Source organism: Notothenia rossii, assembly GCF_949606895.1.
Source record: "Notothenia rossii genome assembly, chromosome: 7".
Taxonomy (NCBI): domain Eukaryota; kingdom Metazoa; phylum Chordata; class Actinopteri; order Perciformes; family Nototheniidae; genus Notothenia; species Notothenia rossii.
In genome coordinates, this window is record NC_136905.1 from 32,968,055 (window position 1) to 33,039,761 (window position 71,707).

Here is a 71,707-nt window from a genome sequence, read left to right on the forward strand (position 1 = left end):
TTCCCTGGTTTTATATTTTGACTACAGACATTTGGGAGACACCATATTAAGAGACATTCTGTCCATCCAGTTATTGTGGAGACCATTTCTCAATGCTTACACAGAAAGGAGTCCGATGGGCCCGTTAATGCACTCTCCACCAAGCTTGAAGTAGTGGAAGCAGGCTCTTCTCAGCTCATGAAGAGATTCTGTGTTACACAAAAGAGGAACACGGACACAATGAGAATCAAAATGGAAATAAATACAATTTCAATGTATTGCATATTATGCCTTTGTACCTATTCACTTCAAGAATAATCATTTCTGATCCCCTGTCATTTTGTTTCAGTGTGCAGTTAGATGCGGAGGCAGGCAGAGACTCACCATTTGTGGCTGCAAACAGCTCATACAGGGCCTGGGCCAACACATTCACCACGAAAGAATGTGATGACTTGCGTTCCCAGTGGAATGTTTTTTTTGCCTATTGAGGAAAGAAAAGAAAGCAGTGTAATAATGCAAAGTGGTCTGCAGTCGCTCACCTACACCACAGGGAATAACAGCACAGGGCAAAGTGATGCAGTGAGCCTCTAAATATAGCTGGCTGTCACACAGCTACACAAGCCCTTGGTTTTTATGATGGCTCGATGGTACATTAGGGAACAGTGAGTGTTTGGCATGATAATGATCAGGACTGGTCTGTTTGTTCACCTGCAGCATTGCCTTGTCGTCATACAGATCTGGGATGTTGCCGAGCAGACTCCTCCAGATGCGAACGTCGTTAAGAGCAACGCTCATCCCCCCCCCCGTCAGAGGGTGCCTCATGTTGTAAGCGTCGCCCAGGAGAAGAACGCCTGCAAACCAAAGACTGCTGTTTGTCATTGTTGTCTTTTACTCCTTTCAGCATATTGTAATTAAAATCTTCCAATTAGGGCCAAACACAGTGAACAGGAGCATGTCTCTGTGTGGCTATATTTAAGATGTTCTGACTGTTCAAACCTTTTGAGAGTGTTTCAATGTGTCATCTCTCATTACAACAATAAAGACCACTAATTTTAAAACTCCAATCCATCCCCCTTTTGCACATATTAATAGTCTAATTGAAAGGACCAGTCCAACATGTCTCATGTGCGCTACAAGCTAATGTAGGCTGTAAAGTGTATATCAAAAAGGTTATAGGTGCAGTATTAATCACTTTATAATTATTTCTACTTTTTTATTATTATTATAAAATGTTAATGTTATAAATTGTTATCTTGCACTTTTTGTAGGATTAAATAAAAATTCCTTAAAGATAGAGGCAGGTTGGTTCTTCCCATTCTTAAAGCTAAGCTAACTAGCTGCTGCTTATAGCTTCATATTTGCAGTACAGATATGAGAATGTAATTGATCTTCTCATCTAACTTGAAGAAAGAAGTAATATTCCAGTTAATACAAGTATTTCTAAATTATCAGGTAAAGTACAAAAGATATCAAAACAAAGTACTGATAAGAGTAATTGCAGATGAGTGGACAACCAGGAATCGTTATCTGTTTCATCAGACAGTTAGGACCAAAGCCATGCACTACTTCCCCTGAGTTTCCTCATAATATTCCCAAGCTGAAACAGTTCAATAGATTCCTCTTTCAGCCATATCTAACAACATGGCAGTGAATAGCTGTTCAGTACCTGGCTTGTTGACAGGAGAGGGAGGCAGGAAGCTGGCAGGCATGGACCTAAGGCGGTCGTTCTGTAGTGCCACCATGAAAGGCTCCTTTAAGTGCTCTGAGGGAGAGAGAGAGCAGGCGTCCATCACTCAGCTGGCTCCAGACGTGCACGCTGGGCACATGCACAAAAAGCCTTTTTCCTTCGTTTTTTATGTTTCAGTGAGCCTGACTCCACCATTTCAGCTGGACCTCTGTCAAGGTTACCAGATGCTTTGATATGGAGGCTCTGATATTTCAGCTGAATAGCAGGGCACACTATGAATGTCAAAGTGAATCTTCCGACAGCAAAGGCAGAGGCTGGATATATTCCTACCCACCACCATGTCTGGCATTATTCCAAATCCTTCATCACGTTACAGGGGTTCTTACTCAGGCCAAAGGTCGTTTTTCATTCGAAATGATTACACAGGAATAAAACCTCCGAGGCCTTTTTGTAAATAAAGTTCCTCTCGTGTGGGTTTTACCTGGCAGCTGAGGGTATATGTTCTCAGCCATGTACTCTGAGAGGTTGCGGGGCATCTCCCCCCTGATGTCCACCAGCACCCTGGTGTCTGAGGAGGAGATCTGGTAGACCAGCACCGGGCTCGGGTTGGCCAGCACCAGCTCAGCATGGTGGGCTCTAAACTGGGGACAGTCCTGAGGAGAGAAAAACATTTAAACATAAAGTTTTAATCAAGAGCTAAGAGACATTTCATTTGAGATGGGGTTCTTTAAATTAGTAAAAATGAATTTTTAAGATCTGCACAGATTTGATTATATTACATTTTAAAGAGGCCATATAAGGCTTTGGGGCTTTTCCCTTTCCTGTAGTCTTTTCTTTAGGATTGTGTGCATGAAAACGGTCTGCAAAGGCTAAAATCCCTGTGTTCCCTCCAGAGGGAGTTTCTCTCCCACACACTCTCTGCCTGAAACGCCTTCATTGGACTCCATTGTTTAATTGCATAACATAATGACGTCACAAAGTAGCACTTGGGCTTCTAATGTCTACTCTAGAGCTCCAACACATTGTAGTGAAAGGCTAGGGGGTGGGACATGTCTAATTGGTTGACCAATCACAACAGAGCCGGCCAGCTAACCAATCAGAGCAGTCTGGCGTCTGGTTTCAGACAGAGGGTGAAAAGAGGTGCTGCAGCACAGGCAGTAGGAGAAAAAGAAATAACTTTTTTGAAACGTTAAAGTGTGTAACAATGTGACAGTAGAGGCACTACATACCGATAAGAACCTGAAAATGAGCGGAATAGGGCCCCTTTAAATGGAATGTATCTTTCAAATGCTATTAAGTATTTATAGTCAATTCAGAACAATATGGTTTGCACATTTTATTATCATTATCAATTAATCTGTACTTTACTTTCTCAATGAATTGATGAATACATTTGTAATAAAATAACTGAATATATTGAAAAACAACAACAGCATGAAGGACATTTCAGGTAGCAGCATCTCTTGCTGGTCTCACCTTCATAAGACATCCCACAAAGTGAGAGGAGGTTTGAGCTTTCTCAGCGACCAGACTCTTTCTGAATTTGGAGAAGCACCCATCGGCCACCACAGTCAGCCCTGCGTGGATCTCCTACAGGACACATAATCACACTGTCATCACACACACTCTGTAAACCATACAGTATTTATTTCCACTGGGGAGGGGATTGTAAAGTCTACTCTTCTTACCTTGATGTCTCCGGTTTCTTTATCTCTGAACTGGACTCCAGTTACACAGCCGTCCTCTTCCAGCAGAGTGGTCACGGTGCCTTCTAACATTGTCACACTGGGGGGCGCAATAGGGCAGTTAGAGACGTTAAGGCGTGGGTAACATGGGAAGGAATGCTACTGGAACGAAATAAATGCATATTTATGGACAAACTAGTACATTGTGATTGTACAGCAAGAGCTAAAGCAAGCACTGATATTTGCATGAATAGACCTTTATATAAAAATACATCTGAAATAATTATATGAAAATACCTGAGATTAAAATTCCTAAAATGACATCTCATTAGGACTGAGTGTTATTAGGTCATTTTGTCCATTCATAGAATAACTCATTCATCTGTAAAATGTATAAAAAGGAAATATGTGCTTAAAGATCAAAGGTAAGTGCAAATGAGGGATAGAAATACCCCACGGATGAACTTGTCATTTAGACACTTGACTTTTTTTCTTAAAAATTGAAATGTTGACCTCAAGTCAAAACTATTTGACAGAAATAAAAAAATCTAAACTCACAGTCTACATGTTGAATTCCTCCAGAGTTAAGAGGATGATCAAAAGTGAGGTTGAAAGCTCTAGAGAAAGCGGATCAGTTGATCCTGAGTTTGTTGAACTTATTATGTAGCTTCACTTTATAAAACTGAAAAAATAGCTGTATGTGAACAATAAATTATACGTCTGTTTCTTCCAACTCACTGCTGTCAGAAACGATATCCTACTAACAGCCTGTGTTGCCATGTTTTCTAAGACCCTACTCACTTTGGCTGGGCCATGGCGCTCCTCCTCAGGCCCATGATGAAGCGGCCATGATGGAAGGCTCGTCCGCAGTGGATGCTGTCCTGCCCCTGGGGGTAGGGGATCTCCACCTCTGTGCTGCTCTCCATGTCGTGGATCACATAGCCGTACACCTGGTGGGCGTCCAGACCCTCCACCGAGCCTGGAGGAAACACACACAACAGGTCAGTGTTACATGCAGTGTGTGATTCAGTGAATACATGATGGTTTACTGAATGGGCCAAACTGAACAGGCACAGATCTAGGGGCCAAAAATGTCACAGGGCCCCTGACCTTTACCTGTGAAATGTCACTAACAGAGACACGCACCAAGAAGAGACTCAAAATGGAACATTTGAGAGGTGGTGGGGGGCTTTTGCAAGTCTGTAATCGAGGGAACATGTCTCAATCAGCATGGCTGCACCATTATTCCATCACTATAGGTTATATTTCAATTCAGCTCACAAGTTTTGAAATAAATCCATCTGACACATTTGGTGCATTTAGACAGTTTGAAATGTCTAATATCATTTAATCTAAAAGTCTGTACCAACAAGTAAATGGTATAATTGAAAATAATATGTTATGCCATGATTGAGGGTGGGTCTTTTTAGAGGTATATTGCATGACTATAACAGAAACAATAACTAATAAAAACAGTAAAAAGGGGATATTATCATAGTGTTAAAGTCTTTTTTCAATAACAGTAGAGTATGATTTAGTCCTTAGGGAATTTTACATCAGATAACCTATACTTTTATTTGTTTACAGTTAACATTAAATATTTAAACCATTTTATGAAAAATATCAGCCTAGTTCCAGAAATGTGTTTTGAATGTGAGGTTTTGAGGAACTCTTTATTTTTCTGAAATATCAGAAAGGCACTTTTGATTAAGTAAAATCGTAACTGTCTATTACATACCTATATGCTCATAAAACTGTACTGATCACAAAGTATGAAATGTACGCTGCATGTAGATGCTCTAAATAGAAGCAGGTGAGAATTAGTAACCAGTAACCACTAATACTTCGTTTTAAATTGTTACTATTTCACGACAACATTTCATATTTAGGATTGAACACAGCAATCAGAGTAAAAGTGTTCAGACTGTGGGGGAAATGTGTCTGACAGCAGTGGCACCATAACCAAACACACTCACCGTCACCACATTCTGATTCAGACATGCCTCACTCTGATTGGTTCACAGAAATATGTGACCTCACCTTTTCCAGCTGAGCCAGGCCCACTTCACACCAGTGAGAAGAGCACATATAAAACTCAAAACACAGAAACCTCTCATATGAAAAAAACTTTAAATAGTGTTACTGATAGTGCATGTAGTTCTAGTAAGTGAAAGCTAGTGAAAGTGTTTTTGAGGCCTTTTACCTAGGAACTAAAGTCATTATTCAAAGGGGTTCCAGCTCATGTGTACATCAGAGTGTATTTGCAGGTGATTGACAGTCCACTGACCCTCGAGGCCCAGCTCTCTGAGGGCCCTGAATCCTCCGGGCTGCAGCAGCTCCCCCACTATCCTGTCCGGCTCCTTCAGGTCCCTCTCCACCACCGTCACCCTCCTTCCATCCTTGGCTAAGACGGCGGCCATAGCTGAGCCCAGGACCCCGGCACCCACTATCACCACGTCTGGCTCTGGGGCCCCTGAGGAGCCACTCTCTGAGGCACTCTGTGACGCAGAGGACTCTTCTGCTTGTACTCTTCTCCTTGTTCTGCGGCTCTGGAAACAATGGAGGGGACACACTGAGTAAAGTCCAAACTGAACTGGACTGTAAGGCAAACAGTGGGACATGCTACATTTTCTATACTTCTTCAAATAGCCATACTTTAATCAGTACTCAGATCGTTTATTAAAGTAAAAGTAGAAATAATATGGTCTTAAAATCCTAAATGTACAAATAATGTAATAAAAATACTACAGAATATTATGTTATTCGTTTTTTTCTACCAACAAATACATGTAAAAGCATTTAATCTTGTGTTTTGTCATAAGGGAGCTAAACAGAAATACATTGTGAAATACTGGGTGTATTATTACAAAAGCAATGTGTCATATGATATAAGCATATTGTGTTATATGTATAAAGTATCTCGTAAATATGAGTGTTAACTAAATGAATTAGAGCAAAAAGTATAACATTTGCCTCTGAGGTTCAGTGGACTAGAAGTATAAAGTAGCATAAGATGGAAAACGTGAGTAATATTGTGTTGTTGCATGTAACTAGCTATGGCTCTATAATTTCAGTTACAGTATTTGGATATACAAAAATACATTTACCCTTTAGACTTTAGTTCAGTAATGCTTCATACAACAACAACAAATAGGATAAAATATATTGCTCAGTAATAAATAAAAATAAGTATAACAAATGACTTCAGTGAAATGGAAAGCTGTCTTTGTCTTCCTTTGTTGACATGATAAGGCTAATATCCACATAAGTTTTCTTACCTTTTTTAAATTGTTTTCTGCTTTCTCGCTGCTCTGTGTTGAAGTTTGAGGGACTACATGGTTGATAAGAGGCACACAGGACAGCAGTCTCAGAGGGAAATGCAACACCTGAGAGACTCTGAGTGTGTGGCTGTGGATATACCTGACATACACCAGCAGCAGCCCGACGGCCAGGAACAGAGCTGCCACCATCACGAGATCTTTGTGAGCGTAAGATAACACTGTGTTGGATTTCTTGTAAAGGTACGTGAGGCTGGCTATTCCCAAGAAGGTCCACATCTTTAAGGATTTTTTTTTTTTAAAGTATTGAAAAGAAAATAAGCCTTGGGAGAACTCCTGAGAAACAGGTTGAGAATCAGGTTTGTCCAGAATTGTCCCATGCATTAATAATAATCCTTCATGTTGTTTCTCAAGGTGCCCACAAAAAACGTCAGCAAACCCCAAATAAAAAGATACCTTTGTAACTTGCTGACAGACAGACGGAGGGATGCTGCTGAATACTTTATGATAATGAGAAACACGCACGACTTCGGATTCGGTGGTTTCACCTCCCGCCTGTTCCATAACTCAGCCCGCAAATCAGGAGCGACGAGATGGTGAGCAGAGCTCGCGCTATCTGCCTATTGGACAGCTGCACCGGCCCTGGTCCTCCCACTGACCTGTGATTGGACAGCTGGCTGGCAGGATGGTAGTATGATGTGATGTCAGTTGTAAGGTGCCACTGTTTCTTTTAGCTTACATCAGAGCTTACATACAGAGGACCTACTCCAAAGATCGTTTATATTTGACAAATCACTCTGCTGATAAACTGCTATTCTCCTTCGCCATCCAGATATCTTATGACAACACCAGTTAGCACACTGATACAAAAAGGCAATATGTATCCCAGTTACAACACAACATCTTTAAAATATACATGTTACATTGTTTGTGAGCGTAAGGTTGTGTGCAACTAAAGAGTATTCAGTTTTGGTACAAGAAGAAAGTGTTTATATGTAAATTAACGAATACATGCATCCAAAATGTATACTGATATAAACAACACAATTAACAAATCTCTTGCCAACTTCGAAATGACCAATTATTAAGAAAAACATGTAATAAAGTGTAATGCAAATGGAATAAAGAGTTAGATTATTAAACCCCTAAATAATTAAGATTGGTTATAGAGGGGTACATCATTAGCCATGTTCAATCCTACTTTAGGAATTAATAAGAAAAAAACACACACAATTTGTTATTATTTAGTTAAGAATGTAGGCCATACCTTTGAAACTTATTTTTAAATTGGTTGACATTATAATTTTTCAAATGAATAAATGATTCATATTTCAGTGACAATTTGAACTTCATTGTTGTTTCTTTTGTGCATTTCGTTAGATTTTGTATTCAATTAAAGCTGTCTTTAATTGCATTTAGAATATAAAAAACTGCTCATGTTTGTAGTTTTATAACAATAGTTTTTTTAATTGGTCGTCGTTTGAAATAAACTGTACATTAATAACCAATAACTGAAAGAGATGTGTCATTTTGCTCATGTGAAATAAAAATTAAACGTTGTACTTTATGTATATCTTATGTTTTGACTTTTTAATCTTTATTATGCTTTGTGGCTATTTTTAAAAGGCATGTACACAACAGACCAGTGGAGGGAGGGAGCTGGCACCACTCTCCACCTATACATGGTTCAACATACTGTATGTGAGCATCGAAGACAGTCTCTCTATATTTGCCCTCCACATCCATATGTATTGCAGAGGTATTCTTCATATCCATTTTATTGCACTTTATAAAAGATACATTTAGCAACAACATTTTCATTTTGAAAAGGTGGATGAGTTTTGTAAATGCCAAAACTGGCCTCAACGAGATGATGTTGCACATGTTGAAAAGAGGGCGAACTGGCCTTTATGGATGTGTGACTCTAATGTTAGAGCCCATGGCTTTCCAAAATGTGTGCAGTTCAACCTTCATACCCAGAACATATCTGGATGTATGCATATATGGGATTAAATAGATACCACTGAAGCTATCTTCAATGCGGATTGCCATTACAAACCAATTGTAAGGCTCCAGATTCCTAAATCACAAGTCTGTAACTGATTCACAGAAGGTCCGAACATGCATGTGTTGAAAGAACTGCATGTTTTTCTGTATTACAATGAATTGACATGCCTCTGATTTGACCAAACAGTTAGATGCCGGCCAAAACTAAACTAAAAGGCTCATTGATGGATGTAAATGTTCAAGGTAGCACTGAACATGCTGTGTATTTTTATTACCAGAGGAAACTGCTATTCAGTGGGCCTCATAATCAGAAAGTTAACTTGGAAAACGTATATTGCTGTACTCTATAAGCAGAGAAACTACTCGTGTTGGATTGGAGAGGGGAACATTCTGGGAACATTCCGTGTTCCATTCTATGGTTCTACGTTTTCCATGGACTACGGAACCCTTGCTTTGTGAGGTCATAGAATGTGGAATCTTTAGCAGACAGACTGTAGCTCAGAGGAGAAACACCTCAGTTAGTAAGCTGATCAGGTAGGTAACACAACAACTTAACCAGGGTAACATATCTGACAATTGTGAAAATATTAGAGACTCTTCAGAGGAGGACACCGACCAGATCCAGGGAGTGCACTTTATCAATCTGGAAGAGATCATGGACATATTTGAAGAGCAACAACAAAGAGAGGAGCAAGAGTTCAGGTATGTGTCTCAAGGCAAAATATAGATTGTCTGTTATGTCTTGTTTGGCAATATGCCATAAAGACACCTGACTAACAATTGTGACAATTTCAGAGACTCTTCAGATGAGGACATCCACCAGATGCGGGTAGTGCACATTATCAATCTGGAAAGGATAAGGGAAATATCTGAAGAGCAACAACAAAGAGAGGAGCAAGAGTTTGAGTATGTGTCTTAAGGCAACATTTGTATTGTCTGTTAAGTCTTGTTTGGCAATATGCCATAAAGACACCTGTTCATATAAAAACTGTCTTTCTATAGTGAACGAGAAGATGTCAAGAGAAGAATAATGGAGTTGGAAAAGGCCTACAAACAGAAGAGAGAGGTCTTTGAGCAGCAGCTTCAACTTGGACAGGAGCTGGAGGCAGAGATGAACAAAATAGCAGCTGAAAACAAAGACTTCACCAACACAGAGAAAGAGTATGACCCCTAACTAACTACACTTGACTATTTCCTGTATGGCCAACATGGCTAAGGAGTCTGCTTGGCTCTAAAATCCTAAAATAAAAAAAGTGAGTCTCATACCCATAACTACGATGTGGTTGGTTGTGTGTTCAGGTACCGAAAACAGAAGGCGGAAAGCAGAAGGAAACAGAGAGAGAGGGAGGATGTTGAAACTCAGGAGAGACACCAGGAGCTCATGTCGGAGGGGGAAAGCAGGACGCGGAGAAGCTATATGAAGGAGGTGGTAAGTACATGCTAACAGTTATTTTCCTGCTCATACATTATGATTGCCTTTCTGTCTTTACTGCAGTAATGGAAATGATAGTGGAGTGTCAAAAGAACAGGTTAAGGACCAAGTCAGTGCCAAAATTCAGAAAACAAGACAGTACAGGTTTTTCAACTATGGGACTATTTCCTAATAATGCTACATTTAAAACTACCAATCTTCAGATGTGGGAAGTAACTAAGTACATTTACTTTAGGTATATTTTGATACTAATACTGTTGTACTTGGGTAATATTTTGAATGAAGGACTTTTACTTGTAACACAGTATTCCTGCACGCTTATACTTATACTTTTACTTAAGTACAAGATCTGAGTACTTCTCCCACCTCTGCAAATCTGTGTTGAAATCTGCAGGAGGACAGTGAGGTTAGCTGTTAACAAATGTAAACAGGCCTGCTTTGATAAATAACAGAGATGAATTATGATGAGTTTACATTTTGTACGGAATTTTGGTATTAAGTGAAGTTAAATAATCATGATGTCTGGTATTGTGAAATCCATGGCTGGAGGTAAACAAATGGCAGTGAGTGGTTACAATTTCATTTTGGCCAGCGGGGCCATATTAACGAGTAATAGCAACGAGTTTCTGATATATGTATTTTTAACACACAACTCGAGGTTAAAAGCAAACAAGACTTTAAAATGATGGCAGTGTGGCTGTCTCAAAACCAAATCTTACCAGTTTGAAACGTCCCCCTAATCTGGTGTTATTTACTGGATTGCTTCAATTATTCCTTTTTGTTTGTGCAGGAGGATGAGACTCGGTTGCTGAGGAAGCAAAAGGAGGAGAAGACTGCTGAGGTATGACACTGACTGACATATACTATCTACTAATCTATGTGTGTCTTTTTCACCATTTTACAGCTAAACATTGATCTTTGAAAGCAATTAGAAGCATTTAATGTTAGAATAGATGTCGCATTATTTTCTGCCATCCTCTTTGAATACCACTCTCACTCTGAGCTGCTTGTATTTCAGCTGGAACAACTTTCACAGGGAACCAATGATAAGGAGCAAATACAAAAGCTGAGAGAAGCTGAGCAGGAATCAAAGGTAAACCTTTGTTTTACTTAATGAAATGCAACAATACAATATTCTACCACAGCTTCCTCTTTCAATAATATATATCCATTCTGTTTTGTTATAATATCATATTGAATCTGGTTTGATGTGTTTAGCCCAAACTTGAGCAGGTTCAGGAAGAACTACAAAGAAAAGATGCAGAGGTGGACACGGTATGAAAACCTTTTTTAAATCTTCAAAATATCCTCTTGTGAAGTGTCTCTTACGTACTTTAACATCCGAGTTGTCTTTGTGTCTGACAGATATCCTGGACCTTGATTCAAAATAATAACCAGATCGGGGAGAGATTAAGCACCATAGAGGTATGGTACCAAATACTGTATGATGTGTGTGTGTTAAATGGGCTATATGAATGAATATGACTGAAACCTATCAACATTGCATCTTGTTCTGCAGGATCTCAAGCGGGAACAGCAAGAACTTCAAGAAAAACTGAAAAAGAGACAGGAGAAGCAGATTTTGTAATTACTAATAACTTAGTCTGAGTGTAGTTCATTTTATGGGTTGATATTAATGTTGACCATCTTGAAGCCAAGCTAACAATGAGCAGATGTTTGTGTAAAGTGTTCTGTTTTCTCACACCTTCCTCTCTTTGGTTTGATAGAGCTGCAGAGAAGGCACCATCAACAAAAAGACATTGGTCTTCAGCTTTGGTAAATATAATATCCAATCACTGATATGAAACAAATGTATTTATTTTACCAATGCCACAAGTTACTTTTTAAAGTAGTATTTGCTGCTAAAGACCCACCCCTTCTCATTGGATTTCAATTTGAGAAGCTCATTTTTTATTGTTCTATTTTATTCTTATTTACTTCTTAATTTGTAAAAACAAATGAAGAAGTAAATAAGAGTAACATTTGGTATTTTGACCCTAATAAGCCCTTTGGTAAACTGTTTTAAATGGCTACATACTGTATTATACGCCGACTTTCTTACATTTCATCTTTTTCTGCAGGATCTGTTCTTTCAGGAACAGCGAGAACTTCGAGAGAAACTGAACAAGTTGAAGCCGATATTGTAATTATTAATATCCCAGTCTGAATGTATTTCATTTCATGGGTTTATATTCATCTTGACCATCTAACGACAATGAGAAGATGTTAGTGTGAAGTATTTTGTTTTCTCACATGTGCCTGTTTTTGGTTTGCTAGGTCTGCACAGAAGGCCTCATCAACAGTAAGACTGAAACATGGGTCCTCAGCTATGGTAAATATAATATCCAATCATTGCTATGAAACACATATAATCATGCTAGGAGTGACATCAAACAGCTTCATTTTACCCGCCATACTTCCATAAATTCCACATTTTGGTTAATACGCATATTTGCTTTCTCAAAAGAAACACATTTCCAAATCACCTCAGGGTAGTCGCTAAAGTGTCAGAGTAATGCCTCAACTTCACATTTTTACTTAATTATAAAATGTGAGGCTCTAGTAAGCTACACTGCTGGTGAATCGTTTCAGAGATGGAAAGTAAATTATGCTAATAGTTTAACTTAGCTTCTTGCTACACTATTCCAGAAGTGGAGATTAAATGTTTCTAATACGCTTAATGTGTTGCTGACTAAACTATTCAAAATATGTAGAGAAATTATGCCAATGGTTTAGCCTTTTGCTAACATTAGCGGCAGCTGTGAATCTTTGGCAAACTTAACTTGCTTTCCAGTGTTAGCTAACATATTGAGATAAGTTGTCTGTGTCAACCTGAGCCTCACTTTCTTACAGAGAGTTATATTAAATAAATATGTAGATGTAGATGGAGCCTGACTCTGCTTAACTTAGCACAGTGGTTCTCAAAGTGGGGGGCGCGTACCCCCCTGGGGGGCGCAGAGGCATGCCAGGGGGGGCGCGAGAGACCAGGACGAAAAATGGTTACAAAAAAAAAAAAAAAATCATAATTTGAAAAATTATTGATTCGAAAATAATATGATGCAGTACAGTACTATTACGTCTGGGCCTCTGTTTTTCATTAAAGCTCGGCTGTGTGTGTGTGTGTGTGTGTGTGTGTGTGTGTGTGTGTGTGTGTGTGTGTGTGTGTGTGTGTGTGTGTGTGTGTGTGTGTGTGTGTGTGTGTGTGTGTGTGTGTGTGTGTGTGTGTGTGTAACGAGCCATTTTGTGTGCGCGAGCGAGAGAGAGAGAGAGAGAGCTCACCGGTACCGGAGATCGTTGTTGTTAGCTTCTGGTACTAGCGAGCAATGCTAACGGATATAAGGAGTTTTTTCAACAACAAAGTGGAGGAGAGTCCTCTCCTTTCAGACTGAGAGACTCAGTGAGCTAAAGGACTCTCTCAGTGTTATCTCAGTGGGTCTCAAACGTTTTGGTCACCATTAATGTCAACAATTAATTCCGAGGCACACGTTTATATGATCATTATAGTTATAAAAAAAAAAAGAGAATAAATGAAAAACAGGTATGAAATACTATATGACAGTAAAACAAGAATAAAGTTTAAAAGGGTGATTTGTAAAATATCCATAAAGAAAAAGTAAATCTGCTTACAGTTCTGTTTCATATGGGTGTTGAGAGATGTTTCCATATATCTCTTCATTTTGCTCTCAAAGTGCACCAGATTGATCCATTTAACTTCAATATTTAAAAATAAATCTTCCCGGGGGGAAACTTGCCCCCGAACCCCCCTATGTAAGTTCCACACACCACCTATAAAAATAGCACTTTGCCCCTGCGTACACCTATATGCCGTGAGCTGATTATCGAGCCTTCATTGTAACTGTCACAATGTGTATATGCGTGGAGAGTGTTGCAGTAGAAAATTCCACTGTAGCGAACGGTGCATTAATGGGAAACCCTACATTTTTTAGCACCCTCTATGAAACGTCAAGCTACCCCACAGCACCCCCAAAAGAAATCTCTGGCGCCGCCACTGAGCCTGAATATTTGTGTTGGGGGGGCCCGACTTTTTTTTCTCCAAAGGGGGGGCTTGACAGAAAAAGTTTGAGAACCACTGGCTTAGCATAAAGACTACAGCCAAAGTCTTGGTACCACCAGACTTGGTTGACCAGAAAAACAATAGACTTGTGTTTGGAGTTTTCTACTGCCAAGAAAATTCGTTCGGATTAAACATTGAGATGAAAGTTGAGAGAAAACTTGTTAATAAATGTAGATGTTAGAGCTGATGATAGGAAGATTTTATTACCTATAAACGGAGAGAAGATTGTCGTTTCCTTGGAAGGCTTTAAATCTACCTGACAGACATAGAAATAATCTTTTATCTAAATCTAATAAGTGTACGAGCAAAATTACCAAAATGTCACAATACTCCTTTAAGTTTTATTTGTAATAGAACATATCATATACTGACGCTTTCTGTTGTGATTGTAGGATGTGAAAGATGAGAGGCACCCAAAGAATGACAAGTAAGCTACTGTTCCACACTAAAACATGTAAACATAAAAGAAACTAACTTATCAAAAAATTCCTATCCTGTACACATTTTTGTATTATGTGTTTGTGTTTAGATGGCAGAGATGTTTGATCTTCCTGTGGAAAGGAGTGAAGGTAGCAGGATACATTACCTTTTGTGTCCTCCTTCCTGTTGGAGTTATTGCCTCTATGGCGCCTGACTGCAGCCTTCCAGCCCATGACTGCGACCTTTATAATGTAGTTTACGACCTGTTAGATTCGTACTGTCCACATCGTGCATCACCCGTTTACTAATACTAAGAAAGCAGTGGTGAAAGAAGTATTTATATTGTATACCTAAGTAGAAGTTTTAATACCTTAGTGTAATGTAGTGTTAATGTTGTCATATAAATATAGTGTAGTAAAGTATAATATTTGCCTGTAAAATGTAGTAGAAATATAAAGTAGCATCAAATGAAAATAATCAATCAAGTACAAGAACAGTATTTAATTAAATGTAATCAGTTAAATTCCACCACTGCTAGACATTTAACCGCGACAAAACCACAAGCTAGCAATATGAGACTGAGAGGACTCAACCATCTAACTGCACCTGTCCGCCCAGGAAAGGGGTTCCTCACTTGTGGTCCTTCCCAAGGTTTCTTCCATTTTGTGGGAGTTTTCCTATGCCCTCTTGAGGAGGATGTAATTAAAAAAATTCAGCATCACTAAACAAAATGTAGGTGGACTTAAACAGATTCAAAATGTTGCCGGATGTGCTGTAATTGGCTTGTGGGGGATGAGGCGAGACTGATTGGTTAGCCGTGGGAGCGATACACCCATGCTTATTGAATGAAAGAGCGAGTGAGTGAGACAGGGGAATCGATAGGCATAATCTTTAGAAAAAACACGCCTACTTGCGGAATAGCCTATTCACATATAGCTTTGTTTTATTTATTAGCTTATCTTACTTTTTACACTGCTGCTAATTTTAGCACTTGTATATTTCAGAAAAAATTGGATATGGCTAACTTACTTACATTTTTTAGCGGGGTAGCATAACATATCAGTGGGAATGCTGACACAGCATTCCCACTGATATGTTATGCTACCCACGAAATTCTTTATTATCCCGCCGAGTTATTGTGCGCCTCTTCTTCTCCCACATTGAACATCGCAGAAACTCCGTTCAAACATCAAAACGTTCAGCTTGGTCGGGAATCGATGGCTATTACTTTTATCATTCATAACTTTCATAATTCCAGAGATACATCCCATAATTCATCACATTTTTAACATGGAAGTCAACTCTTCAGACTTCAGCAATCTTCATGCAACTTCAACTGCTAACTGCTCCCTCTTCAACTGCTAACTGCTCCTTCATACTTTCACTCAGAAACCTCATTCCAACTTTAAAATGTTATGCATCTTTCTGACATTATTCGTGTAACACAACTTTTAAATCTGATTCTTACTTTTAGACATATTAAACATTGTTCAGACCTTGGTAAAGAGGCCTTTTCAGATTTTAGAGTGCGTGATGTCACAGCTAGAGTGGAGGACAGATTAAATTTTTCCTTCATATTTTCTTTTAAACCTGCCATAATTCCCAAACCCTACATTGCTGAGACATAATTTTTCATGACAAACGTAAGAAAACATCTTGTAGCTTGAAAGATAAAAAAAATCAATAAATAATTAAACAAAATGACTCTTGAGGGCATGAAGTGACAAAAACTTTCAACATGTCTCCATTAAACCCCATTGTAAGTTCAGCCTCACCTTTCCCCACCACAGCAGCCGCAAACCTTTAGTTAATCTGCCAAAAAGGCCACATTATTAACCCGAATGTACACAAAAAGTACACTTCAGATGCTCAAGTTCCTTGACATGCTTCACGCTTTGAAATTTCACCGATATCTGTTACGGTTCTTCAAGGAAACGTTCACATGTAGGAGGTTTATCTCTCATTCAGAACAATGAAAATGCTCTCCTCTCACTGATCACCATGGAAACCTTTGATCTCTGGACACGTCGTTATCTCAAATATAAACACCTCAGGGTTTCCGTTAGCCGGTAATTAGCGGTTTTTAGCTGGTAACATTTATTAAAAACCGGTAAATTCAAAACCTGCCGGTCAAAATGTCCGATAATAATTAGGGATGCTCCGATCGATTGGCCGCCGATCATTATCGGCCGATATTCACTCTTAATAGTTTGATCGGTGCTCTCTATAAAGGCCGATCAGGAGAGCTGGATCTGATCGATATGGACATGAACACGAGTGAAGTATAACCGGACGCCAGAGAGTATTATGGGATGTCATCAAATGCCGTTGGCATGGCGACAGATCATTCGCCATCAAGTTAGTTAAAAAGTTTCCAGTTCAAATATTCTGCTGCTTTTCCAAGCCTTTTTACTTTCTTTTCTTCTCTCATCATCACACATTCAAGCCCCCAGTGTTCATGTATCATTTCAATCTAAATTCTTCACTTTCTTCTTACACATTACATTTCAGAACAGCAGTTTAGCGTCAGCTTTTCAGCATAAAGCATTCCCACTAGCACTGCTGCGAAGGCAAAGATCTGTTTAGATTTGATCATCTGTTTTAAATTGGTATATTTTTCAAATAAAACAATGAATTATAAAGTTTAAACTTTTTTTCGAATTTCTTATACTGTATGCAAGCTATTAATGCCCATATGAGGCCCCATTAAAAGAGGTGGGGCCCTCAATGCAACTAAAGTGCGGTCATTAGTGAAGATCTACACTAGCTGTGTCTGCAACAACCACTGCTGTAATGTTTGATCTTGATATACTGCTTGAGTCTTATTTGTCGTCATACTTGAAATATTTAGTTTTTTAGATATACAGTGGGGCAAAAAAGTATTTAGTCAGCCACCAATTGTGCAAGTTCTCCCACTTAAAAAGATGAGAGGCCTGTAATTTTCATCCTAGGTATACCTCAACTATGAGAGACAAAATGAGAAGAGAAAAAAATCCAGAAAATCACATTGTCTGATTTTTAAAGAATTTATTTGCAAATTATGCCGGAAAATAAGTATTTGGTCAATAACAAACAAACAAGATTTCTGGCTCTCAGACCTGTAACTTCTTCTTTAAGAGCCTCCTCTGTCCTCCACTTGTTAACTGTATTAATGGCACCTGTTTGAACTCGTTATCAGTATAAAAGACACCTGTCCACAACCTCAAACAGTCACACTCCAAACTCCACTATGGCCAAGACCAAAGAGCTGTCAAAGGACACCAGAAACAAAATTGTAGACCTGCACCAGGCTGGGAAGACTGAATCTGCAATAGGTAAGCAGCATGTTGTGAAGAAATCAACTGTGGGAGCAATTATGAGAAAATGGAAGAAATACAAGACCACTGATAATCTCCCTCGATCTGGGGCTCCACGCAAGATCTCACCCCGTGGGGTCAAAATGATGACAAGAACGGTGAGCAAAAATCCCATAACCACACGGGGGGACCTAGTCAATGAACTGCAGAGAGCTGGGACCAAAGTAACAAAGGCTACCATCAGTAACACACTACGCCGCCAGGGACTCAAATCCTGCAGTGCCAGACGTGTCCCCCTGCTTAAGCCAGTACATGTCCAGGCCCGTCTGAAGTTTGCTAGAGAGCATTTAGATCAGGGGTCTCCAACCTTTTTCTAACCGGGAGCTACTTTTGAAAAAAGAAAGTGGCCAAGAGCTACTCATGTTATTTTATATAGATTTCAGTGCACATATCACATTCGTGACTCAAGAGCAGAAACATTAACATTAACATGAATAAACTTGACTTTCTCATGAAGAGAAAAAAAGACAAATAATCACCATGCAATACTGAGTTCTGCTTTAACATCAATAACTACAGTAAACAGTTTTACAGATAAGAGTGCAAAGTTCCTAATTGTAATAATAACATTTCTAGCTCTATAATTTAAATTATTTCAAGCATTTCACAAATTTGTTTCACATGTAAAAGGGGAATATGGCTTGTGCTTTTCTCAACTTGCATCGAGCAAACATATGTCTTCAAACATTCAGTCTGTCACTGCATTGTTGTCTTTCTCCTGACTCAGCTAATGTGACACCTGGCACTGCATAGCATCCACCAGAGCACTGTACTGGGGTGTGTATCCTGACAAATTCACTCTGATTGAGTCATTGAGGTGTTCATCAGTAAGTCTTGTCCTGAATTTGGATTTGATAAAGTTCATATCAGAGAATGCTGATTCACAGCGATATGTTGACCCAAATAAGCAGGACAGTTTCAGTGCAGCAGTTTGAATGTTTTTGAATTTCTCTGGGTCCAATAGCTTCCAGAAATCTTTGTCCATCTGATGTGCTTTCAGCTGAATGTCATTCTGGAGATTGATTATCTCCAGCTCCAACTCTGAAGCACTGAGACTGAAAAGGCTGGCCAGTTGCTCAGACATGTCAGTAACATCCACGATGTTGAATGGGTTAGCAAGGAAACTTGCACAGGGCTCAAGCTGTTTAAAGTCAAGAAACCTGTCCTCAAATTCCTGCCCAAGCTTAGTTAAGCAGTCACAGTACTTTGATAAGTCAAGAAAGCCAGCAGCAGCTTTATTCTCCTGCAGTACTTTTTGAACAGAGGGGAAATGATGCAATTTATTTCCCTTTACTTGCTGGAGATATATATACACAGATTTGCTTTAAAGGCCTTTACAGCACTAATCATGTCACATACTGTTTTGCCATTGCCTTGTAGCTGGAGGTTAAGCTGGTTTAATTTTCCTGTCAGATCAGTCAAAAAGGCCAGGTCAAGTACCCAACCAGCATCAGATAAGATGGAGGTGTCCTCCCCCCTCTCTTCCATGAAGAGCTTTACCTCATTCAGCAAGGAGAGGAAGCGCTGTAGGATTTTCCCTCTACTCAACCACCTCACCTCAGCATGGAGAAGGAGATCTCCATATTCAGCTGACAGTTCCTCAAGAAAAACTTTGAAGCTCCTGTGTTGCTTTGCCTTCGCTCGGATAGAGTTTATTATTTGTATCACAGGTTTCATGACGTGATTGAAGTCCATAACTTTGGCACAAAGTGCTTCTTGGTGAATGATGCAATGGTAACTCAGGAAACGTGGGAAATATGGATCTGACTTACAATTTGCGATAAAACCGTTGTGGCGACCTCTCATAGCCGGGGCTCCATCAGTTGTTATGGATACAAGCTTCTCCATTTGCACGCCTTTATTTATGAAATAATTCTTAATAGAATTATACACGTCCACACCTCTTGTTGTTGTTTTGAGTGGAAGCAGTGTCAGAAATTCCTCTTTCGCCGTAAAATCCTCAAACACCATCCGGATGAACACAGACAGCTGAGCTGTGTCGCTCGCATCCACCGACTCGTCGCACTGTATGGAGAACCACTTGCACCTGACCATGTCCCGCTCCAACTGTCCCATGGCATCCACTGACAGCGCCGACACTCTCCTCGCCACAGTGTTGTTTCCCAGTTGCACATCGTCAATGGCAGACATTATCTCCGACTTGCTCTTGTGGTCTCTGAACAAAGTCTCTGCCATAACAGACATCGCTCCCTTAAGAACACCGCCATCAGTGAAAGCTTTTTTGTTCTTTGCCAAATACTGAGCGACTCGGAACGATGCTTCTGTAGCTAGGCTAGCTTTCTTGGCAGGCTTCGTGAACAATGACTGCTGCCTTTGTAGCGTAGCTTTTAATTGTTGTACCTTCTCAACGCGAAGGCAACTGCCGGCGGGATACTCCTTTGAAAAGTTTTCGTGAAGTGCCGCTCGACATTTCCCTTCTTCCCCACCGCAACACTCGAGCCACAAATTAAACACACACACTTGTCTTTGATGCTCGTAAATAAAAATTCATGTTCCCACTCGTCATGAAAGTAGTATATTTTAGATTTCTTCTTTGACGGACCTCCCTCAGTTGTCATGACTGCATCTTACATCTCTTTTTCTCTATCTTTCTTACTCTCAAAATATACTACATAAATAAATATGTCTCAACATGTCAACTGCACTTTAGCGCCCTCTGGTGAGCTACTCGGAAAACCTCCGCGAGCTACTGGTAGCTCGCGATCGACGTGTTGGCAACCCCTGATTTAGATGATCCAGAAGAGGATTGGGAGAATGTCATATGGTCAGATAAAACCAAAATAGAACTTTTTGGTAAAAACTCAACTAGACGTGTTTGGAGGAGAAAGAATGCTGAGTTGCATCCAAAGATCACCATACCTACTGTGAAACATGGGGGTGGAAACATCATGCTTTGAGGCTGTTTTTCTGCAAAGGGACCAGGATGACTGATCCGTGTAAAGGAAAGAATGAATGGGGCCATGTATCGTGAGATTTTGAGTGACAACCTCCTGCCATCAGCAAGGGCATTGAAGATGAAACATGGCTGGGTCTTTCAGCATGACAATGATCCCAAACACACCGCCCGGGCAACGAAGGAGTGGCTTCGTAAGAAGCATTTCAAGGTCTTGGAGTGGCCTAGCCAGTCTCCAGATCTCAACCCCATAGAAAATCTTTGGAAGGAGTTGAAAGTCCGTGTTGCCCAGCGACAGCCCCAAAACATCACTGCTCTCGAGGAGATCTGCATTGAGGAATGGGCCAAAATACCAGCAACAGTGTGTGAAAACCTTGTGAAGACGTTTGACCTCTGTCATTGCCAACAAAGGGTATATAACAAAGTATTGAGATTAACTTTTGTTTTTGACAAAATACTTATTTTCCACCATAATTTGCAAATAAATTCTTTAAAAATCAGACAATGTGATTTTCTGGATTTTTCGTTCTTCTCATTTTGTCTCTCATAGTTGAGGTATACCTACGATGAAAATTACAGGCCTCTCATCTTTTTAAGTGGGAGAACTTGCACAATTGGTGGCTGACTAAATACTTTTTTGCCAGGCGAGCGTCATTTCACGTTGTTTGACATATGTGAGCGGGGTAGTGTAAGATAATCATGTTCACTCATCAACTGCATTGTGAAAATGTGTTTTATTTCATAATAAACATCAGTAGTCATCAGCTTAATGAAACTAGCCTATCAGTGAATAAAGTACCAGATAATATGTCAAAAGCACTACAATTACATACTGATACACAGATCCTAAAATATTATATCGAAGTCTGTTAGCCTGTCAAGGATCCTTTATTTGACCTCTCTACTTGCAGTGTTCAGAATCTATTTTTGTTATTCTTTTGTGAAAAATCTACAAATTAAAAAGGTCTTTACCTTTACATCACTGTGTTTAAGGCCACAGAAGACATAGAAGAGTGGTGCTTTTATTATATGTAGCGATTGAAGATGGATTCATATTTTTCCTGCTTCCCCGAAGTTACTTTCGGTTCACCGTTCTGCTTGATGAAGTCCTGAGAAAACAAATTACATCACATTATACTAAATGTGAGATCATCTCTTTTTAAGTCAATTTTTACACTGGTTTATTACGGCGGCAAAAATCACACTGAAAAGCTCTGGAGCAAACAATCCAGGGATTGCTGGTTATAGTTTGAAGAAGGTTGACATTTTAAAATAAAACACAGCAGGCTGACTTTGAGTACAATCAACATATATTATTATCAATTAGGCATGGGCGGTATCATTTTTTTCATACCGTCATACCTTGCTGACATCATACCGTGGTATACGGTATATGACGGTATCAGTCCCAATTGAAGGGATAATTTCTCCCCCAAAAAATTTTTTTACTCAGCCCCACCAAAAATATTTTCCACCAGCCGCCACTGACGGTATGACTTGGGTCGACTTGAGTGAGGTGGCGTTCGGCGGCAAATAGATGTTTCAAACGCTATATTATATGTTCGGTGTAAAATGCAGCCCGAGCCGGTAGACGCTCGCAAAGTGCCGCGACGTGCGCGCAAGTGCAAAACAAGGGCTGCATACATCACACATTGTGCAAATGGCACATTTTGAGATCGGATACAGGACGTGTTTGTAGATGTCCAACGTTGTTTCCATAGTGAGCTAAGTTAACAATATATCATCATACATAAACATTTCCCGGGAGTAAATACTTGACTTATTGAATAAAGTTTGCTATATTCACTAACTAGTTTGGCAATATTATTCCGTGCATGTGTTAAAAACCTTATTTCGATTTTATTCATTGGATTACTCGCGTGAATGTTTAGCACGTAAATGCTTTCGTTTTTAAAACCGTCCGACCTCGACTACAAAACCATCAACCAGTTGCATAGGATTAAAAAATGTCAACACGCACTCACCCCGTCTTAAACATTCCCAAAGAAGTGCCTCTGTCTCTCGTTGTGCTGGATGAAGTCACTGGCGACGAGTAAACCCAAAATAGTCCCAAACAGCCGCAGAGGCATTTTTCTTTTTTACTAGTTTTCCGAGTTCGGGGCCGGCAAATGCTGCCGCCATCTTGCTCAGCTCAGCTCTGTGCTGAGCTCTGAGAGCGGGAAAGACGGACTGCCCTCCCCTGCCCTCTGCTGGCGCGTGCTGTGCATTACAACCAATGTCGTCCCTGTCAAAACTCCGTGTCAGTGTAATAGAATGAAACGCATCTATGATTTGGCGCACAGTCTGTGACGTCACGGTATTGAAAATCATACCGACGGTATTTCGAAATACCCTGGTATACCGTAATACCGTCATACCGCCCAAGCCTATTATCAATTCTTTCTCATCCTTCTAAATATCATTCACACTCAATATCACAGTTAGTATTTTAATGTAACAATCACTATTACAAAGGCAGATATATAAAGAGAAGCTTTAAATAAAGAAAATAAATATGTTTTTATGCTTTAATGCAGGGGTCAGCTACCTTTGCTATCAAAATAGTTATACTCTTCAACCCCATAAAATGTTTTCTGGAGAAACGAAACATAAATGTTTCAAATATAGTCATATTATACCTAAAGAAGCATAATTATAGTTTGTTGCATTTACAAAATTATAGAACACCAATAAAGTAAACTAGTGACATTTTATATATTTGTCATAACTAACAATCACTGTTTTATTAAAGTTGAATACAATTGCAATGGTTGTGCAAAAGTACTAGAAAACAAGTGTCAAAATTCGTACCTCCATTTCCTCTAATGAGGCAGAACCCTCCTCCACTTTCTGCCAAATGCCATGGCTGAAGCTTGAGTATCGATCCTGTTGGAATCACACATGATGTTACCACTCAAAGACCATAGTGTAGGTGTTTCCTTTAATACCTGAAAGGCAAGTCTATTTAACACTGATCTTTACTTGATTGTACACATACCTTCACCATGCCAGGGATGATCCCATCCTCGATAATACGAACAGCATTTCGGAGTCCTCTTGCGAAGGTGTCCATGGCTCCGATGTGAGCGATGAACAGGTCCTCCAGGTCTGTGGACTCCCTGCGCACCTTAGCATCAAAGTTCAGGCCCCCAGGCTGCAGACCACCTTGTTCAATGATGGTCTGGAGAGAATATAAGACACTGAGGAATTACTCTTGATAAATCACTGTCTGATCTATACTACAGAGTGTGCAGAGTGAATTCTTAACACTTTCATGTGGACAGTTACATGAATCAATAGAATGCTCATGTAGCTTTGTCTGAGGACGCTGGAGTGGGAAAGTGATAATAATGTTGAATTGAAAGCTTATTCCGCTGCACCAAATCATTTGGTGCAGCGGAATTTAATGGGCAATAAATCAATCAATTCTGCTTGTATATGTCAAATTTAAGGTGTCTGTGTTTTTATTTATTATGTGTTGTTTTTTAAGTATTATTGATTGTGGGCGTGCACTGGATTTAGAGACGGATTAAGTGGTTGTTAAACCTGGCTGCACTCACCTGCTCAGTGTGGTTTTGTATAGAAAGAAAGGGGGTGAGTCGGGAGGCAACATTTTCTGTTGGCAGAAATGTTCCACCGCAATATCTTTAATCATCACTTGCACTGGTCATCCGCTCAATGTTATTGGAAATGCGATGTATTGTATTTTTCCTTATTTTTTCAAATGAAACGGAAGGAGTGAAGCTGTTTTTGTTTGAGCGTGTCCAAGTTTTTATCTCCCGTATTAAGCCGCTCACTTCCTTTTTATTAGGACTACCTATAGCCGGAACACTGCTTAAAACAAATGTTTAGTCTATTAAGTATAATAGCTATTTTAGCTAAAGCTTTTATGAATCCCATTCAAGAGGTGCTCAGACAGTGTCACATTAACAAACATAATTAGCATAAACTCCTTTTACAAATTAAATAAATAAGTTCACCTTCATGACCAAGGTGGCATTCCTGATGTCCATGGGGAACTAGTCTGTGTCCCAGCCCAGGTCAGGAGAGCCCGTGTCGGAGTCGACTGACCCCAGCATGCCAAACCTGTCCAGCAGCAGGCAGCGATAACACAAAACTGTTTCAGTCTTCAACATGCTGGGGAAGTGTTTCCTTGAATATTAAGTTAAAAGACTTACGCAGAGGCCATGACTACATCATGTTCATAAGAGTGTCCTGCCAGGGTGGTGTGGTTTGGCTCGATGTTCAACTTAAAGTCATTCTCCAGACCATAATACTTCAGGAATCCGATGACACTCACAGCCTCTACAGAAAAAAGTGACATATAAAAAGGCATCATTAAAGGAATACTTCACCCACTTACCCTCACTCCATGTTAACTTGAATTTGTGAAAATAACTTGCTTATCTAGCAAGCCTCCACGGTGAACGAAGAATCCAAGAACTGATAAAAGTCTTTATTAATGTTGTTAAAAAAAAGAATGTTCGGGGCATACGGTATGGTATGTGGGAAACATAGCCATATATAATATGTGGGAAAAAAGTAGATCGTATGGTATGTGGAAAATTAGTATAGTATGTAGTATGTGGGGAAAAAAACTCATGGTATATTATTTCGAAAAACGTCTTAGTATAGTATATAAAAAAGGTCTCCAAGTACCAAGTAATGAGTATTTGCAATACAAATGATCGTTTTGTGGATGAAGTATTCCTTTAAGACAGTATACTTTCAAAGCATACTTGTTTTGTTAAATCTTACCATAGTCATACTGGTGTTTGCAGGGCTCCTTAGGCTTGGGTTCAATAAGGAACTGACACTTCAAGCCAATCTTCTCTCTGTTCTTGGTTGAGAAACACAAGCATTACAACTGAAAGTGGAATATTTCTTCACCTGACATGGAAATTCCAAGTCATGGGTGATTCATTCCAAGTTGGAATGAATCCCATAATCACGTGCACACTTACTGACAGCCATTTTGAAGAAGTTAGCCATGTGCTTCAGTTCAGCAGCAACATCAGTATTGTGGATGGTAAGGAAGCCTTCCCTTCCTTCCCAAAACACTGAGGAGACAAATATAAGGTAGCAACACTGTTACATAAAAAGAGGAGAATATAGACATTTGACAGTGACACAATCAAGTCACTCGTACCAAAGTTTTGTGCACCCAGCTTCTGAGCAGTATCCAGTCCCTTCTTCAACTGAGCTCCAGCGTAGGCCAGAACATGACAGTCAGGGTTGGTGGCTGCACCGTTCATGTACCTGTAACATGAACACAATGTGTGTTATGTAATTTTTTTAACCTAATCCATATCTATCAGTATATACAGGACTTAACTCAAACAACCTTATACATATTGTATTTTGATATTTGACTATCTTTTCTTAGGAATCATTAAAGTAGGCCTTAGGTCACAAAAGGAAGATTACAGCTGTGACGTCCATCTTTATCTTTAGGTGCTACCTTTTGTGTGGAATCTAGACATGTTTTGAGAGGCAAATATGTATATGACCAGGGAAATAATTTAGAAGTTAAATATGCACACTGGAGGACAAATCTGCAGAATAGATGGTGACAATTTGACTGCATAGTTGTACTATTAGGTCTCTGTTTCCTTGGTCAAGCCTTTCAATGATCCTCCAGCATTGTAATATATTAGATACAGCTTCCTTTTTTGTTTTCCACTATTAATGCTCAAACTCAATGTGTATCATACATTTCTAAATGAGAAATAATATTGTACTATGCTTAACCTCTGGGAAACACTGACCTGGGGTGGGCGAACAGGTTGCAGGTGACCCACAGCACCCTGACCCCTGTCTGGCTCTGCAGCTGGAGAGCCAGGTCTGTCATTTAATCCAGATTCCTGTTGGACTCCTCCAGGGTGGAGCCCTCGGGAGCCATATCCCTGTAAAAAAAAAAACACAGACAGACGTTGATTTATATTAAATATGTCTTACATTTCATTGCTTTTAATTATTCTTAAATCAATTTATTGCAACAACACAGGGGAGTTGGACATCAAAACCAATGAGCATAGCCTGCTGGTACTTTTAATCATCTTTGATATCTTATAAGGTGTTATGACCCTGGGTCATTAGTGTATTGATATTCTCCCTCTTCCTGTAAGAGTCTGTGTGTGGCTATGTGTGGGTGTTTCTCAATGTCGAGGACGCTTGCTTGGTACCACAAGTCTCTTCCCGAGTCACTTGCTTCAGAAGCACGAGGCAGGAATCCTTCCTAGCCCCGGAAAACAAAGAATTGTGGAACAGGCTAACAGGTGTGCGTCATATGCGAGGCCCCGCCTTAAATGGAGCGCTATTTCCGCCAAAGATTTGGAAATTGGTCCGTGCGCAAAGCATTGTGGGGATTTTAAGACCGCGGAGTCTACACATGTACAGCTTCGAAATTTCTCGCTACGAAGTACGCCGGCCTCGGTAGAATTCCAAGTATGCTGGACATTGGAGCAGTCCTTCGGCGGGACTCGATGACGTAGTATGCTTGAAATAGTGGCTCTGGAGCAGGGCCGTATCCAGCATTTCCTAAATACCGAGGTCCAAACATGCTAAAGGGGTATACCCCCTCCAGATTTGGGGGATTTTCATGATCTAGTTAGGTGCTTTATAAATCGTGTGGGGGGTCACAAATTGGATAATATATTGATTTCAAACCATGTCAGTGGGCTGCAGCATCAATTATTTTTTAAAGTGTAATGCCGACGTCCACTTACTAACGTAGAGCGTTCACACAGGATCTGCTGGTCCTATGATGTCCTGTGAGGAGCAGATTCACAAGCAGCCCGCTGGACTCAGATCTCTAGATACCTCATCACTCCTCCGCTGCTCCGATACAAGTCCGGGCTGCGGAGCTTTGTTGATACATGTCGTCTTCTTCTGTTTGCTTTAATCGAGGCTACGTAGGTATGCCGCGCCCCCATCGTCAGTACTACAAAGAACCCAGTTTAGTGCCGTTAATTCACAAGTTTTGTTACACAGCTCGGAAAAAATTACAGAGGTCCGGACCTCTGTGACCTCAATGGTGGATACGGCCCTGAGAAACACTCTGGGTGTTTCTCAATCGCGAGTACGCTTGCTTGGTAGCACATGTCTTCCAAGCGTCTTGCTTCAGAAGCGAGGCAAGAATACTTCCTGGCATTCGGAAAACGAAGAGTGGAACAGGCTAGCAAGTGTGCAGGTGTGCGTCATATGAGAGGCCCCGCCTTACATTTTCCGCCACAGATTTGGGGAAATGGTCCGTGCGCAAAGCATTCTGGGGATTTTCAGACCGCGGAGTCTACCCATGTGCAGCCTCGAAATTACCCCCAAACCAAGGACGCGGCCTCGGTAGAATTCCAAGTATGCTGGAGATTGGAACAGTCCTTCGGCGGCACTCGATGACGTAGCATCCTTGAAATATTGGCTTGGAAGCCAGTTTCGTCGAGATTGAGAAACGGCCCGTGTCTGTTGTAGTAGATCTGATCTGTTGTTCTGTGTGGCTAAAAGTTACCGATTACTAGCTAGGTTAGATAGCCATCTCCATTAGCAGCTCAGGGTTGGGGTGCCTCACTACTGCTTGTTTTCCCAGTTTTTGCACATCAACTTTTGACTCTACTTTTTGTTTGGCCACTCAGTGGAGCTATAATAAATGTACGTTCAGTAACTTGTGGTATGTGACTTTTTAGGTGATGGTATCTGCAGTCCACAATAGTTGGGTCAATTTCGAGTTGCTGCTTAGGTGTAAGTAGGCAACATTTGTGTGTAGTTTACTACAGTTTGACCATGTGTGTTGTGGTTGTTTCAGTCCACTTGTTGGTGGTCACTTGTGTGTTGTTGCTGTCATGTATTTAATTGAATTGTAGCAAATTAGCAGTAGCGTGGGTAAAAACTGAGGGGAAGCCAATAATACGTCCTTTCTTTTGGGTCGGGGGTGTTGTGGTCAATGTAATAACGTAACCAGATGAGTGATTACAGCACCCGGTACCATTTTACACACATTTGTATCATATGAACAGATGCAGGACTTACACACGCCTGTTATCTAACCGACAGGTCCGCACCAGGTCCGCACGCACTCTCCAGCCGAAACTCGAGCATTCCTTCACAAACTTCAAACACAAACAAAGCTTTAACGTTTTACGTCCGATTCGCTCCTTTTTTCCTTGCTGTACACAGCTCCAGTTTGGGAATTGGCCTGTCATCAGATTGTATTTGTTGTTGCTGCTGTAGCGGAAGTTTAGTACAATTATTTTTGATTAAATACTCCAAATCTGCACCCTCCATAATTGCACTTGCTTCAGTTGCTTGCTACTTTCTAACGGCGGTGAGAGTGGTGAAGTGGCGCTATCTATCTTCTATCGATTAGATTTATGATTCGAAAATTATAAAAGTTGGCTAGACATGTGGATATTATCAGGCTGAACAAAACGTGCATTTATCAAACAGGTTCGTTTTCCACTGACCTTATTTTGAGCTATCTTCCAAAACCCTGTGGAGAAATCCCATTGCTTTTTGTCGATGGAAACCGAGCGCAGCTTACTTCCGTGTTTTAGGACGCGTCACAGCAACACTGAATTGATGCGATTTGATTGGATTGTGAGGCAAGGGAAGCCAGCCGCCTCTGGGTTCCCTTGGCATGGCCCTGACCAATCACAGGTTGGCAGGGGCATGACGTGAGCCTTGTCTGATTGGTCAATCCCTCCATTTTTTTTCACCAAGGGAAGCCAATTTCGGCTGGCCTCCTCTCGCAACAGAGAGTGCAATATACTGTTTCACCATAACATCTAGAGGAGCGCTGTTTCACTCTTTGTAAAATACTCAATGAGAATGGGGAGAGACGGGCCGGTGTTGGTACCAAACTCCAGACGGCATCCCAAGATGGACACTTGACACAGTGGCTTTTAGCAAAGCTCAAAAATAAAACGAGTGAGAGATGAGTGTTAGAAATTAAAATCAATGTTTTGATGGTATAATGTAGCTTAAACATACCGTCAGTTTAAACGCTCTTTTATACTGAAAAACCAGAAATTCTTGTGCACAAGCAGTTAAGCTTTTATTCTGAAAATCCTTCATCTACGGTTAGCATTTAGCATGTGGCTAATATACGAATTCCTAAAGAGGTGAATTGAGAAGCGAAATGACGTGGTGTGGTGAAAACCGAAGCCTACTGATTTAACACTACAACGATAGATGTCGAGATACTACCATGTTGAATATTAAATGAAAGTACAGTTTATTTGAATACATTATTGTTTACAGACGAGTGTAGCATGTGACAACATCCGGAATGACCGGAAACCAAACGAGCCGAGAAGTATTGTTTAGAGTATTGATTACAGCGTTTAGAATGTGTTAAATGAAAAGTGATGAAAGAGAATATGAGGAGAAACGGCGTGTTAAGCATATATTGAATGTGAAAAGAACCTATCCTCTGTTTAAATGCAATAACGGACATTGGAGACGAGGTGAGCCGGCTGGCGGGGAGGAGCCAGCAGAGGATATATAGAGAGGCGAAGTCCCTCCCCTTCCGGGAGCCTCCATGGGACCCCGGAAGCGGAAAATTATACATTGAAGTCAATGGAGAGAGAAAAGTTATCTTTTGATCCCGTTTGAATTGTGCCACGAATGACACATATGATGTTTGTCAATCTTAAACAATCATTTCCATGCAAAAAAAGTCACAGTTTGTCGTAAAAATGCTGAAATATAAGACTATGAATAATACGCAACTAGAAAGACTACAAATCCCAAATGCATTCTGGGTCGCGTAAGTGATGTCATAGGCGATAATGCTCCAAGACTGGTTGTGACTCGCAAAGCAAAGAGGAAGAAGAAGACTGATTTATTCCCTCCAATAAATATAAGAGATTGCTCCAATAAATTCACTTTTACAAGATGCCTGTGTGCTTTGTACGAGGTTGTAATCACAAAAGAGATCATACCACTTGCTCGTTCTATCGCTTCCCGTCTGATGAAAGGACCAGGAGTCGTTGGACCAAACATATCAGGTAATATACATGTTTTGCATGGAACATAGTCAAGTTAGCTACCTAGCTAGTAGCGAGCATGTTAGTTAGCATTATATTACATTACTTAGCCTTGTCATTTGTATTAGCCTTAACATGAAGTAAACCAAAATGTTAAACAGTAAGAGTAGTCATGATGGTAAGTATTTTGTGAAACATTTGAAGAGTAGCCTATCGCCCCCTCCACCAGGTGCTAAGGGGGCGGGAGGTAGGCTAACGCCACATTAGTATCAGCGATCTTTTCTACTTAATGCTATCTGCACAAATGGTTAACATTGACCATTAAAAGATCAGGAAGTTCAGGGAGAGTCGAAGGAAGGAAGGCAGGCAGGCAGCTTTGCATGACATTCTTCTGGACGTGTTTCATTGTGATGATAGTGAGAGTGAGTCAATCTGTTTGTTGGAAAGACAGTAGTTGAGTGATTACTGAGAGAAAATTATTAAAATAGATAATTATTCAGTGTTGTTACTTTAAAGTGTTGTTACTGACCTTTTTCTCTTTTATTTTCTTTACCTCACCTGTAACTGCTGAGACCCTGAGGAACATGCACACTGGTCTGACCTGCTCTGGTAACCTGATTTCCACTGTACGTAATAGTATTTGGTTATGGTATATTATTTATATACATCAAAGGCACAATGCACCCCTCAGAGACACACATGTATTGAGTGTGATATTTTGCATTGGTCATGTGAAATCATCTTTACACACTAGAAAACTGTAGGAGCGGCAACTTGTTTTGAAATTGAATTTTTAATATCCGATAATAAAGTTGATCTGTTTTCTTTATTCTTCTCTCTTCCCAGCTCCATCCATCACCATTCTCTGTTCCTGCCAGGTCCTGCTTGCTAATCAATGCTCATATTTTTTTTTTACACAATTACAAATAAAGTCAATGTATTGTATGACATTAAGTTGTGCTTCATTCTGAGTCAATAATAAATTCATTCTGCCTTCAGCTGCAAAATTATTGTGGACTGCACCGACATCCATGTAGCAGCATACTCAACATACAGCTGTGCTCTTAAGTTTACATGAAGAATTTGTGAAATATTGGTAATAACAGGTTTAAATGATTATTAGTAATTAATTATATAATTTTCTCATCGTAGATGAGCAGATGAGAAAAGCAGAATATGCAGCTGCCATTTTCCACATGGAAAAGAGAAAGGGCCAAGTGTATTTGAGTGGACAAAAGAGAAATCCCAAATACGAAAAATAAAATTATACAATTTAGATATGTATACAAATAAATATATATCCTATATACACCATCATGTATAATGATGGTGTATGATGTAGAAGGAAGTGTGGTAGATAACAATTAAATATAGAGTTACATACAGATCCATGTTACAGCAAAAGATGGAATAACTAAGAAGCACACAGTATAATAATAATTACACGCAACAATTAAATAACTGCTCAGCAACTCCACCACAATCCCAATCTGCTGTGTCCTGTTTTCCTCCCCTCTGCATAACACCCCATCACACATACGAAACACAACGCAGAGTCCGAGGGTGTTAAGAGTATGTTTATTTAAATGTCCTCCTCTCTACTGGCCAACACAGGGAGCATATGCTGGGTGTAGAATTGTTCCAGGAGGAGGAGATTTCCATGCCATGCAGGGTCTTTGGGGATGGGGATGATGATCCCCTCCTTCGTGGTCCACAGTAGCAGAGACTCCGGTCTGTGATTTGCAGCTGTTATATAATATACAATACATTTTTTTGAAAAACATTTGATCAAAAAATAAGGATTTGGTCAGGATCTAGAGTCAGTGTGTAGTTTATTAATTAATCAATGCTCTCTACATTAGGAAAACACATACCAGTGTACCAGAGGGAGTCACACACAGCTGTGCCTAGATAACCAAACAAATTGACAACAGGGATGCAAACTCATCAGGTATGAAAAAGGTGACAAGGATCCGAGCCCCCTGACCCCACAGAATATCGGCTTTAAAATGAGGAATAACAGAGGATTTTAGCAGTCAGAACAACTAAAGCAGCAGTGTTAATATTAACAGAAACGCCATAGAGTCACATCTAATAGAAATATATAAAAAGCATTTATTTTAATTGTGTAGCAGTCAGTTTATAATTTTGGCAGCACTGTTGAGCATTTTGAAAATGTATTTTCAGGCCTCTGTGCAAGGCTTAGTCTTTCTATCTTTATAGCCACTGGTGTAAAGTAACTAAGTTCATAAACTCAACAAGTACTATACTTGGGCACAATTTTGAGATACTTGTACTTTACTTAAGTATTTCAATGTTTTGCTACTTTGTACTTCTACTCCACTACAGTTCAGAGGTAAATGGTGTACTTTTACTCCACTACATGTATGTAATACCTTTAGTTACTTTACAGATGTGGATGAATGATGTGAAATATAATCAAGTGTTAAATCAGACTTTAGTTCCACCTGGAGTAAATCCAAAAGCTACCCTGCAGTATACAAAGTCATTCAGACTAGCTGCACCTTTACCAGCTTTGAGAACACTTTCATGATCAATCATTATAAAACATATTATTCTGAAATGGACCAATCTGCAAAATGACTACTTTTACTGTCGCTACTTTCACTATATTTTGATAATAATACTTTTCTACTTTTACTTGAGGAACATTTGGAATGCAGGACTTTTACTGTAACAGAGTATTCCTACACTCTGGTACTTCTACTTTTACTCAAGTACAAGAACTGAGTACTTCTAATTTTAATCAATTACAAGATATATACTTATACCACCTCTGTTTATAGCCTATGAAAAAAACGATTAGAAAACGAAGGCTAAAGCTAACGTTAGCAGATAGTGACAATGTATGCTAGTTAGTTAGCTCAACGATAATATTGCGACGGGAAAAAAAAACTTTTCAGTGCACATCACGCTCTGCCGCTCCGACAGGGAGCTCTATTGTGAACACCTGAACTGCACGTTCTAACAGCTGTTCACCAGCGGTCCAGTCTGTGCCACAGGGACTCCGGACGCACAGTTAATATTAACGAACGCACCGTAGGTAATGTAGCTGCTGAAGCTAGACCATCATCGCCGAGCAGCAGAGGCTTATTATACATCATGAGCAGAGCCGACAGGCAGGAAGACTCGAGCACACAGCTCGCGCTTCATTATAATATATATAAAAAAAGCTCGCGGCCGCACATTAATCCGGGTCCCAGACCCCCTCCCATACCCAAAAAATATTTTTATTGCAGATCTACAGGAATCACAAAAACGACCTATTTTGGATTCAAAACGGAGAATTTCGCCGAAAGGTGACAAGTTTGCATCCCTGGACAAGATAACCAAAATCCTTGAATCTACACACAGCAAATAAACTCAAATGACACAACGAGATGTAAAAAGGAGATCACACATATAGTCGATATAGAACTGGCCGCTTCAATCTGAAGAGCAACTAAAACAAAACACGGGAGTGTATCTTGTTCTTGTGAACACTAATGTTATCCACAGCATACACAGACACCACAAAGTTCTTAAGGAGAAAACTAGTTTCTAAAACAAAACACGTTAGTGTACCTTGTTAGCTAGCTGACATTAACCTTAAACATTGCACTCATATTACTCACTGAAACCTTGTAAAGCCGGTCCCGCATGCTGGCTCTTACAGAACCGCTCCCTTTCGTGTATGTACAGCTCTCAACATGCCCAGACTTGTAGTGATTTTCACCTCGTTTTATACTTTTTCGCCTCATTCTGAAAGAAACAGGTGAAATTTACTAACGTGACAGCCATCTTTGTGATGGTGACGCGTATTGTGCGAGACCAGAGACCTGTAGTTCACTGAGCGGTTTCACACAAAAAAAATTGTAACTTCACAGTTTTACGACACATTTTTATTTTTTTGACTTGCAAAATGTTCTTTTAATTTGACAAACATCATATGTGTCATTCGTGGCACAATTCAAACGGGATCGAAAGATGACTTTTCTCTCTCCATTGACGTCAATGTATAATTTTCCGCTTCCGGGGTCCCATGGGTCGGAAGTAGATGGGCGGGACTTCGCCTCTCTATAACAGCGCCGGAGGAGAGATCCAGTCTCTTCTCTTCTTGCTCAGGAGAGCCAGATCACAGCTGTTTTCTGCCGGAACAATATTCTGTCTGTAACTCTACCGCGCCTTTTTTAATTAAAGTATCCCATTTGAATCTTTTCAGAGACTCCCTTTAGTCTCATTTTAAAGCTTCTCTCCTGGACGCGAGAATAAAGAACATATTTAACAATTGGCGAGCTAGCCGGGATCTCGCAAAACCGGGAGAGACTACAGCTCGCTGGACCCACTGGCATCCGTTCAACACACAGAGAGCTCAAATCAACTAGGTAAGGAGAAACCTGTTATATCGAATTCTTCAATAGTTAATGTAGGACAATGTTAGTTCTGTGTGTTTGACGGCGGCCAGCGGATCCTGAAAATAGCTGTGCAATTTAAGTTAAAACAAGCCTAAATTGATAAACATTGGTATCCTACCACGTGGCGTTGCTTTGTTACAGGCAGGGTGAGTTCAATTTCTTTTTTTCTATTTAACCCTGCATGCTATTCGTTTGTCTGTTATTACATGTCGGCTAGAGGCCAATCACTATATGTGTCTTTTGTTGCGTTTTACGTTTTACGTGAATGGTTTTAGGCCATTAAGCAGTCGGGACTGCTTGAGGCAAAGACACAGCCAAAGTTTGAAGCTAAGGTTATTGGAGTGAGTGTTTTGTGTAACAACAGTGTGAGGCTGTTTTAAAAAAAGTCCTTTTTCAAGGAAAAGGCCTGAGGAGTTTGAAGCTTTCAGTGGTTACTTTATTTCTGTTTTTCAAAAAGACATTGCGTTGTGGATTACGGCAGGAAGTGCGACATTCGTGCGTTAGATAGACGATATTCTTCTGATTGTGTTTGGATAGCGTCCTATTTGTCCCATAAATAGCGTGTTTAAACAGAAGAGATGACCATACTGGCTCTTAAAGTCAAAACATTTACGTACATGGGTAGAGGGCTAAGACGTAAGGGTATGAGGCCCATTTATCATTGTAAACTAAATAGAAATGTTATTTTAAACTACAGTGTTGTGTGTTGAATTTACTAGACAAAATATCACCTCACCAATTTCAACTCCAGGTGTTTTCTCAAATCCCTTTGTTCTTCAGGTCAAAGGTTGGAAAACCAGTTGCCATCTTGTCTTGACCTCATGTTCACAGTGAGCCACACGGCAGTCGCCATTTCATGAAAGGCTAATTGAAGTACTCTGTTTGCTTTAACACACTGAGGCTAGGCATTCCATCTTCTAAAGAACATCATACTTCTTGTTAGAGTTAGAACTATTGGAAGTACTTCTGCTGGTAAATGTGTATTGGCGGTTTTGTGAATATTCTTCTTTGCAAATGTGTTTTGGCGGTTATGTGCTGTGTTATTTAACCATAGTGTAATGTTCTTCCTATTTTAAAGATATTTTTGAGGAAACTAAGTTTCTCCTTGTTAAAAACGAGTCAGTTTTGCAACAGCTATTCCCTAGTGCAGTGGTTCCCAAACTTTTTGGGCCCAAGGCACACCAAAGGACAAGTAAAAATCTCAAGGCACACCTACCCTAAAATAGCCCTTATAACACGTGTTATCACTCATATCTAGGGTGACCACCTGCTAAGAAGCCCAAGGGGGGACAAGGGGTATGTTTCTGAGGGACAATGTGGGACACTGCCCGGCGCAGAAGTGGTTTACCTATTTCTAGCACATACCATCTTACATAGTACATTAATAGTGCCCTATTCCACTAGACATGTGTAATATCTGTTGTATGTCCATCAATAGGCCACCAATGTGTATTTCTTTCTAAATAAAGATTCATAACATTTTGAACAATGAATTGGCAAATGCTATTTAACTTAAGCAATTTATTCACTTCAAGCAACATTCATGAGAAGGTTCCAAATGTTTTTTCAGTATAGACACAGGAGTGCGAACCCATCAACATCACAAGGTGACAACAATGCAAAAAGTTGCCAACATAAAATCCTATGCAGAACAATGACATTTTCACCTAAAAGGCAACTGTAACCTAAAAATGGTAAATTTGCAACCCTGTAAACAGTCCACCAATGTTCAAAATCAATCAAACTACATCTTAGAGAAATGGGATATTAACTAGTTTTCTTCAGGTTTCTTCTTGAACTTGTATTTCTTGTTGGAGCGTACAGCATTGAGGACAGCCTTCTCTTTCACTACATAAGAGTAGAAGTCCTTGCAACTGAATGTGAAGTTGCTCTTCACCTGGATTTCTGACTTGATGAGGTTTACCGAACATCTGTTCCTTGTGTCTGTCCAGCATCCTGTCATCAGTGAAAAGACCCTCTCCACTGAAGCATTGGTGATTGGTACACTCAAGAGGAAAGAAGCTAATGCTGTCATGTTTGGTGTGTGTGTGTGCTTGAGTAAGGTGGCCCACTTCTCAACGACTGAAGCTTCTGACTGCACAATGGCCTGTTGGTGTGGCAGAACAACACAATACTCATCATATAGTGCATCCATGTCCAATTGCTTGCTTAGCTGCAGGACTTCTACAGCTTCACAGAGATGGGTGAAGTTGAATGGGCTCTTCTGTAGTGCCAGGCTAGCCACTTTCTTCTGGTAGTTGGAGTCTGAGAAGTCATAGCGCTGCTCCAGGTAAGTGAGAGAGGACTGGTAGAAGTTGCACATATCCTCTCTGAGCACAGCTGCCTGCCTGTCTGGAAACTCCTGGAAGAGTACACCCGTCTGGGCCCCAAAGAAACCATCACTCTGTCGTTGCTGTAGCTTGGTTTTTAGGGTGAACATCATATCGTAGAGCTCACAGACAGTCCCATCTTCTCGCTCCAGCACCAGCACAGTGTCGTGGAAAATCTTCAGCGCATTGCTGAGGAAGGACAGGTAAACCTAAAAGAAGTAAGATGAGTCAATGATCACTCTTTGCATTATCATAATTTCTCTTATCCCTGTTGAATGCAATTCAAAATAATTACCTGTAATTCAAGGGGGTTGCCCTCACCATCCTGGTCATCCCTGAACAGCCGCCATAGTGACTTTGGGCACTGTTCCTCTCCCAATGAGAGAAAATAGGCCTTGATAGGAGCCCAGCAGTCATGAAGCCTCTTCACTGCAGGCCACAGGCTCAGCCATCTTGTGGGCACATGTCTAAGCAGGGACTGGTACTCTATCTCCACAAAGGTGTGAACTGACTTAAGTTCCTCAACGCGTTTGGCAGATGAGGAGAAGTGGCTAAAGGTCTTGTTGACAACATTTTCTATGTCGATATTTAGCCGATCTCCTGCGTGTTTTGCACTGTTGTGAACGATGTGGGCCACACAGTTTGCCTTCAAAATAGAACTGTTGTTCTCTTTCAGTTTCTGGAAGACAGAGTTGTATCTCCCATAATTCACACTAGCATTGTCAGCACTATACGCAGATATCATGTCTAGTCCCAGTCCGTTTTCCTCCAGCTTGGTGACTATCTGGTTGTGGATCGCGTAAGATGTTTCATCACTGTCATCATAGAAATCAATGACCTTCGTCTGTACTCCCAAGTCTGGCGTCCAGTAACGCACTGACAGTGGGAAGAGCTTGGTGGTCCCATGATTGGAGGCATCTGAAGCCACTGAGAAGAATGGCGTGTGGGCTGTGGAGACACACACAGATGGGGTGAACTTGAGAGAGATTCTCTAAAAACAGATTATTACAAAAATACAAGACACTACTTTACTGTTTTGATCATTATTGATTTTATATAAATATAATCTATACAATTATTTAGGCCTACATCTTTTCAAAAATCATAGTTGCTTTTTTTTGTGAAATCATATAAGGTACACAGAGCCTGGTTTCACAAAGGCACGGAAGAGCCTTTAGCCTTTATGTTTGCGTTGGCTACTGATGCTATTTAATTTCATTGAAGTGAAGGAAACGTTGACTTTTAACATAGTAGAAGAATATCAATATGATTAGACATCAGTTAGCTAACGTCAGATAAATAGCTAACACAATATTACATCCATGAACATAACTTTAAATGTACCTTTAGTTGTTGCCTCTCGTTGCTCATGTAGTGGTCTTTTGAGGACTTTGAAACAATCTTCGACAGAGGCAGGGGCAAGCACATCAGTGACAATAGCTTCTGCCTTCGTCCGACCACAGGCCATCCTCTTGGCAATGTCCGAGTCCGGATAAATCGTTGGGGCTAGCTTTATGCCACAATCTCCTGCTCGATATGATGTAGCATGTTGGACAGTGTGATACACACTCGTCACCTCTGCAGCAGTGACTTTGTCAGCTAGACAGTCGTTTTTGGGTCGGAGGAAAGCATCCATAGATTTCGATGTCTCTTTTTGTTGGACATTTTTCTTGTGTGTGTCAGTCAGTCTGTGTCGTTTGACATCGTATTCGCCTCCATGTCCGATTGAGAAGGACGTTTTGCAAATGTCACAGAAAACCCTCTCACTATCCCCCTCAACAGCCTTCAGCCACACATATTCCCTCTCCCACTCTTTCCTGTACCCACACCTTCTCTTTTTACTTACTGGTGCTTCAGACGCCATTTTCTATAGACAAGTTCACGCGACAAAACCATGGGTAGCGCGGCATAACCCTACACAAATGCACTTCATTTCCGCCGGAAAAGTCTTTTGCACAGCGTCTGTCGCCGCGCGTGCGGCCGTTTGCTGTCATGACGACGACGACGCAAAATTTGACAACCTAGTCAGCAGTTATACTGGGGGGTGGGTGTGGCAACTGTAGCGTGCTGAACTAGTCTCAAGTAATGCTAGTTTGGCTGCCAAGAGCTCAAGAAGCTAGAGCGAGCAATTCTTTTTTGAGCAAGCATTGATTATGCGTGACATGGTCTCAATTTGCGGGACGCATGAATTGGGGTTCAAACGCTGTGCGTGCACGCGCTACGCGGGACGGGTGGTCACCCTACTCATATCATGTAAAATATCTGTAAATGTGCATACTTATTTACTAATGGCAAATAAAATGTGACAAAGACAACTATATTACTCATGAAATATTTATTAACGAAAAAAAATTAAATTAATTTATAAATATAAATATATATATATATATATATTGTATATATATATATATTATATAATTTATTAAACTTTAGCAAATTAGGCTTCATCAAAGCAGCAACACACTCATTTAAACCAGACAGGTCACAAAATTAAAAATGAGGCAACGGAAACTCAGCAGAAACTCAGCACAGAGAACTGTCAATGCAAGGAAACATGGTCCTGAACTACAAATTATGAATATAACATTTCACCAATCAGCATTGAAACATGTGCTATTTTAAAATTTGCCTATTTACAGATTAATGGGATACATGTGCCTGTCGGGGCGCGCAGATTTTTTTAATCCTCGGTGGCACTGAAGAGAGGGCAACTCGCAAGTCCTGTTCAACAGACAGCCGTGACCTGCTGTTGTTCTTCATATAAGTCAGAGTAGAGAACGCCAGCTCACACAGGTAGGTAGTGGGAAAATGAAGTAGTTGCTCAATCGCGTGGTGGGAGATGCTTGGGTACTCCGATGCAGAAGCCAACCAAAACTAATCCAGTGGGAGCTCACTGAATTTGAGTTTCAGTGTGCGGTCCACACGGAGCTCTGCGCACTCCTCTCTCTCTTTCATGGAGAGCTTCTCTGTGGAGGATTCCTGGTGGAATGGGTCTTGGATCCAGTCATAGTCCTCAATGTCAGCCACACGTGGAAAATACTGCTCAAACCTCTCTTTTAAGGTCTGAAGGTGTTCCGCATACACAGCGCGCTCCTTAGCTGCCTGCGGCGCAGCTGATGTCAGCGGGAACATGTCCATGGAGCCCTGCTCCAAAGCCTCCTGCCACAGGAGAAGTTTGCCCATAAACCCCCGAATCTTATCTGTGGACGATAAAATGTTTTCATTCCTTCCCTGAAGCTTGGCGTTTAACTCGTTCAGATGCCCAAATATGTCTGCGAGGTAAGCCAGCCTGGCGCACCACCTCTCATCCGCGAGCTTGTCTTTATGTGGGACAGCGTTTTCACCTGAAAACTCCAAAAGCTGTTCCCGAAGCTCATAAAGACGGGATAGGACTTTCCCCCGTGACAGCCAACGTACCTCTGTGTGCAGGATCAGGCTTTGGTGGTCGGCTCCCATCTCGGCGCACAGCTGGGAGAAGAGGCGAGATTTCAGGGGCCTTGATTTTATGTAATTCACCATCTGCACGGCCTGATTCAGCACCTCAGTCAACTCCGGGGGCATGGTTTTGGCAACCAATGCCTCTCGGTGCAGAATGCAGTGGTTTGTCACGATATGTGGGTTTTGTGCCCTCACCTTAGCAATGAATCCTTTCACTCTCCCCGTCATGCTCGCCGCACCATCTGTGCAAAGACCGACGCACATATTCCAGGTCAGACTGTTCTCTTTAAAATAGTCATTAGTTACCCTGAATATTTCCTCTCCCGTGGTGTGGCTTTCCATTTCTTTGCAGAATAAAAATGTCTCTTTGATGGAGTCAGCATCAACATATCTGACGTTTGCCAGAAGTTGGGCAGCCCCACTGATGTCCGTAGATTCATCTATTTGGAGGGAAAATCTGCCGCTCGCCTGCAGTTTCTCTGCCAAATGTTCCTCAATGTCTTCGGACATGTCGTCGATTCTTCTTTTGATCGTATTATCAGACGACGGCACTTTCGATAGCTCATTTGCGGCATCTGGACCCAGCATGACACCTGCAAGTATTTTGCAAGCAGGGACGATGAGTGTCTCCGCTATTGTGTGAGGCTTCTTCTGCTTTGCAATGAGCTCCGCTAGCATGTAACTCGCCTCCATTGCCTTATCAGACACTTTCACAGAATCCAACAAACGTCCTTGCTGCCTCTGGTTCAGATCCCGCGCTCTTCTGAAGTAGTCCAAGTTACTGTGAACATGGGCGGGATGTTTGGTTTCCAAGTGCCTCTTCAGCTTGCTTGGAACCATGTTAGCATTAGCTAACTTCTCCCGACAGACGACGCACTCGGGCTGAGGATTGTTCACATCCCCGGTCCAAATGAAGCCATAAGACAGATAACTGTCATGGTACTGTCTGCTGACAGTTTTTTTCCTCTTCTCTTTCGGTGGTGGGTTGTCGGCAGTCTCTACACTGGTGGTTGCTGGTTTGCTCCGCACAAGAAAGCGCTCCATTTTCCCGCTTGCTTGTTTCTCGGTTTTAATATTGTCCTTCAGCCTTTGATGTGTCACAGTCTTATAAATCCCACCTGCGCAACTGCGTTAACAGCGGAATACGGGGTTCTGTGAGGATTATTTTTTAAATAATCGTTTTTAGGTATAGAGTTTGCCTCTGTATTATGAAATGTGTGCATACAAAGTACTGATATAGTAAATAAAAAAATAATTATTTTTGTGTAGTTGTATATTGCAATAATAACGTATGTTTGTCACAAAATCCCACGGCACACCTGGACTTGCCTCACGGCACACCAGTGTGCCGCGGCACACCGTTTGGGAACCACTGCCCTAGTGGATTAAGCTGGAATTTAAAATAGCGCACTCTGGTGGTAGTACAGAATTATTACCCAAATAGCGGAAACACCATAACATTGTGAATTTGAACCAAATTCATATTTCAAAGTCAAAACCATACACGGTACAACTTTATTTTAACATTTCATATTTTAATTTTGCATATTTTTTATATATTAATTAACTTTATTAATATTTTACCTTAAACTTAAAAAAAAAAAAATCTATAAAAATAATAAAACTTTGAGCAAAAAATAAATAAATAAAAGTTCGGACGAACAGCAACGAAGGTGCTAGTCAGAAGATTAGTGCTTCATCTTTGATAAGTTCATAAATAATTAGAGAACATGTCACCAAAACAAACTAAGTTGAGACTAGACGCAGGGCCAGGCTCAACTGCAGATATCAAGGAAAGGGTAAAAATCAGATCCGATGCTTTAACAGTTTCAAGTAAAAGACAGAGGACATGGAACCAAATGGAGAAACTGTTAGAACAGTGGCAAATGTGACGACCCCTGCTTCACTGCCTATGCTGGTGTGGGTGTGCCTTTGTGTGTGGGTGTGTGTGCTTCTCTCTCCCTGATTGTATCCAGGTGCAGCCTCTCTCCAGGTGCTCCCAATCTGATCAGCGCCTCCATAAAGGATCTAAGTAGGCTGCAGTGGCTCTCTCTCTGCCCGGGGAACGTAGGAGGAAGAGCAGCCCGGAACAGCTATCCTCCTGCATAGAGCTTGTTAACCCTGTTTGGTGGTCGGTTGTTTTGTGGAGTGTGAATAAACTCCTCTTTTTTCCGTACTCACGTCGTCGTCTCATCGCTGCGTTTGTTATGGCTGAGAGCCAAGCCGTGACAGCTGGGGGCTCGTCCAAACCGGTAAGATAAGCTTGGGTGCGTGTGAGTTCGTTCGTTATTTTGTGTGGGGTTTCTCCTGATAGGTGGTAGCGACGGTTCCCTTGGGACCGTTGTGCGGGGTGTTAATGTTGTGGTGAAAGTGGCTGAAGCTTCGGTTTGGGGGCATGGCCGTGGTCGCAGTATTTTTGCTAGCTTGCTAGTCGCTTTGCTCGGCCAGCGGTCTTTAGTGCATAAGTACCCGCCGCAAGTAACCACATGAAGACCAGGGAGGAGATTAGTTAGCGGGTGTCGTAGTTAGTGGGGAAACTCCAATCAGTTTTTTTTCTCTTTTCTCTCTTTTGTCTCACTGTAAACTCGGTGTTGCGTTGTAGTATGGCGGAGGTAGACGCGTTTATCAGTGCTCCCTCTCAGGAAGCCCTTGAAAATTTCTCAATGGAGCAGCTGCTCGTTATTGCGGAACATTTCTCGGTGGAAGTCGTTGGCGATAAGAGGCTAAAAAGCACTATAAAAACCTCTATTGTGTCAGTATTACGTGAAACGGGTGTGCTTCCGGAAGTTAAGGAGGGGGTGTTAAAACCTCTGTTGCAGGCTAGTTTACTGTCCTTTGAGCAGCAGAAGGAGATGTTGTTGTTGCAGCTGAGTCATGACAAAATGAGGTATGAGATGGAGTTTGAAAAGGAGATTGCAGTGGAGAGGATGCGGCAGGAGACTGAGAAAGCCAAACTTGATATGGAAGGACAGCGTCTTTCCATAGGCAGAGGTAGTGCGGTGTTGGGTGAGCGGCACGGTGAACAGGTGCCCAGGTCTCCTCAGCGGTTCGATGCTAACAACTTGCGCTTGTTGCCGCAATTTAATGAAAGTGATCCTGACACTTTTTTTTTGCTTTTTGAACGGGTGGCTAAAGCTAGGGATTGGCCGGATGCAGACTGTGCCCTGATGCTTCAGTGTGTACTCACAGGAAGAGCACAGTCCGCATATTGTGTTCGGAGGATAGCTCTAGCTATGTTAAAATAAAATTGGCGGTGCTTAGAGCTTATGAACTTGTTCCAGAGGCTTATCGACAGCGTTTTAGGTCCTTGGAGAAAAAACAGGGTCAGACTTATGTGGAAATGGCGAGGGATTTGTCTGTTCATTTTAAACGTTGGTTAGCTGCTATGGACATCACTTCCTTTGACAAATTGGGTGAACTCATGATTTTGGAACAGTTCAAAAACATCCTTCCTGACAGCATTGCAACCTATATAATAGAACACAGGGTAACTTCGGCATCCGAGGCTGCAGTAGCAGCGGATGAGTTTGTGTTACTGCATAAGGGCAGGTTCGGAGGGCGTGCTGGAGATCTACCTGTGTTTGGGGGAAGTGGAAGGTCTGTTGATGTTGGGTCATTGGGGATGGATCTAAAGAAAGTGGCTTGGGAGAAATCTGAGGATACTTGTAACTATTGTTGTGAGAAAGGCCATTGGAAACTAGACTGTCTGGTGCTTAGAGCAAAATCCAAGGGAGGAAGATTTGTGGGTAAACCGGTTGCGTTTGCTGCTCCTGTGAGTAGCTGCTGTGTTGACGAGGTGCTTACGGACCACTTATGTGGACCTGAGGTTCTGGCGTCCTATGCTCCTTTTATAAGAGACGGCTTGGTGTCATTGGTGGGTAGCAATGTCAAAGTTCCAATTAAAATTTTGAGGGATACAGGTGCATTTGACTCCTTTATTGTTGACTCGGTTCTGCCTTTGTCTGAGGAAAGTGACACTGGTGACACGGTTCAGACTCGGGGGATGGGATTAACGGTTTTTCCTGTTCCTGTCCATAGGATGTATCTCGACTGTGACCTTGTTAAAGGGGATGTAACTATTGGGGTACGTCCAGCTTTTCCAATCGAGGGGATACATTTCATTCTGGGTAACGATTTGGCAGGTGGTAAAGTCTGGGCTGATGGCCCTTCTGTGTTGTTAGTCACTGGTGGTCTGATTGAGTCAGCATCTGAGAAGCGCTCTACAGTGGTGCCAGACGTTACGGCCGCGTGTGTGATCACAAGGGCTAGGGCCAAAAGGGATCAGGACTTGCTATCACATGGGAAGTCAACTGACACAGTGGAGGTTCCATCTTTGTCTGAGTTTTATAAAATATACTTGGTCGGTCGACTGTCAGAGAGCGTTTGATAGGGTTAAGTCTCTGTTGTGTTCCTCTCAGGCGTTAGCGGCTCCATGTTTTGATCGTCCTTTTAGTCTCCAAGTAGATGCAAGCCAGGTGGGAGTCGGTGCGGTTCTGCTCCAGCTTGACAAGGGGGGGGTGGAGAGACCCGTCAGTTTCTTTTCAAAGAAACTTAACAGTTACCAAAGGAATTATTCGGTGATTGAGAAGGAAGCGTTAGCACTCATTTGGGCGTTGCAGCATTTCACTGTATATGTGGGAGCAGGAGGACCAATTTTGGTTTACACAGATCACAATCCCCTGACCTTTTTGCATTCAATGAAGTGTCCTAACCAAAGACTGACGAGGTGGTCTTTGTTTCTTCAGGCTTACAACCTTGATGTTAGGCACATTAGGGGGTCTGACAATGTTATTGCTGACGCGCTGTCACGAGCCCCATGGCACTAAGTATGGTTAGGTCTTACCTTAATGTATATATATTGACTGTCATACTGTGATAAATCTTTCTTGCTCTGCCCATTCTTTTTAAATAGTGCTTCTCAGATACTGGTGTTGCTAAAGGTGTGGCTGGGCGTTGAAGGAGAGGATTGCTGTGTGAAGGTGGTGTTTTTTTTTTTTTTTTTTCATTAGGGACCTGGGGGAGTTCCATATGTGGGGTTTTGTTTTCCATGACCTTTTGCTTTGGTTTGGGATGGGGTTGGTTGGTGGCCCTGGGGACACCGACTTTAAGGGGGGGGGGGGTGACGACCCCTGCTTCACTGCCTATGCTGGTGTGGGTGTGCCTTTGTGTGTGGGTGTGTGTGCTTCTCTTTCCCTGATTGTATCCAGGTGCAGCCTCTCTCCAGGTGCTCCCAATCTGATCAGCGCCTCCATAAAGGATCTAAGTAGGCTGCAGTGGCTCTCTCTCTGCCCGGGGAACGTAGGAGGAAGAGCAGCCCGGAACAGCTATCCTCCTGCATAGAGCTTGTTAACCCTGTTTGGTGGTCGGTTGTTTTGGGGAGTGTGAATAAACTCCTCTTTTTTCCGTACTCACGTCGTCGTCTCATCGCTGCGTTTGTTATGGCTGAGAGCCAAGCCGTGACACAAACGAGAGGATTGATTCCAGCAGATGATCAACCTGGACCAACGGAAGCCCATAGAAAAGCTGTAGTTGAACATGAGAATGCTGAATATCTACAACAGGAAAACGCATGGATCAAAGCCGGACAACCCTCTTGGTATGGACCTGTAAACATTGCTATGAACAGAGCTGAAAAAAGAAAAGCTATGGTTGCAAGTCTGGTATTCCATCTGGAAGATGCCAGCTAAGGATTGACAAACAGCTTACATGTGGAAGAACTCGGCAGAATAATGGAAAAGGAACTCAACAGAGGAATGGAAGAGAGACGAAAGGCAGTTGAAGCCCATAATGACATTATTGAAGAGAGACGGAAGTCAGTTGAAGCCCATAATGACATTGTTGCAGAAAGACAAAGGGAGGAAGATAAAAACCAACAACTTCTGGCGGAAAGACGACAAGAAGATGTAAGATTCCAGGACATGATGGCAGATAGACAACGGAGAGAACAAGAAGAACGAAGAACCGGTGCATATACCTCCATGCCATTGATAGCGGCTGGAAGAGGAGGATTTCAATACAAATCATGGACTCACAGGGACATGGAAGCATTAGTGTCAAAGCTACCTCCACTCACGAAAGGAGGTCAGAAGTGGGTGAATGATCTGAAGAGATACACAGCCCAGGACCACCTGTGCTTGGGAGACATGAGGGCCCTGCTCGGACGGATTGAAAGACGACTTGAAGTGAGAGCAATAGATTCCGAGGCCAATTGCACAAATGACCCAGATGACACTCCATTCAACTACATCAGGTCGAATTATTGGGCTGCTATTCGTCACATCTACCCAACAACACGGAGTTTACATGCCCTCAACAGCCTGAGAAAAGAACCGGGGGAAGACATGTATGCCTTCCTGAAGAGATGTGTGGGAGGACTCCACTGGAGAACGACATGACGTTTCACCATCTGTCGTAATGCTGTGGAAGAACGCGGTCATTAACGCCCTTCCCCAATCAGTGCAGGCAAGCCTGGGATATGTGGTGGCATTAGACACTATACCCATTGAAGAATGGAGACAACATCTCATTTACCATGATATGAAATACCAAGTAACCCAGAGATGTCAAAGACGTACAGGATTTCCAAACATGAACCAAATGCCGCAGACAGCCTGGTATCAACCACAACAATGAGGAAGCTTAGAGGACCAGACCATCAGGTGATGCATCTTCAGCACTAGAGTATTTGGAAATCCAGCTACATAGAGCCACATATGTCACCACAGGAGGGAGAGGTTGAATGTTATTTAAAAGATAGTGAGTAGAATATTGCATTTACACAGAGCATCCACAGATTAGAAGTAGCAGAGTAGAACATTTAGCAGACTATTTTTGTAATTATGAGAAGGAAAATACATTACGAGTGATGTTGTTCCCCCACACAGAAAACTATTGTGTCCACACAACTAGTGAGGTCAAGAAGACGGGCTTCCACCCAAAATATGCAAGGGGCGGCGATACACCTGACGTGAAGCTGTCCAGACCTGAAAACAGAAACTCGATTCTGCTGTGGTGAAGTCTGGCTACAAAGGGAGGTGTCCGATAGGGTCGCTTGTCTCAAACCAGTGAAGAAGTCAACAAGAACCCAGCTGAACTAGAGAGTGACTGTTAGCGGGAGAACAGTGACGGAGCGACAGAGACTGGCCCAACATTTTCCAGCCAGTACATAGATGGACCCCGTCAGAAGACCGGGGCTGTGTTTTAAAGGGGAACTTCATTTATTGTTAGCCAGAAGTGCAGTTTTTAATCAAACAATTATTTGATTTATGGAGTCAGATTACATTTTTCTCATAAACACAATTTTATAATCGGTCTGAAGTATCTGTTTTAAGGCGTGAGCTGCAGATTAAATAACATAACACTGATTGAGAGCTTGGATGAAGAAGTTGTAGGGTTTTTACAACAGTTTCAAGAATCAGTCTTTATTTATTTATTCTTGAGTAACTTTACTGATTTATAGTGTTGTGCGTAAGGCAATATCTCATTTGAGTGAGGGGCACCAGCCCTTCATGCAGGTCACTCTCTGAGAGAATAGTTCATATTTTCCCTCCAGTTTGGAGAAATATTATTTTATCATATGTTAGTTCAGCAGTGTCAACCAATCCTCTAATCCTAGAATTATTGAGACGCATTAGCGACACCAGGGGTATTGTTTTTCGCAGCAACGATGATGCATAATACCATTACAAAAGCCATTATTGAAACAAGTAAACTATTAGAAGTGCTAATTGCTGATTTTTTTTTTAGTGAATATGCATTTATACCATCAGAAAACCATAAATCATACGATATTTTTGTACCCCTTGTGGGTACACGGAGAAGTTATATTTATTTAATGCAACGTTATGGGTTTTACATGTCCTGTTCAGAATAGGGTAATCATTGCAATATTAATTGAGCATTTTATGCTCAAAGGAGGGAGTGTCATGATTATACAGATATGTTGATTTCAGTGACGTTGTAGTTAATAAATAATAACATGTAGTCAACAAGAGGTATGCCGAAGCTCGGGCCTTCTCCAAGGAGGGAGTGGTCCAGTTTTAGATATTAGACAAATAGAAGTGGATGAATATGTCAGAACTCTGAGTAATATTATGCAAGTTTTGTCTACACAGCAGGCTAGGAAAACTACAGAGATACCAGACGAGACATCAGAAGAGACTCCTGTTCGGCCAGGTGATTGGGTGAGGGTGAAAGTTCACAAAAGACAGTGGGCTGATCCCCGGTGGACGGAAGCGTGAAAAGTTGTAACGAACTTCAAACGCGCTCCGGTTTAAAGGTAAAGAAAAAGGAGCAAATTGACACCACCTCACACATTGTCACCCTTCACTGGCAACTTCCAGACCATTATTGGGAGTTAGGACAGATTTGGCAGAGCTGGAACAAAACAATAAATAGAAATAAGATAAAGATAGAAACAGCTCAAAAGACAAATTGTCTATAGATTTTTATAGATTGTACATTAATGTGAAAACCTATTTTTTGTTTTACATCTGTAAAAAGAGTCCAATTTGTTATGTTATTTTTGTACTCATTATTTAAATTCTGTAACGGACACAACCAGGGATAAAATAGAGATGATGATGAGAACAAAGCCAAACCAATTGTGGGGTCCCCTAGGGATAAGAGTCAGAATAGCATTGTTGATTGTGCTCATTACACTTGGCACCTTTCTGGTTGGAAGGGGAGTACAATATCAAGTAAAACATGGAACCATTAGTTCACTCATAGAATGCCCACATCACTAACAAGACTCCAGCTGGGTTTCAGAGACTTTCACTTATCCCCAGAGCCAAAAGATCAGCTGAGCAACAAGAGGAGGAGTTAGAAATACTCGGTCCCAAACAAGAGGCGGTTATAATCAAGATAATTCACCCCCTTATATACAGTTCTTGTATCAAATGATGAGATGGGTTTAAGTGATCGGGATATGTAAGTGATGGGGATTTACAGATTAGGGGAATCTCTAAATACACTGGATCCATGTTTTAGTCCGTACCAGAAACACCCCCTGTTAAGCTATGAACAACCGATCGGTGACCTGAGCACAATTATTGAAAATTATTGTTAGACACAGGCTACTAACCCACAAGTACAGCTTTGTACGTACAAACTCTATGAACAAGATTCCCCAGCAGATAGTGGCGACATTGCAGATATGTCCAGTCACAAAAGTTACTACGGTTCTAAATAACAGTGAGATTTAAAGTGATGGAGAAAATATGGAGACGTTCTTTTATAGTGTGTGAAATATGTGGTGCTTGAAACATGTAGGTATTTCAATTTATAGAAGAAAATGGTTTCCTGAAAGAGTTAATTGGAATAAACATGTTACAGTGGGTGAAGGCAATGTTTAGGGATATGGTAAAATTATTAGTAGACATGAATTGTGTTTAGATGACATTTAACAACTAAGATGGATAGTAAGATTAGGAAAATAGAGTGGAAAAGGTTCATTTATTTTACCTCAGTGTGTTAGAATTAACTATAGATAATGCGTCCCGAGATCTCTCTCTCTCTCTCTCTCTCCACCTGTCAGAACGCTACGACCCCATCGTCCAAGCAGACAAAAGACCTCACCACGGAAGACTCCTCCTCCTCCATCGAACAGACAGAGAACCAGAGCTGAACCAACAACTCCAACGCTGCATCCAGAACTATCTCCACCTGAGGCACCAAGAACCAAAACCAGGTGACATAAAAAGGCACACTCTCATCGGTCCCCCACAGGACATGAAGTTCCAAGCTGAGCCACAAGATTTGGGCACAAGAGCAGAGTGTGGGACATGAGAGCGGAATACGCCCTCCAAGCAACCAGTAGAGACTGTAAAGAAGGAGATGAAAAGCAAAGCAGATGGGACACTGAAAAGAGTTAAAGCGGAAGGATCCAAGAGCAGATGGACTGAGGAGAAGGTGGACGGAGGAGAGGAAAGAACGGAGGAGATGGCATGGTCCGGCAGAATGTGAGGGGGTCATGGCTTGACAACCAGAGGGGGAGAGAAGGAAAACGGGAGTTTGTGAGTTTACACATAAACACACTTATTCACCAACGAGAAATACGTAAAGAAAAAGAATTATTAGCCATGAATTAATCAATTGGTGAATTTATAAAGAAAAAAGAGGAAACTATTAAATAACCCTAAAAACACACTGAGGGTAGAACATATTATTCAATCTTTTCATCATATGAACAAATTATTCTTTAAGAGTTTTTTATTCATGTGTGAATTTGGGGAAGATTTAATTTGTTACATTATAGACCTACAGTTTAAAGGGATGGTTTTAGTAACCACTCTATAAAAGCAGACAAATCTTTATTTGTATGGAAAATGTTAAAGGTAGAGCTAGTACCAAGCCAAAGATAGTATTCCAATCTAGAGTATTGATTTCTCCATTGTAACATGGTTATTACCTCAGGAGGGAAGATTAAGGTGGAAATAACATTTTGTTTTTCGTCCAAGATGTAGAGTTTTAAAATGACACTGGGCAAAAAGCGAAAGCAAAGTTTAATTTTTTTTTAAACTAATGTAGTTGGGAGCAATACATGCAGGGCATTGGAGCACTCATTGTGATGGTGCATATTTGTTACAACAAACATCGTTTAGGGAGAAGGGGTCGCTCAACCCACCCTGCAGATGTTTTAAATCTTACTTGCAGCTTCAGAGGGAGCGCACGGCACCAGAGTATGAGTTTTAAAAGACAAGCGCCACCAGCTCCTAAAGGTCATCCATTCACCAGATGACCTGACATTTAGAGATGTTATTTAAAGGAGAAACATATCTGCCATTAATGTAAATTCCTGAATTAAACTACAAACCATTAATGAAATGACTTCTGTTTTTAAAATCCTTGTTAAAGGAGGGAGTAATTATCACATGCTCGGGCACCCAAGGTTCCACACACTGTAAAAGGGGTTAGCATAGCTATTTAAGTAGACCAGAATTGAAAATAAATTAGTATAATGAGTTATTGATATTCCACAAGTTTTCACACCATTTCAGGGACTTTATCACTGCATTAGAACAGACCACCCAAAGGTACTGAGTAGGAACTTTTAAGTGATGAAACTCTACAACTGTTGTAACTGACCAAAATCTTCTCCCAGAAATGACTGTCTAGAATGCCGTACCCCAGAGTAGAACGTACAACGGCCCCTTCTAGAGAACATATTACTTTCATACCTTAAATGGTATGAAAGGAGGGAGGGTAAATTTCTCAGGAGGAGACAGTTACAAATGCTAGCAGAACAAGACGACCCACCCCGTATACAGATGTGGATGACAATGATGAGTTAGTTTAAATGATATGGATGTTCGGAGATGAGAATCCATTTCAATTTACTTTACACTATTCCAAGATAGTTTATTTTTATTTTTCAATTTACTTTGCCAATCCAAGATATTTTATTTTATTCTTTATTACTTTATACTATTCTAATATGGTGGATCTCATGTTGTAAAAAAAATTGCTATTTTAAAATGGTTTGTTTCTTTTCACTTTGTAAAAACAAGTGCCTTAACACTGAGCGTGGTATGAGAACGGTTTCTGTGAAAGGAGGGACGAAGAAATGTTCTGATACCAAGCCATTGCTGCTATTTTGAAGAATGATATTGAATGTAAACACTAAAAGTTATGCACAAGGGAAAACTTTTATGTTTTGTAAAGCCGGCTGTAAAACCATTCCATTTGATTGTATGTTTGTTAATATGAGATATGTAATATGCAAAGTTCAGATGAAGAACTCATTGATTTCAGTATTATACACACCTTTTAGTTGTGTAAGGAGGGACTGTTAGAAATTAAAATCAATGTTTTGATGGTATAATGTAGCTTAAACATACCGTCAGTTTAAACGCTCTTTTATACTGAAAAACCAGAAATTCTTGTGCACAAGCAGTTAAGCTTTTATTCTGAAAATCCTTCATCTACGGTTAGCATTTAGCATGTGGCTAATATACGAATTCCTAAAGAGGTGAATTGAGAAGCGAAATGACGTGGTGTGGTAAAAACCGAAGCCTACTGATTTAACACTACAACGATAGATGTCGAGATACTACCATGTTGAATATTAAATGAAAGTACAGTTTATTTGAATACATTATTGTTTACAGACGAGAGTAGCATGTGACAACATCCGGAATGACCGGAAACCAAACGAGCCGAGAAGTATTGTTTAGAGTATTGATTACAGCGTTTAGAATGTGTTAAATGAAAAGTGATGAAAGAGAATATGAGGAGAAACGGCGTGTTAAGCATCTATTGAATGTGAAAAGAACCTATCCTCTGTTTAAATGCAATAACGGACATTGGAGACGAGGTGAGCCGGCTGGCGGGGAGGAGCCAGCAGAGGATATATAACAGCGCCGGAGGAGAGATCCAGTCTCTTCTCTTCTTGCTCAGGAGAGCCAGATCACAGCTGTTTTCTGCCGGAACAATATTCTGTCTGTAACACTACCGCGCCTTTTTTAATTAAAGTATCCCATTTGAATCTTTTCAGAGACTCCATTTAGTCTCATTTTAAAGCTTCTCTCCTGGACGCGAGAATAAAGAACATATTTAACATGAGTTATTGTTATTACAACGTGACTTCACTATTATTTAACAACTCTTTTTATTGGGACAGCTATCATACTGAATAAATATTTACTGTGAATGTATGCAAACATGTATGGTATGTGGCTGTCTAACATAAGTTAAATTCATTTCTCACTTATTCTGACAATGTACTTAACCCCAAATAAAAGAACCAAATAAAAATAGTTGTTAAATAATAGTGAAGTCACGTTGTAATAACAATAACTCATCTCTAACTCGTTTTATTTTTGAGCTTTGCTAAAAGCCACTGTGTCAAGTGTCCATCTTGGGTTGCCGTCTGGAGTTGTCCATCTCGCACATGCGCAGTACCGATCGGGCAGGGGGACGGATCGGGTGACACGGGTTATGGCTAGAAAGGATCCGTCTAGTGTAAATATGACGTCACGTTCTCGTTGTAACTCTCGTTGTAATCGGAGCGGAGCGGAAACACATCTACAGCATTATCAGTCACTTAATAGTAAAACACTGCAAGGGAACATTTTATTGCACCAGGAGCTATCTTGGGACTTTTACTGCGACAACGTTGACTTGCCTGTGAATAAAAAATAAACCATAGTGTTGGTGATCTACAGTGTTGTCATTCTTCTTTGAATACCAACAAGACCGCTAACACCCTATTTCAACAATCACACTCCCTGTCATTGACATAATTAATAGATAGTTTAGCCAACTGATGTTAACGATCATAACTGAAAGGCTGCCTGCCAAACGTAAACATTCAGCCACGTGACATTCAGCCAAACTCTCGCGAGAGTTTTACACCAGACGGATCCTTTCTAGCCATAACCGGTGACACGGGGTACCAGTGTTCGGGGGCCTTCTCTTACCAATGACGTCACGCATTGTACGCATTGTGATTGGCTGTACGGTAATTTACCCAGGGGTGCTCGGGGGCAAATCACGTCTACAGATCATGACGAACCGAATTGAATTATTCCTATGCTCCTAGCGTGTGAAAATGTTTGTGAAAAACATGTTAAAAAAACATGAAAACGGAGCAATGGCTGTACGCCATTTGCTGTACGGCAACGCAAGAGGACCATCATACACGGTCAAATTCCGAACATTTAAACATAGCCTAGACTTCATTCTTTACTTTGTCCGTTATTATATGTAGAAGATGAACTACCTCTCTGAAAGGTCCCAATGTGTTCATTTTGATGGGCTGTCTTCTGAGTGGTTAAACATCACTAATGGTTTTCTGACTTCTGACTGCTTTGGATATCTAATTACACCACAATAAGGTTTTACTATCACAGTGCACTGAGATTTGTGACAAACTGTAAAGCACTTACGCATCACTGTACACTGTAAAAACCAAGGCGGTTTTGCCATCACTTACTGTACTGAGGCTCAGTCACTGGTACATTTTCATTTACAAAGCCATGTTGGATAAAGTACCATCTTATATCTGCTCCCTGATCTCTCGGCAAATTGAAAGTACTTATAGCCTGAGATCTCATGCTGTGGTTTTATTAAATGTGCCAAGTGATAGGACTGTCTTAGGGAAGAAAGCTTTTAGATGTGCAGCTCCACTAACTTGGAACAGTCTGCAAAAATAATGTAAAATTACCAAGCTGGTACCACTACATGTTTTTAAAGCTCGGTTGGATGCTCCACAGTCAGATGCTGTTGGTACCTGTACATGTGGATAGATATGTAAATTGTAATCCCTGTAATTTTTGCTGTATGATGTCCTTTTGTTGTTCTATTGTTTATGTTTTTATGTCTTCATGTGGAACCTACTGCTGCAGGTCTCCCTTGAAAAATAGATCATTGATCTCAATGGGATTTTACCTGGATAAATAAAGGTTTTGAATTGAATGTCGAGCATTAACTGCAAGTCACTCAAATGCATAAACTGGAGAATAATGATGTTACAAGTGTTACAGAAAACATATCCAAGTGTAACAAACATCCAGTATTAACCTTACTGTTTTTTACTAACAGTAACCAACTAATAATTTTCATAAAGTGCATATTTATTCCAAACTCACAATATATATATATGTAATAAAACATAAAGCACAATGGTGCACAGTATCCAAACTCTTTAGGCACTGGTCAGAGGCATTCATGTAAAGCAGATCACCAGAATCCAATACTGGTAAAAACGTTGCAGAGATCAAATGTTTCCTTGTCTGAAAAGAGAAACCTAATTTTAAAACAACATTTTCAGTGTGTGACTTGAAAGATAAGTTCTGATCAATAATAAAACCTAGATATGTGTATGTAGTGACCCTTTCAATTTCAATGTCAGTCCCTTGAACAGTACAAATGTTGGGGAGAAAAGAAGTTAACTTTTTGCCATTTGAGAATATCATGAGTTTGGAGTTGTCTGCATTTAATACTAACTTGAGTTGAAATAAATGGGATGGAATGACATCAAAGGCAGACTGGAGGAAATCAAGACTTTGCTCTATAGAAGAGGATGAACAATAAATAACAGTATCATCTGCATAAAAATGGAAAGCAGCATTTGAAAAATTATTAGAGATTATTTACATACAGTATATGGTGAAATTATTGGTTATTTATATAGCACATTTATAAACAATTTTTGGTCGAGCCAAAGTGCTGTACAAATAATAAAAATACCCTACAGTAAAGACATTTTACAGCTAATACAACAACAGTTTGTTCAGAATATCAGTATGAGAAGAAAACGACACACTCTGTCCTTAGACCCTCACATCGTACAAGGAAAAACTTCCAGAGAAAACCCACAGTTTAAAGGGAAAAATGGGAGAAACCTCGGGGAGAGCAACAGAGGAGGGATCCCTCTCCCAGGACGGACAGACGTGCAATAGATGCCGTGTGTAAATCGAAGAGATAATACATTTTACAACATAGGTAGACCGAATGTTAGGAAATGCATGTGTCTATATAAGAGCATGAATCCACGAAGATGTCAACAATCCTGTGGGAACCTTCAGGGAGGCAGCACGATGAGACCCAGGCAGGACCGCAGAGACAGGTTCAGCCACGACCCGAAGTCCACGACTTAATCCAGAACTCAGGATAGAGGATCCAGGATGCGGGACCACAGCAAGAGGATCAGCCTCGACTCAAGATCCCGGCGTCGATATAGACACAAAAGAAGAAAAATTTGGCTGGGTTAATCGGAACATGAGAATACACAGATACAGACAGACAGAAGGAATAACAAGCACTCCCTTTGGAGTGATTCTTTTTTAATATTGAAGTTAAATGCATCAATCTGGTTCAATTTGAGAGCAAAATGAAGAGATATATGGATACCTCTCAACATCCATATGAAACAACTGTAAACAGATTTACTTTGTCTTTATGGATTCGATTGTGGACTTGATTGTGATTGCTGCACATTATCCCTTACTTAATAAATACTTTTTTGATAATCTATTATATAGAAAAGTATATCATATTGATATATAATATATAATTTATTGATAATATATAATATAATCAAATATAACAATCAAAACGAAATAAGTAGTATTAAGTATTAGGGCTAAGAAAATATTGTACATGTGAAATAGTTGTATGTATTGATTTAAATTGACATGCATCCGCTAAGAAAAATAGTCTGTTGTTACTGTTTGAACTAACATACCAACGGCACTGAACATATTACATATTACCAACCATATTACGTTATATACTTCTTACCTTCGATTTCTCTTATTCTTCTCCTCATTCGTCTTTGTTTTTCTTCAAGTTTGTATTGTATTTCTTCAAGTTTTTATCTTGTTGGTCGAATGCACTTAAGCGTCAGCTAAATGCAATGTAATGTAATGATAAAAAAAAAACTCTATACTCTAGACAGCGTGGGTAAATTACCGTACAGCCAATCACAATGCGTGACGTCATTGACGTCATTACGTCGCGACGTCGTACGTCGTGACGTCACTGGTAAGAGACGGACTCCGAACACATATGGTACCCCGAACACATCTGGTACCGACACCGGCAGAATAATTACCGAGTGTTTTTATTTATTTATTAAAATGATAACTATCCGAAAAAACAGGGGAAGCCTGGCTTCCCTTGGCCTCCAGGAGAAAACACCACTGTAAATTAGTAGTTGGGTGTGCTCATGCCCGGTTCGTCAAGTGAGCTTGTTTTGCTGGTTTCCTGCATCCATCACAGTAACTCGTGCATGTTGTAGGAAGATCACATGGTGTCCATTGTTGTATTGTGGTAGTGACAGTTCACTTTTGTTGGATCATAGTGTTGCTATTAGTGAATGGCAGCAACTTTGTAGATGGTCTACTTGTGGCGGTCCTTAGGTTTGTGGCTGTTGCACTCCACATTGTGGTGTTACGGTTTGTGTGTTGGTAAACGCAGCAACTTGTTTGGCTTTGTAGTTTGTTTTCTCACCTCATGGTGGTAGCCATTTTGTTTAATTGATTTGGCTACTTGTGTGGTTGCTGCTCATTCTGTGTGGCCAACCCAGTCTCATGGCATTTCGTGTTCACCAACACGATTTTTAATCTATTGATTCGTGTTCACCAACACGATTTCCCCCTTTTTTTAGTGTTGCACAGCACGATTTTAAAAGCAATGTATTTCTACTGGTAATGTGTTTCGTGCCTGCAGCACGTCTTTTTCTCCGGTCGGGTCGTGGAAGACCGGAAGCTGTGTGGTTCATAAAAACATGTTCTTACCCAATATCAAGCCACAATTATTGCTTTTATTTTAAATCGTATAATTTCGGACTTTTATATAAATAAATGGGGCTCAGAGCCTCAGAACACTGAAATCTGTATTTTTAAAATCTTTTTTTCTTCTAATTGGTTATTCTTTTCAAAATAACACACTTTTATTTACTCATCAATAACACACAATTATCCTTGCTTTTATTTATTGGTTTAATTCCATAATCTCGGGCTTTTTTGGCGTCCTTCAGGAACTGAATTTCAAAATAAAAATAACCGGAAACAGACGTAGGCATTTCGAGCGATTACCCAAGATCCTCAGCTATGGTTTAAGCTCGCTGATTGGATGGTTTAGCCGCAATGCATGCTGGGATTTGGTGTTTATATGATATGAAATCCGGAAAACATTTTAAAAAAAATAATAATACTTAATTCCGAGTGTTCTTGCTTTTCTCTTTGAAAGTCATCACATAACGGCATTGTAATACACGGTTCGGCTGCATTACATATTACAGATCTGCCGTAGTTCTTTATTTATAGAGCCCTGATGAGAAGACCTTTGGAAAAACTGGAAGAAATCCCGCCGAAACTGAATACTTAACGTGGATCATAAATATATCAACAATTAAACAACATCTTCAATTTCTCTTCACACAATACGTCTCCTTGCAGTATCAACCTTAATTCGGCTGACTTTTATATTTGATCTAATTCGTAGATAGGTTATATTTACACCATAATGGTGCACAGCTGATATAAAAGGACTTTGATTTTCTTTGAATATAAGAATGTAAATACTGAGTCTGAAATAGTATAGCAATATGCTATAAAATTATGTGAAAACATGAATAAAACTACACATCTTCAGATGTTGTACATACATAAGTGTCCTACACTAATAATACAAAGTTATTACAGCTGTGTGTACCTTGTGTGCACCGCCTAGTGGTTAAAGCACGTTATTTAATTATTGTTTTTATGTGTTATATTTGATTACAAAAATATTAAGAGTACATACTTTCATAGGGGGAAAGTAGAAGGTCTGTGATAGAAATATAGAATATAAAAAATCAAGAAGATACTGTAAGTGATCTCTACAATAAAACAGTTTAGAGCAGGATGTACAAAGATATTAATAGGAGGAGGTGCAAAACAGAAAAACGAATTAACCTTTATTTAAACATTAAATAATACTTTAGATTAACGTCCCCTTTTAAATAAGAAAAAAACTTTTGGGGTATCTACAGATAAATATTAAGCCTGACAAAGTACTTAACGTCTAATATATTGCTTTCCTGCAATGTTAACTATGTTGAAGCACTTATTTTTATCTGAAATTATACATATGAATTATACTCTTATGTATGTAGATAGTATAAGAAATGTGTAGAATATGACAGTTTAATGGTGGAGGTACAAACACATATTGATAGATGTCTTGTAATGCGCTGTTGAGGAACCTGTGACCCAAGATTTTCATTCATTGCATACACCGTAGTTGTGTATATGATAAGTCAATAACCTTTGAAAATCTTGAAATCTTGAAAGGGATGTGCAAAATAGCCATTATACAGTCTTTAATTAACTATTAGTAGAGAGTAACGAGTAATGAATATACTTTATTACTCGTTTCCATTCATGTCAATTGCAGATAAATGTTTAGTCTTCTCAAGCACCAACTATCAAATATCTCTCCTGATTGTTGGCACTTGGCAATCAGGTTAACCTCTGTATTGTGGAGTAGAATTACAAAGTAACAATGATCTGTCACGTGGGTAGGCTATATATTAATGCTGCGCATTATGGACACAAGCGATTTTCACCCATTTATTAATTATATGTTTTACATTTGATAACACCAATGTGTTTAATACTGGCAACTTCTAATTGTGGGAAAAACGAAAACGTTCAGTAGAGACGTCCCATGGAACATTTTGCGAAAACAATAGCCAGCATGTGTAGTTCTGGGGGGGGGGGGCGTTCGATTCCAGTTTTGGATAGTCTGGCGTGGTTTTGTTCCATTTCAAACAGCTGTTTGACGCTCGGCGTAACCTTCGCGCACTGCCACTCCAACATCCAATCCCAGCGCTTGAAGATTAATCACGGGGACTGTAGTCCTAAACGATAACTGGGGATTATGGGTAGTGTAGTGTCTTCGGCCATCCTAAACTCCTAGAGGCCTACGCCTGTTTCCGGTTATTTTTATTTTGAAATTCAGTTCCTGACGGACGCCAAAAAAGCCCGAGATTATGGAATTAAACCAATAAATAAAAGCAAGGATAATTGTGTGCTATTGATGAGTAAATAACAGTGTGTTATTTTGAAAAGAATAACAAATTAGAAGGAAAGATTTTAAAATACAGATTTCAGTATTCTGAGACTCTGAGCCCCATTTATATTCCTCACAGACGGCAACAAAAGTCCGAAATTATACGATTTAAAATAAAAGCAATAATTGTGGCTTGACATTGAGTAAGAACATGTTTTTATGAACCACACAGCTTCCGGTCTTTCACGACCCGACCGGAGAAAAAGACGTGCTGCAGGCACGAAATACATTCCCAGTAGAAATACATTTCTTTTAAAATCGTGCTGTGCAACACGAAAAAAAGGAGAAAATCGTGTTGGTGAACACGAATCAATAGATTAAAAATCGTGTTGGTGAACACGAAATGCCATGAGACTGGGTTGGTGTGGCAGCATCTTAGTTGGCCCTGTTTTAGAGTTCGAATATATCTTGTTGTTCCACATTTGACCCAGGTTGACATCTTTTGTCAGCAGTCCCAAATATGTTGTCTGATCTAATGCACTTTTTGTTTTCATATCAATATATTAAGTCTGGTGTGCTTAAGTGTATTTAGCTGCCTTGCATACAGCCTTGATAAAAGTCACTGAAATTCCACATTAATTTCAATGAATAGAATAGTATGGTGTTAGTTTTCTATTTATTCATTGTTTTAAGGGTGGGGGTGTTACGGCTGTATGTATTCTAGGGCTGTATCCGAATATTCGACTATTTGAATATTCGTTCGTTGGCCAACTATTCAGGTTTCAATTTCATTATTCAGATATTATTTTTTTCTTTTTTTTCAAAAATATATATTTTTTTCAAAACAATATTTATTTTTCTCTAAATGTTTGCTATTAATAAAGGCGAATTGCCATATTCTTATACTATATTTATACTTTTGAATTGCAAAATCGCGTTCACTCACAGTCACGAACGCAAACGGCACGCTTCACCTCGCTTCACCTCGTTTCATCCACAAAATGCCGAAAACTTCAGCTGTGTGGGACCATTTTAAATTGGACGACGGTAAGAAGAATAAGTGCCAAATATGCGATAAGAAACTGGCCTACCACGGTGGCACAACAACTCTGAAATAGTCACCTGGATGCTGTAAGTAGTAGCCTAGCTTAGCTCTGTTGTCAAGTTGCCATGATGAAGCTGCTTTATCCCCCGTTTAAACAGTAACGTTACACATGATAAAAACGTGCACTTACTTTGCTTGGAAAATAGTTACAAGCAAGCAACCAAATTGTTTTTTTATATTAGTTTTTTAAATTTTATCCGAATAGTTAAACGCGGGCAAAAATCCTTGATTATGCGGGCTAAATTCCTTGATTATGCGGGCTAAAATCCTTGATTATGCGATTAAACATGCTGGGTTTTTATGTGATTTTATGCGGTGAAATTGCGGGAAGTTGCGAAATATGCGGAAAGTTGCAAAATATGCTAAATATGCGGGGGGAAAGAATAACAATTTTTAAAAATATTGGGCTGTCTTATTTATTCTCTCTCACACACAACCTGCCACTAACGTTAAACCCCTTTACTATTCAATTAAACACATTCAATGTTTATTTATTTTAAAAGCAATTGGGCTATTTTAATCTCACACACACCCCCCCCCCCCCCCACACACACACACACACACTTCTCCGCCTCATTCTGTTTTCATTTACACGTTCGTTATCTGACCAGCTTCAATCTTGTAGGCTACTCACTTCGTTTCTTGTAGCCCTCGAAAGGGTTTTGGAGGTTGATGCCTCGGTGAACGTGAGTTGAATGGCTTTCTTGTCCGCAGCAGCAGAAAGTATTTTCGAATGTTTGAATGAATCAAAGTGGGTCGCCACCGTCGATTTTCTCTTATGCTCCAACACACAGTTGCACGGGGTGCAGAATAGTTTCCCCACACTTTTTGCCCGGTCTTTAGTAGAAATGTTCGTCGGTAAATTAGATGGATTTGATTTTTTCATCTTGGTGTTTTCTCTATCGTGTGAGCTCCACACGTTCACTCTATACAATGTTGTTTACATTCTGTGATGCGCGAGCTGATGACGTCACGTCAATACGAGTTAACTTTTTTTTTTCTCAACTTTGTGTGGAAAAATGCGGCGATTATGCGGCCTTTTGATAAATATGCGGCCTTTTAAAAATCTGCGCCATTTTGCTGATTATGCGGTAAATTCTGCGATCACAGAATCGCGTTTTTCTGGAGGGTCTAAATAGTGAAAATAATAGGAGTAATGTGGGAACATCTGGGGCTAAGGCAATGGCATAAAGTTGAGTAGCTCAGCCTAATAATAACTTGTGTCCATAGGTGCATCCCCACCAAGCGGAAAACTCTGGGGAACAGCCGGGACGCCAATACGGAAGTGCAACACACTGCAGTTCAGACATGGGCCGCTAGGGAATGACTGCAGAAAGGAGCAATTTCCATAGACCCCCATGTTAAAATGCCCAACTTTACAGCAGAAAAAAACATGTTTCTACCCATGGATGCAATAAATATTATTATCGATATAGTTAGATTCCACCTTCATGATTATGAATCTGTGAGTGAATTGTTTTCTAACACGACCCTTTTATTTATATTAGGTCTTAAAGCTTTTGCATAAATTAAGGCGTGGTCACTTTGATGGACATGTACATGCCTCACTGTCAGCTAACAGCAACTTGTCCATTCTGCTAGGCTACAACGTTAGTTAGTCATAGTACTGTACTTGACACTTTAGCTTTAGCCGTGTTCGTGGTGATTGTGCCTTTTAGGGAATATTGTTACAAATACCAGACAATTAAAATATCATGCTGTGCGCTTGAATATACTAACAGAACTTCCAAGGAGTCTAAAATGATAATATTATACATATACTAACGGAGCCGCAGGGGGCTAGCTCCAGCCGGCGTCCCGTAGCTAGCCCACTGCGGCTCCATTAGGTCCGGGCGATGGAGTCCGTCGTTATAACTGGAGATCAAGGAATGCAGCGAAACGCGGACTTGGTTCGCCTGCTGTAGTATTAGCCAAATAAATTATGTTGAACAAGGCTTATTAAGCTGAACATCGCCACAATTGTTCTGCTATGTATCGGTACTTATTTTCTTAACGTGTGAATGACAAGCATTAAGAATAACAAAATATAGCTAATTCTCCTGCAGATTGTCTCATTTGATTATGAATGTAACGTTTATATAGGGGAACTGCACTGTTAGCAGTAACTTGGTATGCATGTATTTCATGTTGGCTTAGCTTCTTAGCCTGAGCTAGCTCTGTTTACTTCCAGTTCGGAGGCAGCAGGTCCCGCCTCGGCTCTGCCTCTTTGCCCTTATAGAGTGGTGCAGTCCCTCCCCTTCCGGTGGACCTCCATGGGACTTTATATCGGAAAAATAATGTATTGAAGTCAATGGGGAGAGAAAGATTATCTTTCGATCCCGTTTGAATTGTGCCACGAATTACACATATGATGTTTGTCAATTTAAAAGATAATTTTGCAAGTCAAAAAAATTAAAATGTGTCGTAAAACTGTGAAGTTACACATTTCTTTGTGTAAAGCGCTCAATGAACTACAACTCTGGTCTTGCACACGTCACCAACACCAAGATGGCCGTCACGTTGGTACATTTCACCTCTTTCTTTCAGAATGAGGCGAAAAGTATTAAAAGAGGTGAAAATCACTACAAGTCTGGGTATGTTGAGAGCTGTACATACGAAAAAGGGGAGTTAGTCGGTTCCGTAAGAGCCAGCATGCGTGACCGGCTTTACAAGGTTTCGGTGAGTAACACGAGTGTAATGTGTAACGTTAATGTCAGCTAGCTAACATTAACTAACAAGGTACACTCTCGTGTTTTGTTTTAGTTGAGAACGAGCAAGAGGTACTATTACTTGTATGATAACAACCTGGTACAAAGCACACAGGCATCTTGTTAAAGTAAGTAAGTACAGTAAGTAAATGTATTTTTAGCTATCTGGAGGGAATACATCAGTTATGACAGCACTTACGCGATTCTGGGATTTGTAGTCTTTCTAGTTGCGTATTTTTCATAGTCTTATATTTCAACAGTTTTAAGACAAACTTTGAATTTTTTGATATGGAAATTATTTTTTAAGATTGACAAACAACATATGTGTAATGCATGGCACAATTCAAACGGGATCAAAAGATACGTTTTCTCTCTCCATTGACTTCAATTTATTATTTTTTCGGAATAAGGTCCCATGATGCGGAAGTAAGTGGGCGTGACTTCACCACTCTATTTGGAGCAGGCTGGAGTAGGCGGGAGTTGAACTCTGACGTCACTGTCGAGCCGTTAGTGGCCGACTCCGCCTACTAAGGGCTTCTCGGCAACTCTGCAGAATCCTACGGGTGATGTCATGGACACTAAATCCATTTATATATACAGTCTATGATCCCCACGCATCCCAGCCATCAACGTCCTCAACAATAGAGCAGACCCTAAAGTTACCCTACAGAGGACACATTTAGTTTGAATGTTTGCGAGTACTGAGACAATAAATAAATATAAATCGTAATAGTATGCTCTTTCTGCGCTTCTGCTTAACAGCGTGTTGTCAGGTGTCTCGGATTCGGAGCGTGTTATGAAACCTTTTAGAAAAATATTTTTGGGGAAAAAAACATAAAAAAAAAAGAATACAAATCTCTCCGTACCGAATATTCGAATATTCGCTGCTGATTACTACCGAATATCCGGAGCCCGAAAAATGGTATTCGGGACGCGTCTATCGTTATTCCAACCCAGTTTAGATTTAACCACGCCCACTTCCGCATTACGCAAGGATCGACGTAGCTCTACGTAGACACGGCACACCCGCGAAATCTGAATCTGACAATGAATCTGACAAGCAAAATACCGTCCTTATAAACGCTACATAATATCATAGACTATATGCATAATATAAAATATCTTTGTCAATATGACTGACGACCACACTTATGCAGTGCTGAGGTAATGTTAATTCATCATTTAATATGAATTCCTGATGGATATAAGAAGGATACATGAGCAAACATCTGTATATATAGCCTATATATAATGTTTCGTTTTTTTGTTTGTCATGTAACATGTTAACGTTTATTTAATATTTTATAGACTTTTATAATATGTTATAAATGTCTATTTTAATATTAATATATATATATTAATATAAATGAATAAATGTGTGTAGGCCTATATATATATAAAATAGTATCATTAAATAATGCTAATACTTACACCAGCTGAGATGATAAAACACCAGTAAACATCTTTGTGTATAAATGAATAAATACATGTGTGAGTACATATAAGTGTGTGTTTATATATATATATATATATATATATGTTTATAAATGAATAAATGTGTGTATATATATATAAAATAGTATCATTAAATAATGCTAATACTTACACCAGCTGAGATGATAAAACACCATTAAGACAAAAAACAACTATTCCTGCTTTACCGCGACCGCTATGGCTATAACTGCCGAAGATGAAGTCTATGACGCTAAAGCTACGTTCTTGCGTAATGCGAAAGTGGGCGTGGTTAAATCTAAAAACCCGGAAGTAAGTTAGCATTTTTAGCACTTCCGGTTCCTTCCTCAAAAAGCAATGCATTTTTTCCATAGGGTTTTGGAAAATAGCTCGAAATAAGGTCTGTGGTTGACACAAATTTAAGAGGTAATTGACGTTTTGTTCTACGACATTAAATACATCAGCAGTGACCCAACTGGGGATTTTTGAAGAGTTTACGTGTCTGAAAAACGATGGTTGTTACCGAATGGCTGAATAGGACTACAGAAATTGTCGAGACCGTTGTACGTCATTACGCCGAACACGTAAACACTCCCGCTAAGTTTGTTTTCCCCTGTGTTCTGCTTAAAAGCAAGTACCTGCCTATCTTTAGTATCTGTATATTTATATCTGACCATTAGAATCTGTATTTTTGAAATTGTCGTTTTTAACACCGTAGTTTTACAAATTATAGAATAATTAATTACCAGTATTTTCCAATTTTACTCGGCAGTTCGTTTCGTTGGCTAACGTTAGCTAAAGCTAGCGATACTAGTTAGCTACGCAATGGTTTGTTGCTTTGCTCCGGGTTGCAGCCACAGGTCTTCGCATGAAACGTGCTTGTTCTATCGTTTCCCGGCCAATGTTTTCCAAAGGAGAGTCTGGATTCGTGCCATGAGGTAAGCTGACGTTACATTTTTGTCCATGTCACGTTGAAATGTAAATAATGGGTAGTGACTGTATCGCCGTTATAGAGATGGCGCTGCTGAAAAGACCGCAACACAAGTAAAGATAATGAATACATCCTATTAAAACCTGTGTGGCTTATATGATAAGTCTTATTAGTACAAGCAGCATAACGTTTCACCATGTAACTAAAGATTGTAGTCAAGGAAATCAGTTTGACATATTGAACTAATAACAAATCACCTCTGGCTGGCAGAGAACTCTGCTCCATAGCTTCTCTTGGACGTAAAATCACATGTACATTTTACATTTATATTCAATTTAATATTCCATCCCTCACATACTTTTGTATATATAATAACTTATATTTTGTTTTTCTTGTTATGCTGCTGCAACACAAACATTTCCCAAATTGGGATCAATACAGTAATATCTTATCTTAATTAATTAAGAAATATAACTATTATAATTAGTGTAGCAGCTGACACCTATTTTCAATATGGATTAATCTACCATTTATTTCTTTAGTTCAATTTTCATCTATAAAAATGTCAAAATAGTGAAAATGTTCACGAGACTTATCAAAGTGCAAGGTTATATCTTTAGATGTTTTGTTTTAGCCTATGTACTGTATGTCTTAATGCTCTTACAGTATATGTGACGGTGTGACTTCCATGAAACTATATTTTATATCTTCCCAACAGACGAGCTGACAGAAAACCTAACACTAACAACCACAACATTGCAAAGGCGAGTAAATGTAAATTAAAAACAATTCACAATTTTATTATTTCTTCTTCTTTCTTGAAGTGAGGTGAAGCTGACCTTGCACTTGGTGCCAGTAAGGATGTTCCTCACGCAGGCTGAATGTTTCTCCTTCCTTACTGACACAGAAGCCCTTGATTTGCAATGCTTCACTAACTGTCATTTCCCTTGCTCCGTAGGGACACTTTACCTCAAGCACAGCGGAAGACCCTACCAGACCATCTGGAGATGCCCCCAACATTCCTGATTGGGAGAGCCACAAATCTGACTCATGGACCTGCATCTGAGTTGCAGTGGTGAATGCCCTGACGCCCTCACATTCATTCATAGTCCCCCACTGTACAGACAAAACACCATCAAGGGCCTGTTGTTTCCTTAGCACCCTGGCAATAAAGGAAGCAGTCACACGCTTTGACCTCAGGACAGCTCCAAAGTTGCTGGCAGTCAACCTTCCTTTCCTGAACAAATGCCAGTTTGGGTTGGTTCGCTGACCAGTGGTAGCCACCTGAATTGCCCTCTGTTGCTCTTCAGACAATGCCATGCTTGCCACAATTGCCTCAGGTCCCTGATGCCCAACAGATTTGATAATTTCAGGAACAGTAAGTGTTTCCAAGCTGTAGTGTTCCTCTTCTGGCTCGGGGGAGAGAAGCCAAGAAATTCCTGAGAACCTGCCCCCGAGTCTGTCCCTCAGCCAGTCACGATCTTCGGAGGTAGGCTCTCTTGTCAGCGGGTTAAATTAGTTATTGGTTTCAACAGTCACATTAAAACAGTTACTAAATCAGCTTACTATCACCTAAAGAACATATCTAGGATTAAAAGACTAAAGTCACAGCAGGATTTGGAAAAACGTGTCCATGCTTTTATCTTCAGTAGACTGGACTACTGCAATGGTGTCTTCACAGGTCTCACTAAAAAATCTATTAGAAAGCTGCAGCTGATTCAGAACACCGCTGCTCGAGTCCTCACTAACACTAAGAAAGTGGATCACATCACTCCTGTTCTGAAGTCTTTACACTGGCTTGCTGTTGGTCAAAGAATAGATTTCAAAATACTGCTGCTGGTTTGTAAAGCACTGAATGGTTTAGGCCCAAAATATATTTCTGACCTGCTAAATGATGAACCATCCAGATCTCTCAGGTCTTCAGGGACTGGTCAGCTTTCTGTCCCCAGAGTCAGAACTAAACATGGTAAAGCAGCGTACAGTTATTATGCTCCAAATATCTGGAACAAACTCCCAGAAACCTGCAGGTCCGCTGCAACTTACTACTTTTAAATCCAGGCTGAAGACTTTTCTTTTTGTCGCTGCTCTTAATTGAACTATTAATATCTTAGACTGCACTGTAACTTTTATCCATGTATTTTTTCTTTTAATGTTTATTTTATTAGCTTTTCTTTTTAATGACTGATTTTAAATGCCATTTTCTTAATGTCTTTCATTTTTTGTAAAGCACTTTGAATTGCCTTGTGTTGAAAAGTGCTATATAAATAAACTTGCCTTGCCTAATAAAGATTTCATGTGACACATAAAATTGATTTGTTGATGGGAATTAATGTGAATAAATTAACTCGGTCTTAAAAGGTTAACGGTACTCTTGCTATCACTACTCACCGACACTATAAACCTTGTCCCTCATGCTAGCCCTGACAACACCGGTAAGCACACCTTCATCTAGGCTGCACTGTAACGTGTCCTGACTTGTAGTGGTTCTCTCCTCTATCTACACTCTTCTTGTCATCTTTGTAAAACGATATCAGACTGGTAATTGACACAGCCATGACTTCTAGTTAAATTCAGTGTGGCTAAAATGAAAAGCTTTGTTAAAATATGCAAGCAAGCGAAAGTCAAATTCAGCTTTATTGTCAAAAATTCTACATGTGTTATACATCCAGAAATATCGAAATATCGTTTCCCACAGTGTGACATGTATACATAAAACAAAAAGGGCCTAGATAACCGGGGTATACAGTTTAAAATGTTAATATATTTAAAGTTTTCAAAGTGCAGTTTCAGTGCAAGTCAGTTGAAACGATTTTAAGTTGGCGTGACGTTGAAGTCGTGCGACCCTGCTGCTGTACTGGCTTGTAGTTCGTTTATAGCATAACGTTAGCATTTTGCTTCTGCCGACTAGATTTATTATTCAAAAATTATAAAAGTAGGGTTGACATGTGGATATTATCCGGCTGAACAAAACGTGATCCATCTCTTAAATATGTGTCAACCACAGACCTTATTTCGAGCTATTTTCCAAAATCCTATGGAGAAATTGCATTGTGTTTTAGACGAAGGAACCGGAAGAAGTTTACTTCCGGGTTTAAGGACGCCCTAATGTTTTCCCTGGTTGCGTTCCAATAGTCCATTTAGCTTAGGAACCTTCCTAACCAAGTGAAATGACCCGGAAGTACGTCAGTGGCAGCCATGATCCAAATGAAAGGAAAGGAGGTTTCAAACTTCCTTTATAACCTCCTTTAGCTTAGGAACCACTGGAACTCCCTTACCCAAAGGAGAGGAGAAAATGCTGCAACACAATGCGTCAGCTGAAAGCCGAAGGTCGTCAGCTGAAGAGGCTTTTCAGCAAAACCGGACTCATCATACACAAACAAATGTACCATACCCACATCCTCATATACAAAGATGCCCTCTCCTCAGCCAAATCCCAATATTTTACAGGGCCCTGCACTCAGTGGTCAACAAATCACTCCGCCCCCCTGATTCCCTCCCCCCACACTTTTACTCCACTGACCACTGCAACTCCCTGATGTCATTTTTTAACACAAAAATAGACACCATTCACCAGCAACTGACCCCTCACACGTCCAGTTGTCCACCTCCTTTTGTCCCCCACCCCCCCCCCTCTCTCTACCTCTCTCCTGCTTCGAACTCCCCTCTGCTGCGGATTTATCCAAAATCATCCGGAATTCCAAGCCATCCACCTGCCAACTTGACCCCCTCCCATCCTCCCTGGTTATAGCCTCCCTCCCCTCACTGCTGCCCCTGATAACTGCCATTATTCACTCCTCCCTCACCTCTGGTTCTGTCCCCTCAGCCCTCAAAACTGCAGCTGTCACACCGTTATTAAAGAAACCTGGTCTAGATCCTAACATCTTCAACAACCTCCGCCCCATCTCCAACCTACCTTTTCTCGCTAAAATACTAGAAAAAGCAGTGGCATCACAGATTCAGACACACCTCACCAACAATAACCTTTATGAACAGTTCCAGTCCGGTTTTCGCCCCCATCACAGTACAGAAACAGCCCTCATTAAAATCACAAACGACCTCCTGATAGCAGCTGACTCTGGACAATTATCCATCCTCATCCTCCTTGATTTAAGTGCAGCCTTTGACACCATTTCCCACTCCACCCTCCTTGACCGACTTACATCCATTGGCTTATCTGACACACCCCTAGACTGGTTTCACTCATATCTCTCCGGCCGTACTCAGTTCATTCAGTTAAAATCATTCACATCCCATCCCTCCCTCATCTCCTCCGGTGTCCCCCAGGGCTCTGTCCTTGGCCCCATCCTCTTCATCATCTACCTCCTCCCCCTTGGACAGATTTTCCGTAAACATAACATCAATTTCCACTGCTATGCGGACGACACCCAGCTATACGTCTCCTCCAAACCCTCTTCCACCTTCCCACCCCCCTTCCTCTGTACCTGTTTACAGGAAATCAAATCCTGGTTCACCTCAAATTTCCTAAAACTCAACAGTGATAAAACTGAGGTAGTCCTCATTGGTTCAAAACTCACACTCACCAAGCAACCCAGTTTTACTCTCACCATCGACAACTCCCCGGTTTCCCCCTCCCCTCAGGTCAAGAGTCTGGGTGTCGTCCTCGACAGCACCCTCTCCTTCCACACCCATATCAACAACACCATCCGGTCTGCCTATTTTCATCTCAGAAACATCAACCGCCTCCGCCCCTCACTCACTCCCCACAGTGCCGCTATCCTGGTCCACTCTCTCGTCACCTCCCGCTTGGACTATTGCAATTCCCTTCTCTATGGTCTCCCCCACAAACACCTACACAAACTCCAACTGGTCCAAAACGCTGCTGCCCGTATCATCACCAGAACCCCTGTCATCAGTCACATCACCCCTGTACTACACCAACTCCACTGGCTTCCCATTAAACACCGCATTGACTACAAGATCCTCTCTCATACTTTCAAAGCCATTCATAACCTCGCCCCCCCATACCTGTCTGACCTTGTCCATGTCAACAT

General features: G+C 40.5%; 4 protein-coding genes and 2 long non-coding RNA genes across 9 annotated transcripts in view; 2 read left to right on the forward strand and 4 right to left on the reverse strand.

Annotated features, from left to right (window-relative positions):
* Nucleotides 1-7,191, reverse strand: part of sqlea (squalene epoxidase a) — an 8,529-nt gene extending 1,338 nt beyond the window's left edge. The window contains exons 1-10 of the mRNA XM_079693176.1: nt 6,630-7,191; nt 5,639-5,900; nt 4,153-4,330; nt 3,355-3,451; nt 3,143-3,256; nt 2,148-2,319; nt 1,646-1,741; nt 688-830; nt 364-460; nt 101-188 (exon numbers count right to left, since the gene is read on the reverse strand). Coding sequence (XP_079549302.1) covers nt 101-188; nt 364-460; nt 688-830; nt 1,646-1,741; nt 2,148-2,319; nt 3,143-3,256; nt 3,355-3,451; nt 4,153-4,330; nt 5,639-5,900; nt 6,630-7,013 — 1,631 coding nt within the window. The 5' untranslated portion in view covers nt 7,014-7,191. The remainder of the gene's footprint in view (nt 1-100; nt 189-363; nt 461-687; nt 831-1,645; nt 1,742-2,147; nt 2,320-3,142; nt 3,257-3,354; nt 3,452-4,152; nt 4,331-5,638; nt 5,901-6,629) is intronic.
* Nucleotides 7,192-9,987: 2,796 nt separating this feature from the next.
* Nucleotides 9,988-11,161, forward strand: LOC307047578. The gene is made up of 3 exons (XR_013810499.1): nt 9,988-10,065; nt 10,859-10,909; nt 11,087-11,161. It is a non-coding gene; the product is annotated as an uncharacterized lncRNA (long non-coding RNA).
* Nucleotides 11,162-21,548: 10,387 nt separating this feature from the next.
* Nucleotides 21,549-29,419, reverse strand: LOC307013879 (uncharacterized protein). 4 transcript variants are annotated; one of them, XM_079641479.1, is made up of 11 exons: nt 29,290-29,395; nt 28,856-28,935; nt 26,602-26,739; nt 25,983-26,092; nt 25,798-25,893; nt 25,592-25,673; nt 25,012-25,138; nt 24,814-24,919; nt 23,832-24,014; nt 23,645-23,719; nt 21,549-21,942 (listed from the first exon to the last, which is right to left on the reverse strand). In XM_079641479.1, exons 8-11 carry the CDS (start codon nt 24,844-24,846, stop codon nt 21,859-21,861), a joined length of 375 nt encoding a protein of 124 aa, XP_079497605.1. In that variant the 5' UTR covers nt 24,847-24,919; nt 25,012-25,138; nt 25,592-25,673; nt 25,798-25,893; nt 25,983-26,092; nt 26,602-26,739; nt 28,856-28,935; nt 29,290-29,395; the 3' UTR covers nt 21,549-21,858. The 4 variants fall into 4 exon arrangements, with proteins under 4 accessions (XP_079497605.1, XP_079497607.1, XP_079497606.1 ...); XM_079641481.1 differs by lacking the exon at nt 28,856-28,935 and having other exon boundaries at nt 25,592-25,668; nt 25,802-25,893; nt 29,290-29,419; XM_079641480.1 differs by lacking the exon at nt 28,856-28,935 and having other exon boundaries at nt 25,592-25,668; nt 29,290-29,419.
* A 1,885-nt stretch (nt 29,420-31,304) lies between these two features.
* LOC307013882 lies at nt 31,305-31,809 on the forward strand. Its single transcript, XR_013801098.1, has 2 exons — nt 31,305-31,439; nt 31,660-31,809. It is a non-coding gene; the product is annotated as an uncharacterized lncRNA (long non-coding RNA).
* A 4,851-nt stretch (nt 31,810-36,660) lies between these two features.
* Nucleotides 36,661-39,807, reverse strand: LOC307046132 (uncharacterized protein). The gene is made up of 3 exons (XM_079692324.1): nt 38,903-39,807; nt 37,854-38,506; nt 36,661-37,767 (listed from the first exon to the last, which is right to left on the reverse strand). Exons 1-3 carry the CDS (start codon nt 39,420-39,422, stop codon nt 37,000-37,002), a joined length of 1,941 nt encoding a protein of 646 aa, XP_079548450.1. The 5' UTR covers nt 39,423-39,807; the 3' UTR covers nt 36,661-36,999.
* Nucleotides 39,808-40,432: 625 nt separating this feature from the next.
* Nucleotides 40,433-42,040, reverse strand: LOC307046369 (zinc finger BED domain-containing protein 5-like; the record flags this gene model as incomplete). Its single annotated transcript, XM_079692767.1, has 1 exon — nt 40,433-42,040. The coding sequence occupies one exon, from the start codon at nt 42,038-42,040 to the stop codon at nt 40,433-40,435; it is 1,608 nt and encodes a 535-aa protein (XP_079548893.1).
* Nucleotides 42,041-71,707: the final 29,667 nt, after the last annotated feature.

Bases quoted from the DNA above. Each gene is read 5' to 3' on its own strand.
- LOC307046132 (XM_079692324.1), bottom strand. From the start codon at position 39,422: ATGGCGTCTGAAGCACCAGTAAGTAAAAAGAGAAGGTGTGGGTACAGG. The intron at 38,507-38,902 runs GTACATTTAAAG...GTGTCTCCACAG, and splicing joins ACGAGAGGCAACAACTAAAG to CCCACACGCCATTCTTCTCA. The intron at 37,768-37,853 runs GTAATTATTTTG...TACTTCTTTTAG, and splicing joins GCAACCCCCTTGAATTACAG to GTTTACCTGTCCTTCCTCAG.
- LOC307013879 (XM_079641481.1), bottom strand. From the start codon at position 24,846: ATGGACATCAGGAATGCCACCTTGGTCATGAAG. The intron at 23,720-23,831 runs GTATGTGTACAA...TGATTCCAACAG, and splicing joins TCATCCCTGGCATGGTGAAG to GATCGATACTCAAGCTTCAG. The intron at 21,943-23,644 runs GTACGAATTTTG...TTGTTTTCTCAG, and splicing joins CCTCATTAGAGGAAATGGAG to GACTTCATCAAGCAGAACGG.